The sequence below is a fragment of the Zootoca vivipara genome, chromosome 13 (assembly GCF_963506605.1).
Source record: "Zootoca vivipara chromosome 13, rZooViv1.1, whole genome shotgun sequence".
Taxonomy (NCBI): domain Eukaryota; kingdom Metazoa; phylum Chordata; class Lepidosauria; order Squamata; family Lacertidae; genus Zootoca; species Zootoca vivipara.
Genome location: NC_083288.1, coordinates 36,318,921 through 36,374,488, shown reverse-complemented (window position 1 = coordinate 36,374,488; position 55,568 = coordinate 36,318,921). Strand labels below are relative to the sequence as shown.

At 45.4% G+C, this 55,568-nt stretch overlaps 1 protein-coding gene across 1 annotated transcript; it reads right to left on the bottom strand.

Annotated features, from left to right (window-relative positions):
- Nucleotides 1-12,017: 12,017 nt before the first annotated feature.
- On the bottom strand, nucleotides 12,018-52,367 carry CACNG6 (calcium voltage-gated channel auxiliary subunit gamma 6). The gene is made up of 4 exons (XM_035136473.2): nucleotides 51,853-52,367; nucleotides 20,758-20,832; nucleotides 13,555-13,692; nucleotides 12,018-12,653 (listed from the first exon to the last, which is right to left on the bottom strand). Exons 1-4 carry the CDS (start codon nucleotides 52,175-52,177, stop codon nucleotides 12,415-12,417), a joined length of 777 nt encoding a protein of 258 aa, XP_034992364.1. The 5' UTR covers nucleotides 52,178-52,367; the 3' UTR covers nucleotides 12,018-12,414.
- Nucleotides 52,368-55,568: the final 3,201 nt, after the last annotated feature.

Genomic DNA, 55,568 nt, shown 5'->3' with positions numbered 1-55,568 from the left:
TTGTAAACATTAATCACATGCACTCACAGATCTACAAATTGGGATTTTTTGCAATATGGATTCCACTGATGGGGTTGATGTAAGAGGCTCCTATTTAAAGTACTGTACAAGCTGTTTAGGAGAATAACCAGAGGCTTACTTTTCTGTCTTACGCCTCCATCCCCCTCCCCTGCCACAAACCTATCTCCCAAATCTCCTTGATTGGAACAGTCCCCCTTCTATATTTACTCCAAAAAGCAGTCATTAACAGTCCAACTGCAGTCATTAACAGTCACTAACAGTCCAACTGTTAATGACCAACTGCAGTCATTAACAGTCGTTAACAGTCATCAACAGATTTACCACTCCTATCAGCCCATCACCCATTCCCATCACCCCCACCCCCACCCTCTGAATATACATAAGGGTCTGGTGACTTCTGTTTCAGTGTATCTGACGAAGTGTGCATGCACACGAAAGCTCATACCAAAATAAAAACTTAGTTGGTCTTTAAGGTGCTACTGAAGGAATTTTTTTATTTTGTTTCGACTCAGACCAACATGGCTACCTACCTGTAACTACTCCAAAAAGAGTAAGGGTGGCTACCATTTATTTGCTGATAGGTAAATATCAGTCTTGCTTACAACAAATAAAATTTGGGGGGCAGGGGCGGGGCATAATAAGTTGGGAGAGAGAGGAAGGCTGAAAGCTAGAATAATTGCTTAATTGTTCAGATGAAAACAGTGAAGCACATGTGCATTAACACCCTGGTGTGGGCACATCCCAGGACATTAGGCACTTGGCCGTCCCTTTCTTGCGGGGAAGTAAATTTCTAGGCACTCTGCACCTCATTTCCCAAGGACTCTGAAATTTATTTATTTATTTATCCATACCCCGCCCATCTGGCTGGGTTTCCCCAGCCACTCTGGGCGGCTTCCAACAGAATATTAAAATATCATAATCTATTAAACATCAAAAGCTTCCCTAAACAGGGCCGCCTTCAGATGTCTTCTACAAGTCTGGTAGTTGTTTTTCTCTTTGACATCTGGTGGGAGGGCAGACGCCACTAACGAGAAGAACAGTGTGCTCTTTGACATTGTCAGTGGACAATTCATTTTTCCCAAATGCATAGCTGCCAAGTTCTCCCTTTTTTTTTTAAGGGAAATTCCCTCATGCTGAATAGGCTTCCTCGCGAGAAAAGGGAAAACTTGGCAGCTATGCCCAAATGTAACTAAAGACAATGGTCACTAGAGGGAGCTGCAGGACAGAGCAATGCTCAACTAATAAAAACAACCACTTGCAACCTTCCCCGCACCCCAGCCTCGATCTAGCAAAGCTCCTGCACTTTTAACAGCTTTGTGTCTGGAAGAAATCCAGCTGGTTCAGGTTTTCCTATGCTCTGGTTCCAGGAAAGGATGGGCATTGCTCGGCTGGGGAGTGGGCCTGCTGCTGCTCCTCCACCACTCTCCCAGCATCCAAAGTCTGAGGTGGCTGCTTCACTGCCTAATGGTAGGGCTGGCCCATATGCTTCAACTGGGAATGTCTAGGGCAATGCCCAGTTTTTGCCTTTATCTTAAAGAGCACTATTCAGTTTCCCTTTGATAATACGAGAGAAAATGTATATTCTAAAATGAGTACTGTAATTTGACCATATTCTCATTTGAATTATCCCCCCTCCCCCGGGTACTGTAGCATTTTAAACACTTCTGCAAAAATAACAAGGGGCGCTTCCAGGCGCTCACTATTTCCAGGTGGGATTCAATCGCATACTACTGGCAAATTCAGGTTGTGCAATTATACTTGATTGGGGCGTCTTGTATGGCAAACCTGCTTCCCCCCCCCAAGAGCAGACTCCCCCCCCCCCAATAAGGAAAGTGACAGGGAAATGCACTGGAAAATGTGGGATGACACTGGATTTGACACAATGCCATCTAACCTCCGCACAAACAAATCGGGACGAATGCTCATTAAATAGCTGGCGTTATCTAACTTTCCTGCAAAGAAATCAGAACGAATGCTCAAGAAGCAGGTTGTCTGGAAGCAGCCAAGGTACTGAATTTAGCAGCTGACGCCTAACATTCCTGCTGCCTTAGCATTCCTCAGCAAAGTATAGTTTGTTTAAAGCATCTTGCAGAGGTGTGGGTGTTTATTTGTGTGTCATCCTGCATTCCCAGATGATCAGGTTGATGGATGCCACCTGTGCGTGTTTTTATGTGGCAGTCCTCAGTGCATGGTGTTTAGACAATATATAGACCACTTAACATTTCTAAATGGTTTGCAAGTATCATAAAATATTACAAATAAATGTGTTCCAGGTGATGTGAGTTCTGTATGTTTTGTCTACCCATGTGTTTATGTTTAATATATATATTAACCCCAAGTGGCGGGAAGGGTCCCTGCCTCTGGGAGGTTCATAGAATCATAGAATTGTAGAGCTGGAAGGGACCCCAAGGGTCATCTAGTCCAACCCCCTGCAATGCAGGATTTTCTCAGCTAAAGCATCCATGACAGATGGCCATCCAACCTCTGCTTAAAAATCTCCAAGGAAGGAGAGCCCACAACCTCTTGAGGGAGACCGTTCCTCTGCCGAACAGCTCTTACTGTCAGAAAGTTCTTCCTGATGTTTAGTCAGAATCTCCTTTCTTGTAACTTGAAGCCATTGGTTTGAGTCCTGCCCTCCAGAGCAGGAGAAAACAAACTTGTTACAAGCTAAATGTTGACTGTGGTCTGTACATGGACCGAATGCAATGATAGATACTTAGACTTCTTTTCGCCTGAAGGCAGGACCTTGCTTTTAAGGCTTCGTGGAAAATGTGTTTTGAGGAGAGATGTGAGGGACGAAAGAGCTGGCTCCATGTTTTCAACCAGCATTTATTCACTGTGCCAACTAGTAAAACATGTTCTCTCAAGTAACCAGTGTGTTCTTTCCAAGTAACCATGAAAAACTAGTAAACTTCAGATTCAGCCAGGTTCTAGCCATAACCTCTGTTTCCACCCATGTTCTGTCGCGGATCTGCCAGACCAAGGGTAGCCAGTGCAGTGCCTTCCAAATGTTGTAGAGGCTACAACTTCCATCAGCACTAGCCAGCATGGCTGGCATTGTGGAATTATGGGAGTTGTGGTCCAAAAACATGGGTGGGGGCACCGCATTGGCTTACTCCTGTGCAAGATTCTGCCCAGACTCTTCCCTGCTGAACTTCCAGATTCTATATGGACTCCATCCCTCACCATCCATATTTTTACAGATTCAGAGAGCGGGAGATGTATGAGTGGATATGTGTGGTGCATGGCTGTGAATGGGGACACGGTGGCCTGTATTTAAACTAGCTAATAATGTGTCCATTGAGTGACTGCGGCTTTAATCCCATGAAGAGTCACATGGAAGTAAACCCTGTTGTACACCGGGTCTTATTTCCAAAAGCATCTGTTTTAGCAGTGTGCCCCTTGCATACAGCTGTTGCATGCAAGAGATACGCGGTTGTCTGGCATGGTCTGGGTGTTTGATGGTTGCCTCCCAAGTTATATTCCAGCTTGCGAAGCCTAATGAAATTGCAAAGCAGTTTTATTAAGCCTACGGTATTACTTGGAGTGGATCCTGATTACCGTAGATGCCATTCCCATTATGTAAATATGGGCGGCATTAGTGGAGTGCTTGGACGGCCTCATCTATTGCTATGGTTATGGTGTGGGCAATGGCTTGAGGCTTAAGGTTAATTCATGCATCATTTTGTGTGTGTGTGTGTGTGTGTGTGTGTGTGTGTGTGTGTGTGTGTGTGGTTTTGTCTGTCTGCTGCATATAAACAGCTTTGTCTCTCTCCAGTCAGGCTGATATGTCTCTGATGTATATGTGGGTTTCCCTCCCCGCCTCCCGCTTCATGTTTCTCCATCATCTGGCTGGTGGCTGTGTTTGTGTGGGCTCTGTATCTCCAGGTGCTGTGTGAGTGTGTGTGAGAGAGAGGTGCTTATGTGTGTGTGACGTCACTATCCGCAGTGGTTGTGCCATTCACATTCCAGTCACCAAGCCTGACATTGACACAGAGATAGCTGGGCATCCCTCTGCCCTCTTTCTCTCCAAAAGAAGTGAAGATGTGAGAGGGTAGCAAGCTGCGCGGGAGAGGACTAGAGAAGAGCCATTTCACATTTTCCCTTGGAGGCCGGGCGGGATGGTGGGAATATTAATGAGACCTGCTCTTGGATCCATTCTAATTGAAAAAGGGGTGTATTTTGATGACATTTCTTTCCTCCCCCCCCCTGCATGTCACAATATAGCAATATCATCAACAGAAGAATGTGAGCTGGCTAAAGAGAGTTGGGTGCCTGGGAAGGAATTACAGTGGGATGTCTAAAATATGGCTACCAGCCATAGGGGAGGGCATCAGTTAGGAAAACTCCTAGGTTTCTCTGGGGATGAATGTGAAAGATGGTCGGGGAATAAAACAGATTATGGATGCAGCTGAAATCAAGGACTTCTGGGTTCTTTAGAAGGGTTGCCAACTTAGCTAGCATTTCCTCCTGCACCTTTAACCATAGCTGCCAAGTCTCCCATATTCCCCGGGAAACCCCCGTTTTTCCGGCTGTCCCCAGCCGAAAAAATGGATTTTTTTTTTGTTTCCCCCCGGTTTATTCTGGCGCGGTGGCCATTTTGGAACTGGGCGGAGCATGCTCAGAAGCGACTTTTGATGCTGCTTTGCCCAGTTCCAAAATGGCCACAGCGCGACTTCTGGTGTGGCGGCCATTTTGGAACAGGGCAGAGCAGCATCAAAAGTAGCTTCTGAGCATGCTCTGCCCAGTTCCAAAATGGCGGCAGCGTTACTTCTGGTCTGCTACTTCCGGTCCAGTCCCTTATTTCTCAGGCTGGAACTTGGCAGCTATGCCTTTAACCGATTGGATGGCAGAATATTAGCAGATGACGATGCTTGTTCTAATCCCCAAACAGGCTTCACATTTAATCAGATCAAGTTCCTCTTGAAGTAAAAAAAAAAAAGTGCTCAAGAAACACACACCCCCCCCCAATCGAGTTGGCAATTTTATTCCTTAAGTGGACATACAACAGATTATGGTTGGAGCCAGGACTCCTGGGTTGGATGAGAGGAACGTGCAAAAGGTAGAGCTGCAGCTTAAAAACAAACAAAACCCTGGCAGGGCTTCCATAGACATTGATAGATAAAGAAATTCAACAGGTGCAGCACTTGGCATGGCTGTGAAAAAGCTGCTTCTCTGGAATGGATGCCCCACCAGAGCATAGCTGCCAAGTTTTCCCTTTTCTCGCGAGGAAGCCTATTCAGCATAAGGGAATTTCCCTTTAAAAAAAGGGAGAACTTGGCAGCTATGCACCAGAGTTCCCTCAAGAGGGACTAGAGGTTTTCAAAAAGGGTGTGTTCCTGGAGGTTGCTAGGAAGCAGGGCTGCTGGGTCGTATTTTCTTGACCTGCCTCTCCCTTGCTGCGCAAAACACTGCCGAGAACCAAAAAAAGCTCCCTCGCCCTGTTTACATCACAGGGTGTAACTGGAGAGCTTGAGGGCAGGAGGACCAGAATAACCGAGGGGAGAGACGTGTTCCTTGCTGGAGAGCATCCCCTTCTTCCTCTCTCTCTCTCTCTCTCTGCCCCCACCCCCAGTGGGGACGCCCTGTCCCCAGGCTGAGATGCTGACAAGGAGGAATGGAAGATGGGCCGCTGGCTCCCTGCATAGCAGGCTGGGCAGAAGAGACCATGCACATTTTCAGCACTTGCTCCCCCCTCTCTCTGCTACCTCACCTTCCTTCACAATGCCCCAGAAGAGCCTTCCTCGCCTTGCCACAGCGGATTCCAGACCCGGGCGAGAAATGAAGACGGCTCTTCATATTTGGGAGGGGGGGAGGTAGGGCAGGGGAGTATCTCCTTCCTAAATTGGTTTTTGGCATTTCTCTTGACTGTCATTTGTTCCAAACTGATTTTAATAATTGTATTTTTTTTAATCGCTGTAACCTGCCCTGGAACATTACTGTGAAAGCTGGATAATAAACTGAAATAATAATAATTCTGTGCAATGTAAAGATCATGCTGCGGTGACCAGAAGATACGTTTGCGCTGATTCTTAAGAATTTGATTTTTCTTTTTTAATGGCTGTTTCTTCTGCTGTCACATCTGTGCTGTTCAAAAGGCATTACCAAAAGGTCCAAAAGCACATTGGAAACTCATTTTAACCAATGGGAACACTTTTACATTACCGTACTTTATTTGCCCCTGGATCATGTTGGCCCTCCAAGGAATCTGTGTGCGTGGCATAATAATTCTGGGGGAACTTTTTATAGGGTGCACATTCTTAAAAGGGCCTGCTTTTTTTAAAAAATTAATGTTTGTGCAGGGTAGTCAGTGCAGCATGTCTCTTTAAGAGACTGGCCTTGCCTCTATGAGAAACTCTTCCCACCCTTTTTGGGTTTGGTTACCTCCATAGCTCATTAGGAACCCAATGTAACCTTAGCCTTGTCTGTGGAGCAATTGAGTTGCTGTTCTGCTGCTCATGAATAAATGCAAGTAATGATATGGAGTTCTCCTGCTGCTTCCCTGGTACAGTATTCGGGCAGACTTGTGGCATGGTTCCCCAGTGAGTACCCTTACCAAACCCACAGGATGCTACATGGTGTTAGAAGTGGATTACAGGTTGAATAGAGCCACCTGTTTTAATATGGTGTGTGCTTGGAAATAGGCCAAGTCCCTCGAAGCCACCTGGAAATGATCCTCTGCCGATGCCAGAAGTTACTCTTTACACCCACCTGAAGTGGTTCTGGGCAATACAAACTGGTCCTCCCAGTAGGGCTGGTTCACAGGTGCACACAGATCAGCAAGTAATAATGTTGGGTATATATCTGAGTGTGTGTGTGCTTCTCGCCCCCCCCCCCATGCATAAGTACAGTTAATTCTGATCAGGAATTAGCACATGGGGCATTCTAAATTCAATACAGTTGCGAGGTCGGCTTAATCCCCATTACTGCTTGTTTGCAATTAACCAGGGTGGGGGAGGATCTGAGACTGTCAGACACAGACATCTTCTGAACACCAAAACACTCAAGTTCTCCACATACCTAGCACCCAAATCTTCGTCATTGCACCCGAGTGCCCTTTGAACCCTTTAGCGCTGAATTGGAACAAACGGCAACTGGGTTTTCTGTGGATTGCTGTTTGTTCCAATTTAGCACTAAAGAGTGGGTTTTCTGGGAGGAAGTGGCTTGGATCCATGCTAAGAAAACACGGCACAAGCAGGAAACTGCTCACACCTATGCTTTCTAGGCATGGGACAAGTGTGGATGAGACCTAACTTAGTGATGTCTCTCATCAGCAGGGCAACCATGGTTATGGTTTGCCTTTTTGTGTTAAAGCTTTAAAGAGCAATTACCATTAATGGGCCCTAGGTATAAATTGACTGGGCGAGTGATGTAACTCAGTCTTGTATCTTTAGGCTGCTAAGAAAATAAGGATGGAAGAAAGTCTCAGGCAGAAGGGGGAGAAACTGATAAGTCGTGTGGGGAGACTTAGAGGTCTCAGGGAAGTTGGAGTTGCGATGATTCTTTTATATTTTATTTACTACATTTATTTGTATCCTACCTTTCCTCCAAGTTCAAGGCAGTGTACATGGTTCACCCTCATTTTATCCTTACAGCAACCCCATGAGGGAGGCTAGGCTGAGAGATAGTGACTGGTCCCAAGTTTACTAAGTGAGTTTCATGGCTTTGAACCCGGGTTTTCCTGAGCCCAGCCCGACGCTCTAACCACTATACCCTAGCAGTTTGTGTGTTTGCATCTCAACCATAATCTCAGTAATCTTCCACAAATTTGTGGATGGCATGGATCCATGGATAAGATGGTTTCATTTCATGCCATCTATCCTTTAAAATATCTTCGAGGGCTAGAAACCATGTCTGTTTGTTTGTTTGTTTGAAAAGGAACCCAAGAGTCTTAACAGCTACAAATTCTCCACGATGTAGATTCAGGTGATACTGGATTTTTACCACCTGCCGTGGGACCCAGTCCCTGTCGCTGCCTCTCTCCTTTATTCCTTAACCTCTTTCCACTTCAGAGAGCGTAACACTCCCATCTTCTTTCAAAGCTTGCTTTTTTGCCCTTAGATCTGCGTTCCGCTTGTCACCTGGCTCGCTGATGCTACAACTTGACAGTCGTCTCTTCCCATCAACCCAAGCCAACACATGAATTTTCAGCACACAGAGTACACCAAGGAAAACGAGTCCTCTCTCCAACTCCCACCCCAATCTTTCTTGGAGAAATTCACTTAGATGCAAAGCAGAACGGACAGCCTGGCAACGACGCCTCAGTGGCTCGTTCGTGGTAAGGCTTGGACAGTGTATCCTGAAATTATAAGAACATTGAGAGCCTTTTCAGATCACAGGAGAGGGAAAGTTCTTTTTCTTTTTTTAAGCACATTTGCCCCAGTTGAGCATTAAAAAAAAAAAAAGGGGGAGTCCTTGGAGAATTGAGAAAATCAAATGAAAAAATTCCAAGAGCTCTGGCCAGGTAGTGGATTAATTTTTAGAAAGTTTTAAGTGGAGAATAATACAAATTCCAGTAGCAATCCAGTTTTTAGAAATCCAGGACAAGCCCTGTTTTGTTTTATTCTTCATCAGCTGGAATGACAAAGAGTCCTACATTAAAAATGTGTCTTAGAGTATTGTGTTACATTCTGTCTTCTTTATATATACACAATTATATACGGTAAGTTAGAAAAACATGAATGGTATGCTTTGACCTTGAAACTATGAACCTAGAGGTAAGCATTCTTTGTTTGTTATAAGTTTATATATAATTTTCTATATATCTCCTATGTAAAGATGACAAAAGATGTGCTGTCTCTGTTGGAATTTTCTGTATATAATTGTGTATATATAAAGAAGACAGAATGTAATACAATACTCTAAGACAGTGTTTCCCAACCTTGTGCCTCCAGCTGTTTTCGGACTACAATTCCCATCATTCCTGACCACTGGTCTTGCTAGCTAGGGATGATGGGAGTTGTAGTCCCAAAACATCTGGAGGCACAAGGTTGGGAAACACTGCTCTAAGACACATTTTTAATGTAAGACTGTCATTCCAGCTGATGAAGAATAATCCGAAACAGGGCCTTGTCCTGGATTTCTAAAAACTGGATTGCTACTGGAATTTGTATTATTCCCAACTTAAAACTTTCTAAAAATTAATCCACTACCTGGCCAGAGCTCTTGGAATTTTTCCAGTTGAGCATTATTTACACAATATCCAGTTCGGAAACAATTGGGGGACGGGGATGGGACGAAAGCCTTGCTTACAGTGGGTCAGTTATGCTGCAAGGTTAACTGCAATCTGTTCATTGGTCAGTGTTGATTTTAAACACAGGAAGTAAACACTCATGCTGGAAGCATGCAGCCTAGAGCCAGGGCTGCCATCAAGGGTTGGCATCATCTGGCAGCTGCCGAGGCCCATGCCTCCACAGACGGCCCTTCAGTGCTGCTGTTCCCCCTTTCCATGGACATCCGTTTAGCCACACTATCCCTGTGGCCTAGAGGGACCATGCAATAGGCAATAAATATGAGACGGGGCAGTCACTGCCATTGCCTGTTCACTCATCTGCTCTTTCCTTCTGGGTGGGGGGTGGGGATTGGGGCCAGAGACTGAATGAGTAATTTCAGCAAGGTGGAAGGAGTCCAGCTGAGAGCATCTTGCACCAATATGTAATACCCATCCTATCTAGAGAACCTGTGCCACTTCAGATTCTGTTGAACTCCCACCATCCCTAGCTAGGGTTGCCAGACTCAATAGAGGACAGGACTCTGTGCCTTTAATTGCCCTGCTCTCTTTTGAGTCTGGAAACCTTAAAGATTAACCAGCAGACCCTTTGTATAATTTCCAAGCAAAGGGTCTGCTGGTTTCTCTTTAAGGTTTCCAAACTCAAAAGAGAGCAGGGCAATTAAAGGCACAGAAGTCCTGTCCTCTATTGAGTCTGGCAACCCTAATCTCCAATGGGAGTCTATCAACTTCTGGAGGGTCGCATCCCTAGCCTAGACTTTAAAAGAATTTTTTAAAGGCATTTGCTTTGGTAAGACTCTCTTGGTAGGTGTATCCCTCCTCCTTTTTTTTTTTAAATGGGCTCATTGAGTGCACCCCCAGCTGTGTGTGGTATGGAAAGGTGAGCTTCCCAAGACAAGAAGGTCTGCAAACTTTAATCAACAGGTCAATTGGCTGAAACTTTTAACAGCCAGTTTTAACCAGGCAGGACGGTTTTGAACAGCTGTGCCTGAGAGTTGGAAGCGCACAGTTGTAATGGTGGCAGGTGAGGCAGTGCCCCACCCTCCCTGATGGGCCAGCCTCCGTTGCACAGCTGTTGTTCTTTAAGGCACTTGCTTCTGGTGTATTCCCATAATAAGATTGTGGTACAGAAGTTCCTGAACTCTCAGCTTCAAGGGAGACTGCAAACAGCTCTCCATATGGTTTTTGCCAGGGCTGAAAGAAAACTTTGCCCAGATTCAAAAAGTGGTGCATTTACAAAGTCAAATCTGGAATTTCAAGTTGTGAGAAATATGTGTTATTATTTTCGCTTTCTATATTAACACCACTCCCCTTATTTATAGGTTTTGCCAAATTCTCCATAACATTTACTGGTATATCAATGACCTAGGGAGTCTTGTTGAGCACAAATGCCCTGAATTCAGGATATGACCCAGTTGTTCTTTGTGTTCTCCTAGCACCTCTTCTCTGCCCAGTGCTCTTAAGGTGGGCATTTTCTACTCCCAGCTTTTCTCCACAAGCACAGAACTGCACCTGAGGAAGAGCTGCCAGCTGAGTCATTGGCATTTAATCTTTTCCACGTTTTCTTTAATACAGCACCTCTAACAACAGGAAGAAATGGGAATTGTTAACTATTTTTTAAAGGCGAGAGTAGGATAATTTTACTTTTTTGCATAAAAAATTCATGTTTTGAGACTCATTTGAGACTCATGTTTTGAGATTCATTTAGTTGCCTCTAAATTCATTTTGGGACCCAGGTGGCACTGTGGGTTAAACCACAGAGTCTAGGGCTTGCTGATCAGAAGGTCGGCGGTTCAAATCCCTGCAACGGGGTGAGCTCCCGTTGCTCGGTCCCAGCTCCTGCCCACCTAGCAGTTCGAAAGCACATTAAAGTGCAAGTAGATAAATAGGGACCGCTCCGGCGGGAAGGTAAACGGCGTTTCCGTGTGCTGCTCTGGTTCGCCAGAAGCAGCTTTGTCATGCTGGCCACATGACCCGGAAGCTGTCTGCGGACAAACGCCGGCTCCCTCGGCCTATAGAGCGAGATGAGCGCCACAACCCCAGAGTCGGACACGACTGGACCTGATGGTCAGGGGCCCCTTTACCCTTTACCTTTAAATTCATTTTGGGTGCTTCCAGATTGTCACTATATTCTGGTGGGATTTGATTGTGTGCTGGCAAATTTAGGGTGCACAATTATAGTTGTGCAACAAACCCACTTTCCCAAAGGATCTGCTTTCTTGCAGTAAGGAAAGTGACGGGGAAATGCACAGGAAAGTGTGGCATGGCACTTGCTTTGATGCCACTTTGCCTAAACTTCCCACAGTCAAATCAGAATTAATGCTCATTAAATAGCCAATATTGCCCCATCTCCTTGCAAACAAATAGGGATGGGTGCCCAATAAGCAGTTTGCCCGGAAGTCCCCTCACTTTTGAAAGCACTGGGCTTCCTGGCTGCTGGCATGGCCCTTGACAGAAATTAATTATGGACTGTATCCATCCCAAGTTCCCAGAATGACTGGTTAAAAATTGCCCTGTGTTTCAGGGTACCTGTCCATAATTCCTTGGGATTTCTAGGCTGATCCTGTGTGTGGCTTTTTGCCACCATGTAAGAGTCATAGGGCCAGTTGGGGACAGGGCGCTTTTAATTTCTGTACCTGGAGGTTGTACAAAGGGGAAGGAATGGGATTTTTGCTCAGCGTGGCGCATCACTCAAGGGGGGAACTGAGATGAGGATCTCACGCTTGACCGCATGGCGTAGATTTAAAGGAGTCCAAGACACGGCCCCTCCATTGAGCTATAAATAGCCATTTATAAAAACCGGGTTTAAAATACAGCCCTTTATCCTCCCTCCCCTCGTAATTTCTCAGTTCATTAGCACAGCTGTCCCCTCATTCACAAGCAGAGCCCTTTCCTCATAGCCGCCCCCCCTCCCCGCCAATCTAAAACAAAACAAGCACTAGAGGTTCTATTTACAAGTCACAAAACAGGGATGGGAGAAAACTGAGTCCAGAGGATGGAGAAAGGGGGCAGGCATGTAGGAGGGAGAAGGTCGGTTCTTTCTGCCCCCTAGGGGGTGGGTGGAGGTATATGTATGTTTTTGTGTGTCATTGTGTGTGTGTATGATTGTGTTTGTTGGCAGAATGAGAGAAAGAGAGACTTTGGGATTCTCTCCCGTACGGTTTTTAGGAAGCGTTGCTGCTGCTGCTGCGGCTTTTCATGCAGTATTCCCAGGGCTTTTTGGGCAAGCCAGGCATGGACAAAAGGATAAAACAGCCTCCGCCAAAGATCAGGATAGCCCCAGCCGCCACTGCACAAGCCACGGACCAGGAATACTCGTACTCCAGTGGGATGGTCTCATCCGAGGTGATAAGCCATCGAACCGAGTGCCGGAAAACCTCCAGACATATGAGCACCATAATGCCTAGAGAGGGAGAGAGAATAAGTGAGAAGGCAGTCCTGGGAGTTTCGGCGACCTCCCTGCCCCATCCCTGCCCTGGCGTCATTCCCAATACTAGTTGTGAACGAAGACTGCAAACAAAGGACTATTAGAGTTAACTGGACCACATGAAGGTACATTGTGTTGTGTTTTCTTTTAACTGTCACCAGTGGCTCACTTAACTCTGGGTGTTTACAGATCAACGGCCCATCCTGTTCTCACCGTGGCCAAGCAAGTGCCTGGAGGAAACCCACAAGCAGGACCCGCAAGCACAGGAGCATTCTCCTTGCAACCCACCATGACTTCTAGCAACTGGTATTCAGATGCATCACTACCTTAGTAAGCTTAGGTTTTCACAATTAAAGTAGTCTTGAAGTTCTTTTGCAACAAACCCGCTTCTGTCTTCTCCCTCTTTACTTTTGGTGGTAAGGAAAGCGATGGGAAAACAAAGCGTGGGGTGACCATTGCGCGATGCAGCGCTGTATAACCTCCGCACGAACAAAAAAGAACGATCCAAACCAGACAGTACTGTGTAACCTCCCTGCTTAAAAAATAGGCCCAATCTTTATTGTTGCATTCGATGCCCAGTGCCGAGCAAACAAAATAGGAAGCACATAAAAAATGCAAGAGTGTAAAAGAATAAAATAGATTTAAAAATGTCACAGAGTAAAATGAGATAGTCATCAACGACTTAAAAGAGGCCATGTAACCTCTCTGCTACTTTTGTGCAAGCAAACTGGGACAAATGGCCAGTAAAGAGGTTGCCTGGAAATGACATTTGTTTCCCAGGAACGCAGTGGCTGAAGTAATGCAGGGAGTTCTGGGACAGCGCTGTGGGGGCAGGCCTGAACAAGGGGAGGGCGTTTTGCGGGGTGGGCTGCCTTACCTGATATGATAAAGAAGCAAGATGCTGGTTTCAGGAGAAATTCAACCCCTTTGCTCAGAGCCACCGTGATGCAGAGGGACCCCATGGCCATTAGGGTGATGCTGACGAGGGACACAATAGCTGCCGTGATGTTCAGTTCTACACAGCGATGCCAACCAAGCCAGCAGCGCGGTGGAGGGAGATAAAACAGACATTTGTAGACGGAAAGAGTGACGGATTCACAATTACCCACTTGACCTGCTTCTTCCTGTGTGTGTGTGGCACAGAAGGGAATGCTCAGCCTCTGCGGCATTACAGGGACACACAGCCACACAATCATATGCTATGTGATAAACAGCCATGGCTGAGGTGTGGTGTTGAGTGAGGCCCGATAAGAATGGAAGTGTAGGAGATGGGACAGGGCAGCTGGAGAGAGGCTTGGTAAACCAGCCTGAAGGGACCTTGGGCTGCAGACAGAGAGGAATGCCAGAGAGAGATTCAGCAGGTTATTTTATGTTTTCGAAGGGAGAGCCGCCCGCCACTTTCTGTCCCAGCATGCCTCTGTGTAATCTGAGATCCTCTGAACAAGGCACGGGCCTTAACCTAAATAGCCTGCTTAAGGTTAAGATTCTTAACAGTTTTTAAAAGCTTTAGACACCAGCATGCCACCCCACCCCTGTTAAACTAGGGCAGGAGTGATAGATTGACTAATCAACCCAAAACATGGGCATTTCTTAATTTTCTAAAAGTTATTTTGCCTTCAAGGACTCGTATAAAACTGCAGGTGCTGGGCAAAATCCCTCCTGGCTTTCTCCCACTCTTCTAACTGGGGTGATGTTTGCTATGACACATGCTCCGAAAACAAAAGGAAGGATGCCTATTGCTTCAGAGCTCTTGCTTTTAACGAAAACAAAAATGTATGTGTTTCCAAATGATTGCTTAGTGGATTCATGTGACGGGTATAGGGCTCCGTTGAGTTGTTTATGACTCAATTAGGAGCCTCTGATTATCGCCCGGCGCGCTTCCTCTCCGCTTCTCTGCTTCCGTAGAACCGGGCTGGCAGTAAAACACACACAGCAGAGTTCTTCTTCTCACACAGCGAAAGCTTGTATAGCCGTTGGATAAAAAGCCTCTTAAGAACACACAGAGTCCAAAGTGTTCTAATAACTACTTAAGTTTATTCTAGAGAGAAAATAACAAACAACCTGGTGAGAGCGCAGACATCTTGCGACCGTCTCCCAGGCAGAAACGAAACCAACTGCAACATACAGAAACACTTCTGGTACAGTCTGTAACATGATATCTTCCTCAGTGGTCAGGTGCTATACAGAACACAGTTAACCCTTTGGTTACTTGTTTCTCCTCACACCCCCTCTCACCTGAACACTGGGGATAGCGGGTATCCAAACTTACCCCAAAACCAAACCTTCACAGAATTCCCCATGCCGTTGGAAACTCAAGGGTTTTGTGAACCCATCTGCTAGGTTCTCTTGGCTTGGACAATACCTCAACTTCACCAAGCCTACCTGTATGCTCTGACATACGTTTGGGAAGCGGATGTCTAAGTGTTTGGTTCTGGCCTTGAACTGTCCAGACTCCGCCAGTCTCAAAGATGGTTGATTGTCGCCCCAAACAGTGATGGGCTGGCTACAATCACCCCAGATTTCCTGGACCAAACATCTGTAGTACTCCAATTCAGTGCATGTCGCAGACAACGCACAGAATTCGGCTTCCGTGGAAGACATTGCTATTAGGCTTTGCCTGCGCGACCGCCAACCAATCAGGGCATTTCCAAACTTGACTACCAAACCAGTCACTGACTTCCTGTCCTCCTGATTGGCCCAATCAGCATCTGCAAAACAAGTGAGTTGTGGCTCACCTTGCGCTGACATCTCCAAACAATACTCTTTGGTCTCCTGCAAATACCTAAGCACTCTCTTAATGCCATTCCAAGCATGCACGCTAGGTTTCGATGCTTCTCTACTGAGCAAATTGACTGCAAAAGCAATATCTGGTCTGCTCCATTGTGACAAATACAACAGACTCCCTAGCGCTGACTGAAACACTTCAGGACTCTCAAACGCCACTTTGTCCTTCACTTGTGACTCTTTCACAAAGTTTGTCTCCATGGGTGTTCTGACCCCTTTACAGTCAGACATTCTGAACTTCTCAAGCAAATGTTCAATCTTGCCTTTCTGACTGAGCAAGAAACTTCCATCCTCAGTTCTGTCTATCTGCACACCTAGATAAACATTCACTGCACCTAGATTCTTGAGTTTGAACCTCTTGCCTAGCTCTTTTGCAAACTTCTGCACTTGCATCTGGCTCTTTGCTAAGCAGATCAAGTCATCAACATAGACAAGCAACAGTTCTTGCTGTTCTCCTTCACCTCTGAGATACAGACAACTGTCAGCTAGACTCTTCCTGAAACCTAGGCTCTTCAAAACAGAATCAAGACATGAATTCCAATTTTTAGCTGATTGCTTCAGACCGTAGATCGACTTGTGCAGCTTCCACACCTGACCTGGCACGTCACTCTCAAACCCTGGAGGAGGCAACATGTACAACTCCTCCTGGAGGTCAGAGTTCAAATAAGCGGTGTCCACATCAAAGTGGTTGACCACTAGGCCTCTCTGCGCTGCAGTCGCTAAAAGCATCCTGAAAGATTCCGCTCTCGAAGTCGGACTAAAGACATCTGTGTAGTGGATTCCTTTCTTCTGAGTAAAACCTCTAGCCACTAATCTAGCCTTGTACTGAGGCTCTCCAGTCACTGTGGGTTTCAGCCTGTAGACCCACCTACAACTGACTGCTTTCTTGCCTTCTGGCAACTGTGTTAGGCTATACACACCAAGAGATTGCATGGAGTTCAACTCTTTCTCCATTGCAATTTTCCACTTACTAGCTTCCTCCACTGACAACTGTTGCACCTCTTCAAAGCTTTCAGGCTCACACACTGCTAGGTTCGCCCATACACTGACAGCTGTAAACCTTTCAGGTGGTTTACCTTTCGTGGTGCGTTTTGAACGCCTTGGTCCCACATCTTCCCCCTCTAAATCCGAACTGCTTGTCTCTGACTGTGGCTCTCTCGGACTAGCAGCACTGTCAAGAGACCTACTACGCTTTGCAGCCCCCTCTGGGCTTGCTTTGGGTGAAGTGGGTGACCTACCACGTTTGCTGTACTTCCCAGGCTTGACCTGGGGTGAAGTCGGTGCGCTTCTGACTACTTGCTTCACTTCCCTAGGAGCTACACCACTTGGACCAGCTGCCTGACCTGGATCTGGTCCTGCAGCACCTGGAACTCCAGCATCAGCTACCTGAGTTTCCTCTTCCTGGTCAAAACCTGAAGACCAGTCAAGAAGAACTTCGGGGTTAGCATGAATGCGTCTCCAGCCCTCTTGTTCACAGAACGTAGCACTCCTGCTAATGTGAACGCGGGTTTGGTCCCCCTCTGCTGGTACAAACCTCCAAGCCTTTGAGTTTGGTTCGTAACCACAGAAGATCATTTTTCTGGATCTTGATCCTCCCTTTCTGCGCTTCTGCTTTGGAATTAGAACCCAAGCCTCACACCCAAAAGTTCTGAAATAGTGCACCTTCGGAACTTTGCCATACAACATGTAGTAGGGTGTGTTGTCCACAACTGAATTAAAAGCGCGGTTGGAACAAAAATTCACAAATTTATAGCATTCCCCCCAAAACTTCTGGGGTAGTCCTGCATCAAACAACGTTGCCTCCACCAGTTCAGACAGCGTTCTAAATTTCCTTTCAGCTAAACCATTCTCCTGTGGACTAAAAGGAGCGGTTTTTCTGTGCCTAATTCCCTTGCTTCGGAAAAACCCTTGTAGTTCTGCACTCAAAAACTCTCCCGCCCTGTCACTCTGGAAACACTGGACAGTGACGGAGAACTGTAGTTCTACTTCGGCTACCCACTCCTGTATCACTCTGGCAGCCTCCCCCTTCTCTTTCAGTGTTATGACCCAGGAAAAATGGCTGAAATCATCCAGAAGACACAAAACATATTTTGAACCACCTAAACTTAACGTCGACATAGGCCCAGAAATATCCAAATGCACTAACTGAAATGGTTTTGTGCTCTTCCTCTCAGACCTAGGATAAGAGCATCTCTTCGTCTTCGCTTTCGCACATGCTCGGCATTGCAGGTGTTTTTGACATGGCTTGAACCTGCAACCTTTGACAAAATCAGGGGCTTTTTGCACATAAGGAAAAGACATGTGACAATATCTTCTGTGCCAAGCATGAATACAATCCTTATGGATGGCGCCCTCTGTGCCCTTTGGGGTATTGGCACTTTTAGCCTGAGCACCACCAGTGTTACTTCCACCTGCTTGCCCCCTCCCATCTAGGACAAACAGACCATCAGACCCAACAGTAACACTTACCAGCTCAGCCCCATCTCTGGCAATTTTGCAAACACCATTGGCAAAACTTATTTCAAAACCCTCACGCAATAAGCAAGACACACTTAAAAGACCATTTTCCATGCCTGGTACAACATAAACATCAAGGTTAGTGTCTAAGCATTGCATATAAAAAACACCCTTGCTTTTAATTGTTCCAGAAGAACCATCAGCAAGATGCAGGCTTTTTTCATCTTCAAGTGGCCTGCAGTTCAGGATCTGTCCTGAAGGCGGTACAAGATGATGGGTGCTGCCTGAGTCGATAATAAAAGTGAAACTGTCCTGTCCTTTGTTTCGAATCGTTGCTAAGGCAGCAGAAAGACGGCTGACAGGCTTATCTGGAGTTTTCCCACGTCCTCTGCCTCGGCGCCGCTGGCTGGTCCCACGACCACGTCCGCTGGGTTGCCTGGCACCTGGCTGAGTGACCTTGGCTGCTTCCGGAGCTGGGCAGAATCTCGCTACGTGCCCCGGCTCCTGGCACCGAAAACAAAGCCTTGTTGCGCACGCACTCACAGTGGATTCCTCAGTGCTTTTTACTGCACCCCCACTGGCTTCTCTGCGCCCACGGCCCCCCTTCTCAGCCGATTCTTTCTGGCGTCTCAGTCTCAACTCAAAGAGATGCCTCATAGCATGCAGCTTAGCTCCAGCTGTTTTTCTCTGATGGACCCTTTCCAAACTGTCCCAGGCTTCCTTGGCATTTTCAGCATTTTGCACATAGGGCAGTTGTGTAGCATCGCAGCTCATGGCAATGGCACATAGAGCCTTATTGTCTTTTCTGGTTTCTGCTGCAAACCTCTGTGCTTCAGCTGCTGAATTATCAGCGACAGGGGTTGGAGGATTTAACACACAAGTCCACAAATCCTTTCCCAGCAACCACATTCTGGCCCTTTCTCTCCACTCTGCATAGTTGTCGCCATTCAACCTCTGGAACGGCACGACAAATGACTCCTGTAGCTGCTCCGCCATCTTGTCCACCCCCGGGCTCCGTGTCCGTGTACTCACTCAGAATAGCTCACGTTGCTCCTCCGGGTAGACTGCGGATCCCAGCCTTCTGGTACAGGGTCTTTCTGCTAGCGAGTGCATCTATTGATTGCCGACTGCAAAACAACAGGTTTCTCCCAGCTAGCTCTTTACACCGGCTTTCTCCAAGGCTTTTACAGCTGCAATCACCTTTAATTGCTTTGGTGATTGATTAGGTTCAGGACCTCTTATCTCCCATAACCTGTGACGGGTATAGGGCTCCGTTGAGTTGTTTATGACTCAATTAGGAGCCTCTGATTATCGCCCGGCGTGCTTCCTCTCCGCTTCTCTGCTTCCGTAGAACCGGGCTGGCAGTAAAACACACACAGCAGAGTTCTTCTTCTCACACAGCGAAAGCTTGTATAGCCGTTGGATAAAAAGCCTCTTAAGAACACACAGAGTCCAAAGTGTTCTAATAACTACTTAAGTTTATTCTAGAGAGAAAATAACAAACAACCTGGTGAGAGCGCAGACATCTTGCGACCGTCTCCCAGGCAGAAACGAAACCAACTGCAACATACAGAAACACTTCTGGTACAGTCTGTAACATGATATCTTCCTCAGTGGTCAGGTGCTATACAGAACACAGTTAACCCTTTGGTTACTTGTTTCTCCTCACAATTCATTCACGAAAACACGTGGTTGATTGACCGTGATTTCTTTAATCAGGTGGCAGTCCCAGTACTAACCCCTGTTTTTCTCCTCGAGTTTCAGTTTGTGGAACGGCCTGCCTGAGGGAGGAGCTCTGTGAAATTCAAAAGCCTGCACAATGCATTGTGTGTGATGGCAGAGGCTCTTGCTCTTCAAGAGTGGGCCTTCCCTGTACATGTATCACGTAGGGGGTGTGTGGTAGAAAAGACTAAAGAGATTCAGAGGGTCATGTCTTTGTGTGAGCTGAAGCGTTCCTTTGCCCTGTCACTTTTATTATTTACTTATCCAACCCTCACACCCAAAGTCTGTAAAACAGATGAGCATAAAATGGCGGGCAATTCAGTTACCATATTTTCCCGCCTATAAGACGCCCCCATGTATATTTTGGGGGACTCAGATTTAAGAAAATGGGGAAGATGGCCCAGAATATAAGACGCCCCCTAATTTTTTGCTAGGAGAAGGGGACGACAGAGGATGAGATGGTTGGACAGTGTTCTCGAAGCTACCAACATGAGTCTGACCAAACTGCGGGAGGCAGTGGAAGACAGGAGGGCCTGGCGTGCTCTGGTCCATGGGGTCATGAAGAGTCGGACACGACTAAACAACAACAATTTTTGACATTATTTTTAAGTGGAAAAACCTAGTCTTATACATGGAAAAATACGGTAATTCCAAATCCGTCTCTCCTGTTGCTTTCCCCCCAGCCAGGTGGCACCTGCTTGGAGGATGGTGAGGAGATACAAATGTCTATGTGTAGGAGAAACACCCCCCTCCCCCCCGATCCTTTGCCTCTTTAAATATTGTTTGTTAACTGCTCAGATAAAGCTGCTGCTGCTGCTGCTGCTGCTGCTGCTGCTGCTGCTGCTGCTGTTGTTATTCTCATCTAGGATTCCTTTAAGAGTATTGGCTGCCCCAGCATTGAAGAATCTTGTTTAGAAGCGACATAAAGGGTCATGTCATATATCATTTTAATTGTGCTTTATTGGTAGTTTATTTAAGTTTGTAAACCACTCTGAGCTCTTGGACAGAATGGTGGGGTAATAACTTAATAAACAGGGGCATTTTTAATTTGTTCCTGCTGGGATTTTGCACGACAGGCCAACATGGCTCCCTCTTTTCGATGGGTTGATGGACTCACCTTTTTTAGTAGTCCTCTGGAAGATGTGAGCATTCTCCCCAGTAGTGAAGAATTTGAAATAAGAACAGTTGGCTTCTGAAAGGAAGGCAGGAAAAGGGCATTGAAAAAATAAGAGCAGAAGGCAAAGGAGGGAAAATAAATGGAAGCTATTATAAATTCTCATCATACACTATGTGCCAAATATATATGGTGTAGAATTTTTTTTAATGTGCTTTGCTGGTGGTATAGTTTTCCAGTTTTGTGCAAATCTGATGGATTGAAAGAAATAGAAAAGAAGTGAATGCACCAAGAAAGTAGTGGTTATGGGAAGGGGAGTAGCAGAAAGTGTCAATTGATCCACCCACCCCAAAACACAGAAAAAAATAGTCTGTGACCCTGAGTGGAGCACTTTGGAGACCAATTTTACCCAATTTGTCAGATTATCCCTGTATCAGAAACACCCTAATTTTCAAGGGGAAAGCATAAAAACTGGTGCTACATAAATTAAATGGAATTGCAAAAAGCTGCAAGCACATAGTAAAATCTGGTGTGGTCTGGTCTGGACATAGGTAGTGGAGAACACAAGAATGCAAATTCACCGCTTTAAGATGCTGCTGGGATGCGGGTGGCGCTGTGGTCTAAACCACAGAGCCTAGGGCTTGCCGATCAGAAGGTCGGCGGTTTGAATCCCCGCGACAGGGTGAGCTCCCGTTGCTCGGTCCCAGCTCCTGCCCACCTAGCAGTTTGAAAGCATGTCAAAGTGCAAGTAGATAAATAGGTACCGCTCCAGCAGGAAGGTAAACGGTGTTTTCGTGCGCTGCTCTGGTTCACCAGAAGCGGCTTAGTCGTGCTGGCCACGAGACCCGGAAGCTGTCTGCAGACAAATGCCGGCTCCCTTGGCCTATAGAGCGAGATGAGCACCGCAACCCCAGAGTCATTCGCGACTGGACTTAACGGTCAGGGGTACCTTTACCTTTAAGATGCCGCTAGCTAGGATGCTTAAGTTAAAATGCAAATATATATGCCTGCTTTCTCTCTAGCTTGCTTAACACAAGAGCAAAATGCACTGTGGGTCCATTCTCCTAGAACAGAGTTCACCACCTGTGAGTTGTTGCAAAGCCTCTGCAAGTGGGTCACAGGCTTTATAAGTAAACCCTAAATAATTACTGCTTCTAATCCTTAACTGGTACGATGAGTACCTCTTTCAACTTTTTGTTTCGTTGGCTTATTATAACACTGTGTTGACACTTGTAACCGAGCATCAGAAAGGCTCGAGTCTTAGATCTTGACACCTGGGAGCTGCACTCTGCCGGCTGGCGGCAGATCCGGTGACAGTTCACCATAAGATGCTCGTAGAGGGAGTTGTTTTGAGTGACTATTACAGCTCACCTCGGCTGTGCAGGCTCTTCGGCCCCTGTCAACAAATTCCGCATTGACAGGGAAGTTACATAAATTTTTTGCTTGGATGCCTCAAGGAATTGTTATAAAATAGGCAAACTTGCAGTGAAACTTGCTCAAAACCAGTGGCTGCTGAAGACGTAAGAGGTAAAATCCATGTGACAATAAATTGATAGGCCAGCATACCACGTAAATTATTATTATATACACTAGCTGGCTCTGCCACGCGTTGCTGTGGTTCATCCCTGTGATTTCCCCCACCCTGTTCCGATCCATGACGTAGCCCGCCCCGTCCCCTCCACCTTATCCCTGTGATTCCCCCCTCCTTGCCCCACCACCCGGCTTATCCCTGTGATTTCCTCCTCCCTGTCCTGACCCATGATGTATCACACCCTCTTCTCCCCCCACCCTCCCCCAAATCCCCACCCAGGCGAGTCAGTACCTCCATTCAGCCTAGTCTGTAAAGGCTTCAACCTAGGTGTTGTTGAGAGGGAAGGTTTTATAGGTGCAGTACCACTAGAGGGCGCTGGTTTGTAACCTAGTTCTTTTCCCAGCATGCACTTTCGTCTGAGTGGAGTGTTTTGAAACACGGGTTTTTTGGTGTTTTACTTCCCAAAGGTTTGACATCTGTCTTAGCAAACCTTATAACAACCTTCGGGCATTCGCTTGGGACGTTGTGTCCAAATTTGAATGCAATCGGTCAAGCGGTTTCTGAGAACCGTTCGGTGTCACACACATGCACACTTTACATTTTTATATATATAGATGTGGAGCTCATCACTAAAATATAATATGTGAGTTGGAAAATAGCTCAGTTTCTTTAACCACAAATGTTGTGACAGTCCCTTTTGTTGTATACATTATAGACTAGTTGGCATCTGCCTGTCTCGGGAGACAATGAAAGAGTGTGCCTTTTGGGGGTGAAGTTGAAATTGTTGGGAGGTTATTATAGTCTACGCATGCTAATATATGCAATGCATCTGCTAATTTTGCAACATACAACATTGGCTCTGGGGTAGCTCAGTTGGTAGAGCATGATGAGCCTCTTAATCTCAGGCTCATGAGTTCGAACCCCATGTTACGCAGAAAATTCCTGCATTGCAGGGGGTTGGACTAGATGTCCCTCATGGTCCCTTCCAACTCTGCAGTTCTATGATGCTATAACCTCGCTGCAAACAAGTCAGAATGAATGCTCAAGAAAGAACAGGCATGATAAGATTTGTGCAAGCAAAACAGGGTGAACAGGTCATCTGGAGAAGCCTTTAAAAGCAAAAAAACATAGAGCACATCACAATTTCTTAAAATGCTGCACAGTTCTGTGGTAACTTAGAAACGGATAGATGCCTAGATTTTCCAAATTCCCACTCTATTTGCTGGTGGATATAGATTTTAAGCATCGTATAGGGATATTGGTGAGAAACTCAGGAGTTAAGGTAATGACTGCAATTAGCCAGTTACGTGTACACACTTTGCTCAGGAAGGAGACAATTTCTGGAACATGGCAACTGAAGGAGACGGTTTGGAGGCAAAGAAAGATTCCTTGCCTCTCAGGCCTCAGGGGTTGTCCTTTCTGAGATTTTGCATTGCCTGGTGGAGTGGATTTAATTGTGTCCCCAGAGAGAGAAGAGTTAGCAATTACTGCAGCCTTTGCAGCTGGACAAATTCCAGGTAGCCCCAGGGTTTGAGGAGCAAGTGCACCATGTGGTTGAGTGAGAGAGAATGTGGATGCATGCATGTGTGAGACATTTACAGGAATTATAATTGTGCTCACAAATATGCTCAGTGTTAAGTCTACTGGCTCCCTGGTTCTCCCCAACAACAGCTGCATGTAGGTTTTTGACCAGTAGGGTTATATTCAAAGGAAGACAGGGAAAGAGGGGAAGGTTATGGTCCAGCACAACAGCACATGTAGTTGCGAGATGTATACGCAATACATTTAGAGTGTGACAGGGCCCTGATATCCTATATAATAAAGTCCCTGTATCTCTGCGTCCAGTCCCTGTGTCCACGCTAATGCGCATGTGCCCCACGGACACAGGGACTGGACGAAGAGGCGGGACGTACACACACACACGCTCTCTCCCCCCCCCTCAACCCTCTGCCTCCCGTTCCCCTGCGGCGGCGGACCAAGATGGCGGCATCAGTCTCCGCCACCACAGGCCGCGGCCCCAGAGCCCGATGCCGCCATCTTGGTCCGCTGCTGCCTCCTCTTGACAACCCTACCTGGCCTGTGGGAGGAGCGTCGGGGCCGCGGCCTTCCCTCCCTCTCTGCACTCGGCCGCGGACACGACGGGAGAGTGCTTCGTTTAATTGCGTTCCCGGCGCACCCCGCGGCCAAGCACAGAAAGGGAGGGAAGGCTGCGGCCCCGTCGCACCTCTAGGGCCCGTTTTCTTAACGTGCTGAATGAGACTAGTGTTTAATAAGTGTGTAGAAGAGGATGTGGCCCATAGCGTTCTGACAAGGCCCACTACTGGTACAAGTGCCTCCCCTAGTTGCCTTGCACCTGGCAGTAGCAGGCAGCCATTTTATATTCTAAGAGCAATCTCAATGCAGTGTCGCTTTGGGGCACTCTGAGGAATTAAAATGACTGCCTGCCACTGTTACCACCAGCTAAGCACACCACTGGTATTAAATAGTGGGTAGACGACAGAGCGATTCTTCAAGAAGCTCTTTATTCAGAAGCCAGAACTGAACTGAACTGCATTGCCGAGCTGGCCTGCTTTTATAGAGGCTGGCTCAAACAATGTATCAAACATAATTCAAAGTTTCCTCCTAAAGTTCTCTCCTAAAACAACTGTCAAGGACCTGAGGGAAAACTACATATACTAATACATAACACTTGGGGTCCTATCCATGTAGAAGGAGCCCCAAAAGAGGGCAGTTTGCCAAGGGTTCCCTCAAATGTGGTGATGGTCCTGGACATAGGGTTGCCAGACTCAATAGAGGACAGGACTTCTGTGCCTTTAATTGCCCTGCTCTCTTTTGAGTCTGGAATCCTTAAAGAGAAACCAGCAAACCCTGTGCTTGGAAATTAAACAAAGGGTCTGCTGGTTTCTCTTTAAGGTTTCCAGACTCAAAAGAGAAAAGGGCAATTAAAGGCACAGAAGTCCTGTCCTCTGTTGAGTCTGGCAACCCTACCTGGACAACATAGACGATGAAAAAATGAAAGAACAGCATCTCTGAGCATATGCTTGGTCCAGGAAACTTTATTTGGAATGTACAAAAACAACGCTGAATTAGAGAATACAGTATACTTTCAGGTCTCTCCTCAACTCCGCCCCCAGGCTAACTAGACTAAATTGAATTTGGTTCAGAATTGCACTCTGGCCCAAAATTCATTTTCCAATGTCAGTTCTAATTATTAAATGGTGAGTTATCTCGCACTGAAAAGCAGTGATGTCTTACCTAACTGTCCTCTAGAACTGGGGAGAGTTCAAGGCGCACACCATATTACATTAAAATTATATAAGGGCAAAGGAAGAATGGAGATTAGGGATGGCAATCAATCTGAATTGATTGCTGAGTTTCAAGCACTACAGTTGTCCTTGGTAAAATAAATTTCCCAGCTGCTACTAGCATAGCAGAACACCAGGCATCCTTCACTAGAGCAACCATTACCACCAAATATATAGATTGGAGAAAAGGGTATGTTTGTATACCCCCCCTTTGGAAATGACCATCCAAGTAGGATCGGACCCATTGCAAAGCAGTGCCACACACTCATAACTCAGACAGCTGCGCCAGAAGGATACCATGGTTGGTGGTATCAAAAGCTGCTGAGAGGTCGAGGAGAATTAGCAGGGACACATTTCCCCTGTCTCTCTCCCAACAGAAATTTGCACCCCGACATCGAACATCCTTGGAAAGACTTTACAATTTGATTTGTTGAATATATAAACTGGCTCACACAGTTTGAGCATATGGATGGAGGGGGGGGGATATTAGCCCCATTTCCTTTCCTCAGACACCAATTTTGTATGTAAAGCTTTGTCAGTGAGCCGAGAGCAATGCTGAAGTAGACTGCTGAAATATAGTGCTTTGCCCAAGACAACTCTATCAATGACTTTTTTAAAAAAATAAAAAAATGACATGCCAGCAAACTTGCATATGATTGCCGTGTGTACACTTTCCAGACATGTCTTCCAGTGGCTAGTTACTCAGAGTCAGGCCTAGCTTAGCAAAACGCAGGGATGGCTCTGGTTACAGGGAGATAAGCCAGGAGTATTAGCCAAGTAATTGGCTCCAATCCCCGTTTTCTGGGCTGCGCTCCAAGCTGCGGCCCACCAGCCCAAGCCGATGATTGAGTTACAGCACAGTCACTCAACCCTGTCAGGCTAAGAAAGAAACCAACCCCTCCTGGACCCAACCGTGGGAGACAGCTGAATATAGGGGCCCTGGCTCTCGGCCTTCCCATTATGTCACATCAAGCCCCATTTCCTTCCCACAGCAACCAAAAACGGTTGCCGCAACTCCCTTGATTTCACTTTCCCCTCCTGGACAATCTAGGAGTCCTGGCTTTCAGCCAGATGTAAGCCATCAAGCTACACCCTATTCCAGTGAGGCCTGGTAGTCCATTTTGCTAATCCATTATTGATTTGATTGATGTGTTTTTAATCCCATCCTTCCTTGAATGAACTCAGGGCCAAGAGCCAGGTGCGAATGTGTCTGTGTGTCCCTTTCATCCTCACATCAGCCACGGGAAGCAGGTTGGGGGTCAGGGTGCATCCACGCTTAAATTTCCTCCACAATTTTTTTACAAGCATGGCCCACACTTTAAAGCTCCCTGTGCAACCGTGCTTAGTTTCGCTCCAGAGTTTTCCCTGAGGAAACTTCCTCTTTACTGAAAAGTGGCAATTCGCAGAAAACCCTAATTTGCCATTTATTACGCTTCAGCTTCAAAGAGACGGTTTTCAACATCACCGAATAGGCTAAGCTTTGTGGACAAGGACTGGGCTTGAACCCAGGTCTCTCTAGATCCGCGGTTGCGGATTTAACCTCCTCCCATGAGCCTCTTGAAAATTGCTGAGGACCGTAAGGGCGGCGGCGGGGGGGGGGGGGGAGGACCACTTAATGGTTGTTGTTTTTTTGCCTGTTGCAGCAATTGCAGTTCCATATCATTCAAACTGTAATACAATATAAGAAATAAAAGAAGCAATAAATATACAACCGAAAATCAATATGAATATTTAATATGATGGATGTGCCATCTCCCATATTCAGCCACAAACCCACAGACACACCACAGACCACATGACTACAGTTTGGGAACCACTGCTTTGAATGTACAGTGGTACCTCAGGTTACAAACTTAATTTATTCCAGAGGTCCGTTCTTAACCAGAAACCGTTCTGAACCTGAGGTGCGCTTTCGCTAATGAGGCCTCCTGCTGCCTCTGTGCCGCAATTTCCGTTCTCATCCTGGGGCGAAGTTCTCAACCCGAAGTGTTTGTAACCCAAGGTGTTTGTAACCCGAGGTACCACTGTAAATCTAACACTCAAAATCATTACACCTCACAGGTGTAGCAGTTGCGACACACGATGGTGCCTTCTTACTAGCTGACTCCTTGTTCATATACTTATGATCCTTTTTTAACCTTGTAACTCCTCCTGTTTGCTTCATGGGGATAGAGGAGTTCTACCAATTTTGAAAATTAAAAAGGAAACAAGAAGGCAGCCTTAGTGCAGAGCATTTTTCTGAGGTCAGAATCAATCGTCTGGAGTTGCCTAATGCCACAGAAGCCTCATGCGGATTTCTTTCCCTCAGCCAGACATGCTCCAGGCACCCATCCCCATTATGGTAATAATTATAATTCATAACAAACACTCTCGTTAAAATATGTTGGACTTTAGTTTTATTAAGAGCATGCGTATACTACCGAGTAGAAAAAATAGATATCTCTAATGATGCCCCAGATTCTTCCACCTGAGGCAGGTCGCGCACCACCTTGCCCAATCAATACAACATAGAGCAGCTTCCTGTGCCTATTCATGGTCTAAGGGGGACTGTGGAGTAAAGCAGGCTTGGCAGGGGGCTAGGTCTGGTTACCCACCATTAAAATTTCCCACAATGCCCCAGAGTGGTGCTCGGTGGTGGGATTGTGAGGAATTAAAATGGCATTAAAATGGCATTTGAAAAACCTGTTGCTGCTGCTTGTCACCTCCTGCTGCTTCAGGAACCTGGAGCCTGGGGGGGTGCAAATGCACCCCCCAAGCTTCTCTGTCTGGCCCTTGGGAGTCTACTCAGACTCCACCACACCCCTGGGCACGGCTTTGCACCCTTGCTGAATGTTTTTGCCTGGCTGAAACATTGAACTTTGATGGGCCGACAGGCTAATGCAGCCATTTAAAATCTTTTGACTAGCCAGTTGTTTGCTCTATGCAAATTATTTTTATATTTTATGTTTGGAGACTGCCCTGATCTTTTACTACAGGGTAGTATGTAAATATATATATGTCAGGGGGACTCCCTACAGGGAGCCTCCCCCCATCATCCTGACCAGCACTTCGCCCAGCGAGAGCGGTAGCAGCGGGTCAGGCGGGGGGAATGAGGAGGGAAGCGGAATGGAGGGAAGGCCCAGCGATATATCTGAGCCCCTGCAGCGCCCTAGCCCACAGCTGGAGGAGGGAGCACAGCCACTTCCGGCGCCTGAATTGAGGCGCATGCCCAAACGTAGGGTGAGAGGGCGGCGCTTCGGGGTGCCCAAGCTATTACGCTGGCCCCGGAGCAGAAGGGCGCCATTGCCGGATTCTGCGAGTGACTAGGAGGTCATGTTTCCTGCTTTCTCTGCACTGTAAATAGTATGCACAATAAAAACCCTTAAAGACAGAACGGACTGGAGCGTCTTTACTCGGGAGTAGCCGCAACAATCCCCTGAGAATATATATATATAAATAAAATAAATGCTTCCTCTTTGCTTGGATAGAGGCTAGAGAGGGATATTGTAGGTATGTGTAAAAATCAGCCTACTGGCCCCTTTGCCTCCCACCGCTGCCATGTGACTCCTTGAAGGTGTGTCATCCTCAGGCTGAGAAAGGTTGCCCCCTCCTGAGGTCAGCCCTAAGGGAGTCCATCAGTGTGGGAGTTGGCATTTAGTCAGGACCCCTTCGAACCTGGAGCCAGTCCTGAAGGCACACAATGCAACCACCTTGCTAAAGCTAAGCAGGCCTCGGCCTGGATGAGTGGGGAGCATTACCATACAGCACCTTCAGTCCCACGGAAGAAAGGTAAACAAAGAAATATCTCCGCCAAATAGGTCTGGGTGCACCAACCAAGCAATCAAAACAAGTTAGGATAAAGGGCGAAGGGACGGAAGAGTATAATACAGTACCTTGGAAGTAAACATTGCTAATTATTTGGCTAAATCAGAGATGGAGAAAATCTGACTCTCCAGACTGGATGACAACTCTCATCATTCCTGACCATTAGTCATCCTGGCTGGAGCGGGGAATCAACAATGTTTTGTGGGCCACAGGTTCCAAGCCCCCGTCTAAATGACAGTGTTAATGGTGGTATGTTAGTGCATACTTTATGTGGCACAAAGTACATTTTAGCCTATCTTATTCAGCCCTTTTCAGGCATTCATTTGTGTAGCATAAATGCCCATGGATAGCAGGCACATGGCCACACAGGCTCCCAACCTATGCGTATTTGTAAGAATGTACAGATATTTTAATGATTATTTTTTGGTCAGCATAAGAGCCTGCCACTCCCCCATGGGAATTTATTCTATGCAAATGAACAAATCTCTTTATTTGGAAGTCTTATTGACAGCCTGTCCTTAGGACTCCGGAGGTTTTTGTTTGTGCCCCATATTATTTGTTCATGTGCTTTAGATGCTAAGTTCCAGTATTCAAGACATGTGAACAGTACCTTTTTGTCTGCAGCTGAAGAAGATAGGAATGACCCTTCATGATTACATCTCAAACACAATGAAGTGAAATCTCTTGCAGGTGATGGTGAAGACCGGAGTCAAAATAATGTGGAGCAGTTTTTACTGGAGAGATTTGACTTCTAACTGGACCTGCTTTGCTTGGACATTATTGCTTTGAAGCCCATTTATACTTCAGTTTTGCCACTGACCTGGTAAGTTTAATTTTGCTTCAAGTGCATGTTTTCTAATAGCATATTAAATGTGTGTTTAATGACCCTACTTTGAATACAATACTCAGGTTTGGGGTTGCATTCCCTATTCTTGTGGGAACTTTGTTGGGTCACATATAAATAGACATTCCTGAATTTTTCAGCTCTCAGTTATTCTATGATCAATGTTTTTTGTTACATTTATATTCCACATTCACAGAACACAACATAGTACAGCATACATGTGGTTCCCAGGCAGTCTCTCATCCAAGCACAAACTAGACCCAGACCTGCTTAGCTTCAGCAAGGTGACGGCATCATGTGCCTCCAGACCATACCATTCTGGAAAGACTTTTACATATTAACTGTGTAGCAAACAAGTGATAGCTATGCATGTGTGAATTGGTCCTGGGATGCAGTTTTGAATAGGCAGCAGTAAAAATAAGAGCTGGTGTCACATCTCTCTGCTTGTCAGTAGATTAGGGTTGATTCAAAAATATGTGATATTATGTCTTTAAGATTAATCCTGCCTGTGACAGTAATGGGTTTTATTTTATTCTACGTTTAAACATGTGCTCAGCCCTTTATTTTTTACTGTGCCAGCCTGGTGTGTATTTTTGCTGCTGCTGTTAGCCCAATTAAAAACAAAACAAAAAACAAAACTAGAGTTGTGATGTTGTAGTTAAGAGTGTCAGACTAGAATGGGGGAAACTGAGGTTCAACCCCCTCACCCGTCATAACCTCACTAGTGACCTTGGGTCGGTAGTTGTCTTAGCCTAACCTACCTAACAATATTGTGATGATAAAAGTTATATGTGAAAGACAACAATAAGCCTTGAGCTTATTGGAGGAAAGGCAGGATATAAAAATAATAAATAAATGACGTTCTATTTTCCTGAGTTTTTAAAATAACCTTTTATGTTTGTATTGCTGCTTTTAATTGTTGCCATGCTGCTGCTATGTTCATTATACAGTATATCCGTTTTTGGCCCTTGCCGCTAATTTACTCACCTTATGTTGATTCGCTTTGCCACCAGCTGTTTCCCAAATAAATACTTGTTAGAAAATTAATGCTGAAGCATGCTTTAAAAATCCTCAGACTTTTGAGAGGGTTTTGTTATTCTAACCCTCATTCTTCTTAAGATACTGCTCAACTTGAAAAAGAGAATGGGAGGGTCATTGCAGAGCCACAGCTGCCAAAGGTCATTCATATAGCCGGATATCAGACAAATCCAATTCTTCAGAAATCCAGTATAGCGTTGCAGCTCTAGGACTGGAGTTCACCAAACACCAAATGTGAATTTCATTTATGGAGTGACAGAACCTAGGTCATATCACCTTTGTTTAAATCATCTCTCACAAACTTCTATCAATGACAAGGAGCCCCAGTGATTCTGCAATAAAGTCTTCTCTTTGGAAATAATAGCTCTCTGCCTTTTCTGCTCTGCCTCTCTGCTTTGACAATATGCTTTCTTACAGGTTTCCTATCTGAACTTTCTCCAGACTAAAAAAACCCCCAAATTTCAAATCTTGTAGAGTTTGTCCTCTTCCTATATCCTTTCAACTCAACCACCCCATCCATCTTCAACAAGCTCTGTTTTCAATGGCTGCTGTAGGCCCTAACCATGGTCTTCATTAGAACCTACACAATGGGGAAAGGAGTGGGTTCTTTAGCTCATTTTGGGTTCTTTAGCTAATTTTGTACAGTATTCTACTGCTGGCATTAAATCTTAGGGTAAGAAAATACATAACATGAAAGCAGAGTATGAGATGTGTGCTTGAAATGTATGTCTTCCTAACATGCTTCTGGTTACAGGTAGGTAGCCGTGTTTGTCTGCCGTAGTCGAAACAAAATAAAAAAAATCCTTCCAGTAGCACCTTAGAGACCAACTAAGTTTGTCATTGGTATAAGCTTTCGTGTGCATCTGAAGAAGTGTGCATGCAGAATGAGTTATCCACCACCGGCGCTCTAGCTGTCTCCGCGATTGTTTCATTGCTCTCAGATTCGTGGAAAACCACGGGGCTGACCGGGCTCCATGCAATCGGAGAGGGCGTTTCGGAGCCAAACAGTCAATAGCCCTGGTTAACTCCACATTCCAGCAGGCCACCAGGGAATCAGCTGAAAGGCCATCAACATGGGATAAAGCATCCCCTACCACTCTCTGGAAACCATTTGGATCCATTAAGTGGCAGGGGCGGACTATCCAAACCAGTCCCATCTCCCTGCAGAGGGGTTAGGGTTGCGGAGAAGTCCACTTGCACCAGGTAGTGATCTGACCATGGCACTTCTTTAGTTTCGCTTTTACTTAGTGTCAGATCACCAACATCCATAGAGGAACACCAGGTCCAAGGCATGTCCACGGCTATGAGTTGGGCCAGACTTATTCAGGACAGCCCCATGGAGGCCATGCTTTCCACGAAGACCCTTGTAAGGTCGTGTCAGCATGAATGTTAAAATCCCCTAGGACAACCAAACTAGGTGTCTCCAGAAGAACATCCGCCACGATCTGAAGCAGCTCGGGCAGGTGCAACGGGGAGGTCGGTACACCAAAAGGAATCCTGTACTGCCCCTATTGCCCAACTTCCAGAACATGCACTCAGAGAACTGGGTCTTCCCAACAGGATGCCTGGTGCAAACTAATGACTTCCTAAAAATCACTGCAACCCCCCCCTCCCCACCCACAAGGCCTGGGTTGCTGTGCATAAGAAAAACCTGGTAGACAAGCAGCGTCAAGGACAGGCCCATCTGCTTCATCCAACCAAGTCATCCAACAAAACACAATAAAACAATACAAACCAAAACCAGTAAAAATTACAAATGTACCAGAATTAAACAAATTCCCAAACCCGACTAAACATCAATCCCACCCCCCACACCTCAAAGAATTTAAAAAGTTAATTAAAAAACATTTTAAAAAGAACTCTGCGCAGTTCTGAGTTCTCCTGGGCAGCAGCAGCAGCAGGTGGTGAGTGGCAGGCTCCATACAAGAATGCTAGCATGATAAACATACACAATACTGTGCACAAATTTCCATGCAGACTTAAAAACAAACAAACTGATGTGGAAATGGAGCTAACTAAACACAGGTCTGGAAAAGTTAGAATCTGATAGAGACTGAAATTGAGATATATCCATCAATTTCTATATAAATTTAATCTTGGGGTCACTACTTCCTCCCAAACAATAACAAGTTGCTTGCAATAGGTTAATACCATAGGGTGCTTCCAGGTGGGTTGTAAAACAGGTTGCTGAGGTATTACAAATTGGTAGTTGGTAACCAGTGGTTTGTTTGTTTATCTATCAGATTTTCCAAAAATAATAAAAATAAAAGAAAATACATTTATGAGGAGCACTGATCCCACAGCGAACACCCATGTGTAAGTACCCATAAATATGCAAACAGAAACAAAGAAAAGGTTAATGGAAAGAAAGCAGTTGGCTTAAAAACCATTACAATATTATTAGAAAAAAATCAGAAAAATAAAAACAGAGCAGACAGAAATATAAAGTGCTATTCAGACAGCTATTCACTCGAGCTGCATTGGTTTTCAGTGACAGGACTGAGCTCTAGAACATTTGAAGTAAGAAATGGTTAAAGTTTTCCCTGAGGAGGCACAGTGTGCATTTCTCTCATCACGAATCCTCACATGTCATGGGTTTTCCATATAATATGGTGTTTCTTTTTTAGATAATCTTGAGTCCCAGCATCTAGAAATGTATCTCTCCTTAGTTTAATTTCTAGAAACAGATATCACAGTGTCCATGTCTGCTGTATCTATCTGTCTAATTAACTATCTATCCTTTCCCTTAGGCATAATAAGGGCTCAATATTTTTTCTTTCCAGGGGTGGGGGGTGGGCAGAAGCTTCCCCCCCCCCACAAACTGGGAATGGAATGCAGCCTCCACCAGGTGGTGCGTTTGACTTATGTCCTCCTAGGCAGTTGTCTAGCCTGTCTATATCATTGTGCTAAGCTTGTGCAGACAACTGGATGCAGAACCAAAGTGTATGAGAAAAGCTGTGATTAAAGCCAAGAGGGACATCCAAATCAAGCCCTTCTATCTTCTGTCTCTTTTAGACAGGCGTCTAGTTTCTGTTTGATGGAGAGAGTCCGTTCCCTGCCATGGCCGCCTCGCTAAGTCATTACCCTCCTGCTGTGAAAAACTGGTGCCTCGTTTCTAAAATGGGAATGTGTCCAGATATAACTGGCACTCTTTCATTTCCAAGGTTTTCTTTAAACCAGGGGTGCCCAAACTTTTTTCAAAGAGAGCCAGATTTGAAGTGAACATGTGCGAGGGCATTGTTGAGGTTTTTTGTTTTGTTTTTCAATTTTACCCCAATTTTAGGATTGAAGTTGATGAGCCTTTTTTTTTACAATTTTACCCCAGGACATACAGGTGAAACTCGGAAAATTAGTATATCGTCAAAAAGTGCATTTATTCCAGTAACGCAACTTATTATTTTTTTTTATTTTTCTTCAATTTTTACAAAAGTTTTCTTTTGGAAATTCCACAGTAATAAAACAAATAGTTACAATAATACAAAAATAAACATCGCTATTACATTTCATTAATTACATTCCATTTATAATTGACCTGCCTAACGACAAATAATTACAATTACAACAAATAAAGGCTTAACATATCTTGCTTTGCATGTCATGCATCTATCTTATATATTGGTTTTACCTTTTAAGTTGCATTACTGAAATAAATGCACTTTTCGACGATCTTCTAATTTTCCCGAGTTTCACCTGTATACTGCCACAGGGACCGGATTAGATCGACCGGAAATGGGTTTTGGACATGCCTGCTTTAACCCCCCCCCCTCTTTTCAGCCTTGTTGTTGTTTTTTGTCTTGAACCAGAGTTTGTACAATCTGATCAGTCTCCAGAGCTCTGTAGTGAAACTGTATCACAGGACTATTTTTTGAGCTGCAGGGTGATGGCTCATTTTCATATTGGAAGGACAGGATTATAATCTGTGTGTCATTTTCAGGGAAAGCCCCAACATTGGGCATCTTTGCATTCATACACTGTAGTCGTCTTCAGGCATTCGCCTAAACAGGGTTAAAACTGTGCAGAGGGGTGGGGTGTGCATGCAAGCCTTGCGCCCAATAGCCCTGTGTGCATGTGCTCCTTTCAGCAGGTATGTGTTCTATGTGTATTCAGCTGAAAGAGTTTAGAAGTCTCTGCCAAATTTGGAAACTTGACTTATAAATAAATGGTGGGTGGTTGGATGTGCAAGCCTCCCCGCCCTTGGGTTTGGGGTCTAATTCAGTTCAGATCAATGCATATCTGATGTGATTCGAACCCCGAATCTGAATTCAGAAATATGAACCTTCAGATCTCCCCTTAACTTGTATTGGGAAACAAACACAGACATTTTTATTTTTATTTGCATGAAAGTTGGTGACATGGTAGCCTAATAATAATAGTAAAATTACTTCTACCCCACCCATCTGGCTGGGCGTCCCCAGCCACTCTGGGTGGCTTCCAACACAACAAACATTAAAACCACCAACAAAGCATCAAACATTTAAAATTTTCCCCAAACCGGGACCGCCTTCAGATGTCTTCTAAAAGTCAGATAGTTGCTTATTTCCTTGACATCTGGTGGGAGGGGATTCCACAGAGGGGATTAACTATACCTTTGTGCTAGCCATGTTAAAGATGACCCCCCCCCCAAAAAATAGGTACTTTAAAGGTAAAATGGCCATAACCTTGTTGTTTTACGTAAGTGCATGCAACTTGGAGACATGGTAGGCCTTCCAGGGGTGATTAGCTGTACCAAATTGCAGGTGCCTGGATCCAGGGTTTTGGGTATGTGCTAGCCACCTTTAAGTTATGTCTTTTTCAAAAAAATAACATATATATTTTTAAAGACTGTACAGTCAGCATAGTGCTCAGTCCTGCCACTTCTCAAGCTCCCATGTTCAGCCAGCTAAGGACAGCAGACACATCTCCTCAGAGATGTTGATGTCCAACAGTGGACTAGATTTCCTCCCCTTTCCAACCACAGTTGATGCCCCTACAATGCTGCTACTGCCAAAGCCTACTTCCTCCTCAAATAACCTCTTGGCAATTGGAGTAGGCTTATTCCCACTACCAGCAGACTCAGGACAAGGAACAATTTGCATGGGCTGCTGCTGCTGCCCACCAACGCAGACTGCACTAGGATTAGACTAGCTTAACTGGGAAAAGGACCAATTTAGCTAGTGCTGTTGCAGTTACTGCCAGCTTGTCAGCTCTGCCTCTGGTACTGGCTGGCAGCTCTGCCATCTCTGCCTCTGGTGGTGGCACCATGGTTGCTTTGCAGATGTCTCATGCTAGTGCTAAAACTTCAATATTTATACACTTGTGCACTGACTTGTGTGCAATGTACTCATAAGACTTTCTGGCACAGACACTCAAGCCAAAGTACTAACAAAGGCAGGCACAGAAAACAGAACATGGCTGTAAATTAAACAAATACCTAAGCTAAAAAACAAAAAACAAAACTTGGACAAAGGCAGGCACAGAAAACAGAACATGGCTGTAAATAAAACGAATACCTAAGCTAAAAAAAAAAAAAAAACTTGGACCAAAATTGTAGGCGATAGGGATAAGGGAAGTGACACAGCCTGAGTCAATAATAGGACTAAGACAACAAACTTTATTTTTAAGAGTAAGGATGGAACTGGGAATGATTGGGAAAGGACTCGCAAGCAACAGTTAAAATAAGAAAGGTTGGGTACTGGTATGAACTGAAGGATTAATAAAATATAAACTGAACAAATGACTGAGGATGGGACAGGGATTAAGAAAGGTTGGAAAACAAACAGGTATATATACACACACACGAAAGACTGAGTAGGAAACTGAATAATAAGCAAAATACAAGTGCAGCAAATGCTATCAAATACTTTCTAGTGTTCAGTAAAGGTAAAGGTAAAGGGACCCCTGACCAATAGGTCCAGTCGTGACCGACTCTGGGGTTGCGCGCTCATCTCGCATTATTGGCCGAGGGAGCCGGCGTATAGCTTCCAGGTCATGTGGCCAGCATGACAAAGCCGCTTCTGGCAAACCAGAGCAGCACATGGAAACGCCGTTTACCTTCCCGCTGTAGCGGTTCCTATTTATCTACTTGCATTTTGATGTGCTTTCGAACTGCTAGGTTGGCAGGAGCTGGGACCAAGCAATGGGAGCTCACCCCGTCACAGGGATTCGAACCGCCGACCTTCTGGTCAGCAAGCCCTAGGCTCAGTGGTTTAACCACTGCGCCAATGAGTGAAAGGCAGTGAGAGCAATTGTTATCACTTCTCTACCCCCCCCCCCTAAACACTGATGGGAGAAAGTGTTGGCTCCCCTGCTTCCCCTTTCCCCACCCTTGCATTCTTCTTATTTGGTGTTGTTTTGAAACACTTTGGAGACAGGTTGCTGGCTTTCTTAGAGAGTGTTGGTCCAAAGCACTTTGTATCAATCAAACTCACTTCTGACCAATCTGGAGCTGTCTTGACTCACTTCAGACAAGGCTTGCTTTGGTTTGAGATTCATCTGAAGTGGTTGCACAGCTGCATTAGTTGCTTAATGCTGCTAATTGATTTGAACAATGTTTTTTTGCCATTTTACTGCTGCTTAGTATTTTGTCATTTTTCTGCTATTTTACTGTTTTTAACGACTTCTCTGTCTTCTTGACTGTTCTGTAACACTATTTTTTAATAGAATGTGAGTGAATTAGGTGAGTAAATGTTATTTAAAATAAATTAGTGGTGCAGATAAATCCATGCGTCGCCGTTGCCATGACCAAGAATCCTATCCCATCTTCATCAGGTTGCCTTTTTATTAAACAACAGCCCAGTATTCTAAACTCTTTCCCTCCAAATCATTACATATCATGAAATAAAGTGTGATAGATAGATTGTAAATTCATTGGGGGCAGAGACTTGATCTCTTACACTTTGCAAAACATCCTGAACAATGAGAATGTTGTTGATGAAACTAATAATACCACCTTTTAAAATCTAATAAATGAAAGAAATCAATGCCCTTTAATTATGTTCTGAACCTGTTTCTTGAAGTAGCTGCCACAACCTGGCTTGTTTTAGGCATTGTTCTTGTGCTGTGTAAAGCCAAACTGACCCAGCCCACCTAATTCAAAAGCCCAATACTTTTTTTCACAGTACAGAAGTGAAGGGTTGATCATTCCCTCTGTTTTCCTTCATGCATTCCATCTGCCTCTTAAGCATCTGAAACCAGTTATCACGCCTTCGTTTAAATCTTCTTTTCTCCAAGCTAACTATATCCTGCTCCTTCCGTCTCTCTGTCTGTCTCTCATTTGTCTGGCATTCTAAGCTCTCCAATTTGTCTGCAAGATGATTGTGGATGGAGTAGTTGCTGTTGGGGGAAAAGGACCATAATGATAAGAATTAATCCATCAAAGGATTCTTTTAGCCCATTTTTGCGATAGGTTTGCACCTGGAGTTCATGGTCATTTAGCTGGGAAGTGATTTAAGAGCAGCTCTGCTATGATGAAATGAAGCAGAAAGGTTTTTGGGTGTGAGTGAAAAGGGCAAGCCTTCAGAAAAATGTAGGTTGGCTAGGAAAATCCTGTCAAAGCAGCACACCAAGCAAGTATTTGGCCCTGGCAATTCATTATTTCTAACTTTGGCCTTGGTAAGTCTGCTGACGTGAGTTTTGAGAGGACATAACTACAGTGGTACCTTGGTTTAAGTACACAGTTGGTTCCGGAAGTACGTACTTAACCTGGAGCGTACTTAACCTGAAGCAAACTTTCCCATTGAAAGTAATGGAAAGTGGATTAATTCGTTCCAGACAGTCCGCAGAGTACTTAAACTGAAGCGTACTTAACCTGGAACAAACTTTCCCATTGAAAGTAATGGGAGGTGGATTAATCAGTTCCAGACAGGTCCACAGAGTACTCAACCTGAAGCGTACTTAACCCAAAGTATGAGTGTAATTGGTTCTGGATTATTATCAGACAACATGTGGAGGTTAGACACCTGTGATCTATACAACATCCATACAGTGCTTCAGAATAGACCTCGCTAGTATGTACAAACCATAGGCATACAGGGTTTCTGTGCATGACCAGGAACCATTCTGCAATGAAGCAATACTGCTTGCTTCTTTATTTCTGGGTGCAATTCAAAGTATGGTTACAGTGGTACCTCAGGTTAAGTACTTAACCTGAAGCGAACTTTCCCATTGAAAGTAATGGAAAGTGGATTAATCCATTCCAGGCGGGTCCGCGGAGTACTTAAACTGAAAGTACTCAAACCGAAGCGTACTTAAACCGAGGTATGACTGTATTGATAGCAGGCAAACTTTAGCCCAGGGCAATGGGTCTTTTGCCAAGATTGCTTCTCTACTGAGACGCTTTCTGCCAGTTCACACATGTGTCTTAATTTTTCATCAGGTAATTACTTAACACACTTCAGCAGCCAACCTGGTTGGCTCATGTGCTTCTAACAACAGTTTCATATGCAAAAACCATCAGGTGAAACGTTGCACGGCGCAGGGATAAACATTGTCACCTGCACAACAAATCCTGAACCTCAAAGGCATAGCTGCTGTAAAAAGTTGGCAACCTCAGAAGCATGAGGTGGTATGAAATTTCAGCCAGCGGTGTTGAAGGCTCATTCACACATGCACATTGTAAGACACACACAAGGCTTGAGGGGTTGACTTTGATTTGGAAAGTGGTGCATGCAGCTGCTCTGATCAAGCTGACGAGCTCCCACAGCTGCATTTCATTCATAAAGAATCAGCAAAGGTGATGTGCAGTTTGGTTCTCAAATAATCTTAACTTTTGGCAGGTGCTCAAGATTGGAGAGGAATAGTTATATATTGGCTTGCTCGGTGCTTGAGCGAGAGGAACTTTTCAGTGATCTTTTGCCTGTGGCATCATGCAAGGAAGCTCATTTATCAACAGAATGCTTCTGATGGGTGATGAGAAAGTTGAAGTGATGCAGCGCTGGGCACCAAGTGCAGGAGGATTTAAAATTTATATAGGCTTCTTCTTTTTTTGTCACGGCACACATCAGAATGGAGTACAGTGGTACCTCTGGTTAAGAACTTAATTCGTTCTGGAGGTCCGTTCTTAACCTGAAACTAACCTGGGTTAGCGGAGTCTGTAACCTGAAGCGTCTGTAACCTGAAGCGTTTGTAACCCAAGGTACCATCATGTTTTTATGCCCATGGTAGCCATTTCAGCTGGTGCTGGAGGAGACTCTTGAGAGTCCCATGGACTGCGAGAAGATCAAACCTATCCATTCTTAAGGAAATCAGCCCTGAGTGCTCACTGGAAGGACAGATCCTGAAGCGGGGGCTCCAATACTTTGGCTACCTCATGAGAAGAGAAGACTCCCTGGAAAAGACCCTGATGTTGGGAAAGATGGAGGGCACAAGGAGAAGGGGACGACAGAGGACAAGATGGTTGGACAGTGTTCTCGAAGCTACCAACATGAGTCTGACCAAACTGCAGGAGGCAGTGGAAGACAGGAGTGCCTGGCGTGCTCTGGTCCATGGGGTCATGAAGAGTTGGACACGACTAAATGACTAAACAGCAGCAGCAGCAGCAACAACAACAAGCCATTTCAGCACTTTTATCAAGATGTGAGTTTCCCTATCTCCCCATTTGTTTATTTATTTCAGTTCACTTCAGCTGTGAGAAATTGGAACTTTTAGGAGCAGCACTGTTAAAGATCCACAAATGATTTTTTATTTTCCTCTAGTATCAGTTCCCAGGAAATGGCAGGGTTAGGTGTAGAGCTGAGATGCTACCCTGGACCTCAGAATCACTAGTTATTGACTAGTTTAGCTAACCCTGGAGCCTGGCACCAAACCAGGGCTTGGCAGGCTTTAGGCTTCTGGGATCTACTTTGCTTTTTACTAGGTTGTTGTTGAACATTTTGGAAGCCGAACGGGCTTCCAGAATGGATTACATTTGACAACCAAGGTTTGACTGTACTTGCTCAGCCAAAATGGCCCCTTGCTTCTAGACAAAAGGTAGCCATGAATCACTCCACAGTGTCTGCATTAGAAGCCGGCTGGAGGCCTGCCAGAGCAGTGTAGAGGTTAGAGCAGGCATCCCCAAACTTCGGCCCTCCAGATGTTTTGGACTATAATTCCCATCTTTCCCAACCACTGGTCCTGTTAGCTTGGGATCATGGGAGTTGTAGGCAAAAACATCTGGAGGGCCGCAGTTTGGTGATGCCTGGGTTAGTGTGTTGAACTTAGGACCTGGGAGAGGGTTCAAGTCCCCACTTGGCCAGAAAGCTCACTGGGTGGGTGACTTTGGGCCAGTCATTGTCTCTCAGCCTAACCTGACTTTTAGGGTTACTGTAAGAATAATATGGGAGAGAGAAAAGGCATGTATGCCACCTTGAGCTCCTAGAAGGAAAAGGTGGGATATAAATATATACATAAAAATGCAGGGCTGTCATCTTGCTGAAGATTCAATGGGTGCCAAGGTGGACATGCCAACTCCAGCATGATGACAGGGTGGGAAATGACCCAGATGAGCGGTTTAATGTGGTTACAAACTGCTCTGTGAAGTTCCTCCCTCCATTCATTCAATGCGACTGCAGTTGTGCTTAACAACGGGGGGGGGGGGAGGGGTGTGTGCTTTACAAACCATTCTGTGAAGTGCTTCTTCCCCCTTCTTTTAAATGCAGCTGCAGTGGGGTTGTAACAGAGTGGGGAGAGGCACTTCAGGAAACTGCTCTGAAGTGCTTTCCCTCGCCTTTAAAAGCAGGTAGGAGTAGTAGTGAGCTCTGAGGGGAAGGACTGGGGATGAGCTCTGAGGCTGAAGGGAGGGGCTTGTGGCAAGTGGGGAGGGGATAGGCGAGGGGAGGTGAGGGTTAAAGGGGGGATGGATTGGCAGCTGTGAAGAAAGCAGGGTTGACAAAGGGGTTGGCAAGTTGGTGGGGTTGGGGAGTAGAATGAGCAGGGGCGACTGCCCCTAGTAATAGTATAAATAAATATTAGTTTGACCCATCATTTTAAGACACTAATAGGCAAACTTCAGCCTTCTTCACCTCTACCTCCATAGCTGCCAAGTCTCCCGTTTTCCTCGGGAAACCTCCGTTTTTAAAGCCGTTTCCCGCTGTCATCCCGAATGGTGAAATATCCCGGATTTCTTCCGGTGCCACTCTGCCCATGTCTGGGCACTGGAAATCGGGCAGCGGAAGTTGCTTCTACGCATGTCTGGACATGCGTAGAAGCTTACCTTCCAAGTTCCGGACTGCAGAATCCGGGACCGGCAGCCATTTGACACCGGAAGTTGCGTCGATGTAACTTCCGGTGTCGCTTTGCCCTTCTATGGGCACCCAAAATGGCCGCCGCCGGCTTCGAAAATCGCTTGTGCGCATGTCAGGAAGTGCTCTGACGCAACTTCCGGTGTCGCTCCGCCCATCTATGGGCACCAAAATGGCCGCCGCCACCACCGAAAGTGACGTCTATGCACTTCCGGACATGCGTAGATGCGGCTTTTGAAACTGGCGGCGGCCATTTTTGGTGCCCATAGAAGGGCAAATCGGAATAAAAAAAAATGGCCGCCGGCAGGAGAAAATAACGGAGAAAAACGGGAGACGAAGTGATACGGGGGACCACCGGGAAAAGGTAAGTAAAAAAGGGGTTTTCCCGGGGAAAACGGGAGACTTGGCAGCTATGGTAGAAGCGACTTTTGGTGCCGCTCTGTCCATGTCTGGGCACCGGAAATCGGGCAGCGCCAGCACCGGAAGTTGCTTCTACGCATGTATGGACTTCCGGTGCCAGCGCTGCTGATCCCGTATTTTTCTAACCGGGACTTGGCAGCTGTGCTCTACTTCCTCACCATGCCATACACACGTCACTCCTCTGCCCATTCTCTTTCCAAGCTTTCTTTCTCCTCCTCCCTTCTGGACCATAGCCTCTGCCCTAGTTGCATCTTCTGCTTCACTAGGCTGCTGAATTGCCAGGCCCCTGCCTCATTCTTCCCTAAGCCCTCTGCAACTTCCGTCCTTTCTTCCTTACATACTGCTTCCTCCCGTTCCCCGCTCTAGGCCCAGGCTGTGTTAGCCAATGACATTCAGAGACATGCTTTGTCCTTCTGTGATGCTAGCGCAGCTCTAGTCGATTACTGCCAGAGGCGACTTCATCGCCACAAAATCCCTGCCTACATCAAAACACCTGATACTCTATAAACAAGATTCCATGCAGCAGAGAATCTTTGCATTTAAAGAAGCAGACACTGTGCAATAGAAAATTCACGCATTTTTGTAGAGAAATACTGTGCTGTATCTTCTCCTCCCAACTCACTCTGTGAGACACACCCCAAATACTAGAAAAGGAATAAAATATGCAAATTCAATAGCAGACATCACATATAAGTAAGTCTAAAAGACACAAATGCTCTTTTTGGCTTTAGCTATTCAGTGGCTCTCACTGTGGAATGATATGCATAATCATGATTGATGTGCATCCATTAATTATTGATTCCCCACCTCCCTCCCCTTCTCCCCAGAATATGTAGTTGGTAGCAGGAATTAACTAATGTAGAAGGGACGGAGGGGCATTTTTTAAAAAAGTGAACCTGCTTGTTTTACAGCTTCTAAATTTAATATATAAAAAATTGAAAGTTAAAGTTCTCATGGAAAATGGGGATTAAACCATGAACAGGCACATTGCCTTTTTCTCAGGGGCAAATATGTTTTCTAGAAGGAAGTCTGGAGACCAGAACTATATTTTCTGTATATGAGCTGACACCTAACCCATAGTAAAGCTGGGACTATCTAGCAGTAAGGGTTTCATAAGTTACAGAGCACATGGACTCAGGCACAGCTCAAATTTCATAAATCTGACATAAAAAATCCAAGAGAGGATAATTAAAGCAAGGAGTATCTCCTTTGTGTATGGCTTTGTAATGTTTTTCTTGCTTTTCCCTTATGAGTGAAAAGATGGGGAACAAACCTTTTACTACACCCTGATGGAAATTGGTTAGGACTGCCAAGGGCAGAATAAAATGGTCTTATGGCCTGTATCTGCTCCCCAGGACCTCAGCTGCCCACCTCTACATTAGAGAGCAAATGCTATAAAGAGCAGAGCTGCATAACTGTTGTTTTTGTTTTCTGTACACTGCCTTCGGATATTTCTTATACATATTAAGCAGTATAAAGGTAAAGGGACCCATGACTATTAGGTCCAGTCGTGACCGACTCTGGGGTTGCGGAGCTCATCTTGCTCTATTCCAGGTCATGTGGCCAGCATGACAAAGCCGCTTCTGGCAAACCAGAGTAGCACACAGAAACGCTGTTTACTTTCCTACTTGCACTTTGACGTGCTTTCGAACTGCTAGGTTGGCAGGAGCTGGGACCGAGCAACGGGAGCTCACCCTGTCGCGGGGATTTGAACCGCCGACCTACTGATCGGCAAGCCCTAGACTCTGTGGTTTAACCCACAGCGCCACCTGCGTCCCTATTAAGCAGTATAGAAATGGTCTAAACAAAATAAGAAAGAAACTGATGAATAAAATAAGAAAGAAAGAAAGAAAGAAAGAAAGAAAGAAAGAGACTGATTAAAACACCATCAAATAATCCACACTTGAACAAGGAGCCTTTCAGCATTGTTAAAAACCAGGCAAGGAAATGCAAACCAGGACTAGGGTAGACCCAGATACAAATCTGTACTCCATCATGAAAGTCACTGGATGACCTTAGGAGCATCACCATCTCTTGGCCCAATATGCCTGACAGGGATGTGTGTGGGGGGGGGTAAAAGGGGGCACCATGTGTGTTACCCCCAAACTCCTTGGAGGAAGGGTGGGATGTAAATGTAATAAATAGCTGATATTAGCATATATCAAGTGGAAAGAGTAATGCTTTCTGGGGCTACAGACTAACACCTTGGCTTCAACATTGAGAAGAGATACATGAATCATTCCAATAAAATGGGCTGATTGTGTGTGTGTGTGTGTCCCAAGAAATCTCTATAGATGTTTCCCCTGAACAGGCTACTCCAAATTTCCTGAGATTTGGAATTAGGCGAAATTCAGAAACAACTCCAGACAGTGGCTAGTGGCAAGATGTTTCAGAAAACCCATCTGATGTGTCAATGCAGAAGCAAAGGATAATATACTCTTAAAACCTTTTAAAGTTGTGTAGGACAGGAAATTTCAGGAGGAACAGAATTTTGCATTCTTGCATGACAACCTAGACCATTTGATATTCTCTCTAATGGTCTCTCTATTGAAGGGAGAGGAATTCTCCCTTTGTGTTTAATGATCAGTTTCCTGGAAATCTAAGAAATCTAAGAAATGGGGGTTAGATATGGGTTATGATGACCAAATCTGTCCATTTCAGTTTTGCTCAGTTTCTCATTGTTCATATCTGAAGTTCAGTTCACATTACTGTGTCAGTTTGCGATTTTTTTTAAGTCCTCATGAAAATATGTCAGCTTTTTCAGTGTGCATTACTCCTAATACACACACTTGTATATGCATTTTTTCCTAATTTGCAAGTTTTGCAAGCAATTTCCCCTAATACAATGCACTTTTTAAATGTTCTTCTCACTAATATGCACATTTATACACACTTATCTGTGCTCTTTTGCACACATTATTTGCCCGGAGAATGCCATTTTCAATTTGGAGAAATGAGACCTCCAAGGAATGGTTGTGTTCACGTATTGTTTTGGGAAGTGCAAATTAGGTATATCTGCCTTTAAACGTGAAATGAACTTAATTCATGTTCCATCTTTCTGTGTGGATCTGAATCTCTTTAAAATGGCTGTCTTGGATGATGGGAGTTGTAAGTAGAAGGGCTTATAGAGAACAGCCCCCTCTCATCAGAAGCAGCCCATCTCCAAGCAGTCATGAAAGCGAAGGGACGGATGAGGAAAGTCAGGAGATGGAAAGGGAGTGCCAGACCTCTGGCAACATCCAGGAGCCCCTGCTCCACAGACAGGAAGAGAGGGAGAGGGAAAGAGAGGAGAGGACGCAGGCAGAACGTAGACCCTTCCCCCCCCCGACTCTGGAATTGAGGAGGAGGAGAAAGGGGAGGAGATTCGCTGTCCTGAGGCTTTTATGCTGGTCCGAATCACGTAAAGGGGCAGTGCTGGATTCTGATACGGAATGAGAAGACTTTTGAAAGACAAGTATGTGGAAGGTCGTTACTCAAGAGTAGTCGCAATAATCCCTGACAGGAGTGAAGACCAAATAAGGTGAAATCTCTCTGCCTCTCTTTCTGTCCCGTGTGTGGACATAGGGTCAGCTCTGTCATAAAGGAGGGTGAAGCAAACAAAAATTTTCAAAGTGGGGACCTGTTATTTGGGCCCTGCTTCAGGCATCCAAGTCTCCTGGGCCAGCACTGCGTACAAGTGCATATATGCGAACATTAGGAATGGGAGAGAAACTTGATTTTGTTTTGCCATTTAATGAGAAACTACATAATTTGGAGAACACGCAAACTGTAACACGGGGGATTCTTTGAAATTTGCACTTCTCTGAATTTTGCACACACAAAAAATGTGTACAGAAATGCACATATTAGGGGAAAGTGCACAGATTCACAAAAAAATAGCTGCAAAAATCAATTATATTAGGGGAAAGTACCCCCTCCCTAAGAAGAAAGGAGTTCCCACAGTGGTTCTCCCTTAGGCTGACTGTGGTTTCACACCCATTCCTCTTCAGGCTGTAACAGGGCGCCGCTGAAATTTTAAGCCCAAAGCCCACCACTGCCTTGTTCTCAGGTTGAAACCTAATTTAGCTGTTTCACATTGCTGGGAAATCTATAGTTTTGAACTATCTATCTATAGTTTTGAATCTATAGTTTTCAAACAGCACGGTAGCATTGTGCCTGTTGGCTTAATTCCTAAACCCCACACATTTTTTAGTTCTGTACCACACATTTTTTAGTTCTGTACCACACATTTATTAGTCTTCTGTACCTGACCTGTATAAATATATATTACACTTTCAGTGTGACACAGACAGAATGAATGAACCCCCCCCCCCCCGGTGTCTTATTGCTGATGTATTCTGCAACATACTCATGACACAACAGTGCATCAGTTGTGAATTAATTCTGCTTCGATAGTTGTGAATTAATTCTTCAATGCATGCTACCACATTATTGCGGTCCAGAGGGGTTACAGCACAACAAAAAGTTTGTGTGGTATAGCAGTTTAGATCAGAAAAGTAGCATGGGCTAGGGGTGCAGGCAAAAGGTTAAGTAACCTCAACCTCGGTGTTTCTGCCTCAATCATATTGGTGGTGGAGCCTCTCGTTTGTATGCAGACAGTCCCAATCTCATTCCCTGGCATCCCCATGTGGGGCTGGGGAAGACCCCTGCCTGAAACTCTGGAGAGCCACTTCCCTGTCAGTGTGGACAATGCTGAGCAAGATAGATCAATGCTCTGACTTGGTATAAGGCAGTTTCCTTCCTTGCAGGTGCATTTCGTTTAACATCAGCAATGGGAGATCATCCAGGGATCTTTGGGTGTAATATGTAATCTGGCTCTGCGAAACCCCAAAATAACTTTTCTTCAAACTTACGGGTTTTCTCTGCACACAGTCTTCTCTGCCTCTATCACAAACCAGTCTTCTGTCATCTGTCCCTTATTTTACTCAACCTCAAAGCCAAGCAATGGATTTACATTGAAAGATGTGCGAATGAACAACAGCGATGAGCAAACAAGTTCAGGAGTGAAACGCATGACGCTTGCAGCTTAGAATTATATATGTAGCCTATTTGGGGCAAGGGAGACCAGCTGTATGGGTTTGTCTTTATGTGAGGAATCCTGTACAGTCATACCTCGGTTTAAGTACGCTTCGGTTTGAGTACTTTCAGTTTAAGTACTTCGCGGACCCGTCTGGAATGGATTAATCCACTTTCCATTACTTTCAATAGGAAAGTTCGCTTCAGATTAAGTACGCTTCAGGTTAAGTACGGACTTCCAGAACCAATTACACTCATACTTTGGGTTAAGTACGCTTCAGGTTGAGTACTCCACGGACCCGTCTGGAACGGATTAATCCACTTTCCATTACTTTCAATGGGAAAGTTCGCTTCAGGTTAAGTACGCTTCAGGTTAAGTACAGACTTCCAGAATCAATTGTATACTTAAACCAAGGTACCACTGTACGTGTATTTCTGTGTATGCAAAGTCTCTAAACTCCAGGTTGAGATCACAGGTTCTAGTGCAAAGCCACACGTATACAGTAAGTTCTGCAAATGACCCATCGTAGCTGTCAAAAAGCAGCCAAGTGAGAAAAAGAACTATTTAAAAGATCTCTGCATCCAAACCATAAGCCGGGGGAACAAAAAATAGAATCAGAAAATAGACCTGTACAGGTTATGATTCTGCATACTGATTTCCCATCCAAACTAGACATCATCCAATGCATAGTCTAGGAAGGCTTGAGACAGAGGCCCAATTCAGAGTTAACAATAATAAGAAAATGTTATTCTTATTCTATACGAGATCTCAAAGTAGCTGTCGTATTACAGAAAATTTTCAGAAACAGACTGGAAAGAGAAGTTGCTGAATTGCAACTCATTACCAAGCTTAAAACCATGGAGAGACCTGGTCTGAATAAGGACATTGGATTCTTATCTCAGTATACATGATAAAGCTTTCTTTAGCCACCTCACCCCTTGCTTTTTCCTGCAAGACCAATTGCAGTCGTTAACAGTCAACAGGTTTACCACTCCTATCAGCCAATCACCCATTCCCACGACTCTTCTGAGTAATACCCCACCCCCACCCTCTGACTATACATAAGGGTCTGTTGACTTCTGTTGACTTCTGTTTCAGTGTCTCTGAAGAAGTGTGCATGCACACGAAAGCTCATACCTATGACAAACTTAGTTGGTCTCTAAGGTGCTACTGGAAGGGTTTTTTGTTTGTTTGTTTCGACTACGTCAGACCAACACGGCTACCTACCTGTAACTAAGAAAATGTTCGTTAAGATTAAGTTGCACACCTGCAGAGGTTGTTGCAGGAGAAGACTGAGGGGCAATCTGTACCGGGTGGCTCTTCCCAGCTGAGGCATTGCTGTGTCGCTTTATCTTACAAATGGAATTGCCATTTGGTGGTCAGTGTGTGCTATATTAATAAAATTCATATTGAATTCCTTGCCACAACCCAGTGATTACAGTGGGAAGTTGCGGATTGTTGTTTTGTCGTTTAGTTGTGTCCGACTCTTCATGACCCCATGGACCAGAGCACGCCAGAGCAAGTTGCTGATTAGTAGACAGCATTTTCTCTCTCTTATAGAGAGAGGAGTCAGGGAAATGGCTGTGCAAGAGTCGGGGCGGAGGAAGAAGGGTGTGGTGGGTTCTGGCTGCCCCGGGTGTCACCACTGGCCGCGGGGGGGGGGGGGGGCGGACAAAAGGTCAGGCAGCACTCACCACAGGGCCTGCTGTGCTGGGAGAGACGTGGTGGCTTGGGTGTGCGCAGGCTCCGCGCTGCCCAAATTGTCCGCCTGCTGCCTCCCCCCCAATTGTAGGGTGGCTGAGTGGGAGGAGGCAGGCAGACTCTGGAGGCCCTGGGCGTGTCACCCCAGGCGCCTGAGCGGCTTCCTCCGACGCTGGCAAGAGTCGGTGTGTGGGTGGGCAGATACAGTGGACAAAACCTAAAGCTAAAAGTACTCTGTCCTGCTTCACGGGATGCGGCAATACAAATGAAGTTAAAAAGCAGTTCCTCGCTGCTTCTCCAAAACAAAGCCCTTCTCTTTCCTTTTGTTGCAAAATGGAGGTTCAGGAATGAAAACAGCTGATAACAATTTCTGGCCCAAGAAGCCACTCCTTCTATCCATAAGTTATGATACAAGTGGGGAGGGGGAGAGAGTTGAAAAAAAGTTTTTCAAGTTTAAGGCACTCCCAGTGATTTCAGTGATAACTGCGCCATGCCGCAATCCGACCAGCAGAATAACAACAAAACCCAAAATACCACCTCACATACACAAAGCTGCTTCTAAAACAATTCTGAAAACACACAAAGAATAAACAGACAAAAATCACAGAGGGGAGACGGATGGACAGATTAGCTAGTCAGTGCATCGTGTGGCGCACATGGAACCCACACCCTGCTGCCGTGAAGTGAAAACCATCGTGCAAATGGGCCCACAAATAGATGGCTGGGTTAATCCATTTCTCAATGCCTATAATGGGAAATGCCACATTTTGAGCCTGCCTGAAAGCCACACAGACTTGTAGGCAGAGATTTTGTGACAATGGGGCCTGGGCAGGAGCAGAATCTGCAGAACACCCAGAACATAAATACAGGGAGTTCAATATTGCAGTTACTTAATTGCATGATTTTGTAATGAATGATTGAGTAGAAAACTACTTACATTGCTTTTCCTTTTCCTTATATCTTGATAAGTAAAATAATGAAAGTCTTAAGGCAACAGCAGACCCAATGCTATTAACCAACCTTTTTTTATTAGTTAATAGCTGTGTGGGGGACCCCCCAGTCTGGTTTGGGTCTGTGATGGGGGCAAATAGACACTCTATCGGTGGTCTGGTATGTCTAATTGCAAACAGCATTTGCACAATTACTAATTGTGTGAATAACATCATGTTTACTTTGGCTGTTCCATTTTTCAAAAGTGTATTAATATTCAGAAAGGAGGCCTCAGATATCTCTGAAAGGGGCAATCCCTCTTACCCACCCCAGTGCCCTGGCCATCTCTTTCCCTAGAAGCTCTGCTGATCTAACATCCGATATGTAGGGGTTGGTTGTTGTGTTAGCTGGCAGGCTTTCTGCACAGTCTCAGAGGCACTCTTTTTCCCCCAGTTTACACACGCAGTGAAAAAATAGTTACAGCTAATATGGAAAACTTGGCTTTGGGGTCTCTATGGAGTATCCTGGTTCTGTGAACTGTCATCTTTACGTCAAACAGAAGATGATGCTGTCAACCATAACTCCCCTGTTTCAAACTATACTGTGTTCAGGTAGAGCCTATCCCTGTAGAATGGGAGATGGAAGAAAGATGCTAGCAGCGGCAAGGGAATTATCCTTCATTAGCAGGAGGTAATAATCAGCGCATCAGCATTCTGCATTGCAAGTTCTTGGGCTAAGCCTGAAATTGCAAACAGATACCAAGGCTGAGGTTGTGAGCCGCGGGTCACATGAAGGCCTGATGGATGTGACTGGGGTGGAGCAAAAAAGGAAAGGGAGAAAGACAAACACACTGGACTGCTTTTTGGTAAACAGATGAGAACAATGTGTTGGGTAGGGGTGGCATATGCAAAGAGAAAATTAATTGATGAACAGATAATGGGGGCTTTACTAAACTGGGGAGGAGGTCCTCACACTTAACCAGGGGCTGCCAGCAGTCCAAGTCTAGCCACCATCTTCCCTTGTTAGTCCACACATCCCATCCCTTATGATCCTGCATGTAATGCATTGCACGTGCTGTATCACATGGAAACACCAGCCCACATTCCCTGGATGCATAGCAGAGAGGATGGTGGGGGTGGGGGTTGGACACAACAATGTTGGGAAGTGGAGGAAGCTGATCAAAGGGAGAGGGCAACTTCAGGAACTGGGTGCAGATTGTTAGGTCTGTGTCTGTGTTTGTTTATGAAAGTGTGGGTGGGGTGGTGGGGGAGTAAGGGAAAAGAAAACGGGAACATGCTCAGGTAAACCATTACCTCCAGGCAGCTCTGCGGGTCCACAGGTAGCCCTCTCCTCCTCCACAACATCCATCCAGAGTTTCTTGTGGCAAAATTTCCACAAGCCATAGTGGGCCGCCTCGCAGACGAGGGATTGGTTCTGCTTGTAGGTGTTGAGCTCCACCCAGAATTCTGTGCCCACGGCCAGCACTGTCAGGGTCATCCCCACGATGGCCACAAAAAAGGCCAGCTTGATCTTGCCCTCTTGCTCATCCGTCAGGACCTTGCGCCGCTTGACCCCTGCCCGCGTGCGCCCCCCCATGCGCCCCTCCTCGTCCTGGAGGAAAAAATTTGGCCACATCATTGCCCCTTGCCCTGCTCCCCCTTGTCTTTTGAAGGGATCTATTTTGGCTCTAGAATAGCTACCCGGAACCCTGTTTGCAACCCCCCCAAGCTTTAAGCTGGGTCTTCTGTGAGGGCTCCTTGCAGCTTCTCTTGGCTCCTATCTAGGTCAACACGTTGCATGCAGTGCTGAAAAGTTGCTTGACCACCCTCACCCCACCCCTGCCTTCTCCACCCAATGCCCTGACTTCCCAGGGTGAGGCCAGGGTTGGAACAGCAGCTACCTCACCCCACCCCCCCGGCGGCCTTGGCAAATGTGCGGAGCACCTGTTCCTGCTCTTCATCGCCTAGGCAATCAGGGTTATTTTAAGGCTTCAGGGCGCATAGACAGCCTGGATGTGTGTGTGCCTGTGCGCCTCTGAAGGTTTTGACGATGCGGAGGCCAAAATGAAAAGCTCTTTCAGCAGCAAGGGGGGGGGCTCTTGCCCCACCTTACGACAGCACCCCCTGCTGGGACCGGAATACCTCCAGGCATTTTCACAAGCCTCTGGAACTTGCACCAGCTGCAATACCTCTTTTGGATTCACACTGCCCTGCTTAACAGCAAGTATCACAGCACCAAAATCATGTACAAGTCTGTCTACTGCTAGGCACACTTGTTTAGAAGTTCCACGGAAAGCAAGCGTTGTTTCCAACAAGTTCTTTCTGAGCAAGTATGCCAGCGCTTCCTCCTTCTGCATTTGCAATTGTAAATCTTTCCTCTGCTATGACGTTTCCTTAGGCCAGGTAGGGAAGCTGTAGCCCTCCAGACATTGTTGGACTACAGCTCCTTTCTTTGAGCCATGCTGGCCTGAGCTGATGGGCATTTGAGTTCAACAATATCTGGGGGGCCGTGAGTTTCCCACTCCTGCATTAGGCAAACTGCTATCTCTCAGTCCTCCCTTCCCTCCCCCTCCCCCGCAGTTCTCCAGACCATCAGTGTTTTGTGGGAGGGATTCAAGTGCATACCAGAAATTTGAGCAATTAAAGGGAATTAATGTGCTCTGTTGGCCTGATGCAACAAATCCTCTTACAAAAAATACCTGACCTTTCTGCGGTTAGGAAAGTGGTGGGGGAGTGGACTGAAAAGTGCGGGATGGACAAACGATTAACGGGAAGGTGAATAACTACCCAAAAAGCAAACCTGGATGAATTCAGGCAGACTGCTCCTTGCCTTATAATTGCCCCACAAATAGATCTGAACGAATACTCAATAAGGACTATTCATAGAATCATAGAGTTTGAAGAGACCACAAGGGCCCCCTGCCAAGCAGGAAACACCATCAAAGCATTCTTGACATATGCCTGTCAGGCCTCTGCTTAAAGACCTCCAGAGAAGGAGACTCCACCACACTCCTTGGTAGCAAATTCCACTGCCGAACAGCTCTTACTGTCAGGAAGTTCTTCCTAATGTTTAGGTGGAATCTTCTTTCTTGAAGTTTGAATCCACTGCTCCGTGTCCGCTTCTCTGGAGCAGCAGAAAACAATCTTTCTCCCTCCTCTATATGACATCCTTTCATATATTTGAATATGGCTATCACCCCTTAACCTTCTCTTCTCCAGGCTAACCATACCCAGCTCCCTAAGCCGTTCCTCATAAGGCATCATTTCCAGGCCTTAGACCATTTTGGTTGCCCTCTTCTGGACATGTTCCAGCTTGTCAGTATCCTTCTTGAACTGTGGTGCCCAGAACTGGACACAGTACTCCAGGTGAGGTCTGACCAGAGCAGAATACAGTGGTACTATTACTTCCCTAGATCTAGATGCTATACTCCTATTGATGCAGCCCAGAATTGCTGGGGGAGAAATCAAATTCCATTTGCACTTAAAGGAAAACCCACCAAACTTGTGATTTCTGAAACAATTCCTGAACCCAACCAACCTTCGAAATTCACCTTTTTTGAATTTTGCAATGCAGGGCTGTAGCCAAGTAATGGCTACGAAAATGCACATATCAGGGTTAAAAATGCACCTATTGTTGTTGGTGTGTGTGTGTACAAAAATGCATTGTAAGAGGGAAAAATTCTTTGCAAAAATAGGGCAAATGCTGATTATTTTTTCTGAGGACATAAAAAAAATCACACAGTGATGTGCGAATGTGCAGAATAGAATTTAAGTTCGAAAAAAATGAAAACTAGACAGGAAATTAACAGAAACTGACAGAAAAAATGTGAAACTAACAGATTTATTTTGTAAATTTTTGTATGCAGTTTTGCCTAATAAACACATTTTTGCAAAGCAGCTTTCCCTAATACAAATAGAAAATATGCATGTATATGTACAGTTTGCATAGGGAAAACTGCATTGCAAAATTTGAAAAAGTGTGTATTCTGACGCAGTGAAAACTGCATTGCAAAATTCGAAAAAGTGTGTATTCGGACGCACAACTGCATTTTGGTTCACTTATTGTTTCAGAAAGTGAGAATTAAAGATAATTTTTCTTTTTAAATGCAAACTGAATCATTTCTCTCCCCCATCCCAACTTCATCTCCTTACACAAGCATAGCTGAGCATTTTATATTACCAAATAAACCCTTATTATTCCTGTCAGTGGTTTGGAAAAAACAAAGGTTCTGAGCTCCTTTGCCTAGTCCTCGGACCCTGGTCGGCACAAAGAGTCCTTGAAAAAGAGTACTTTGCAGAATGCTGCTTTTATTACAAAAACAGAAACTTCTCCAACCACGACCAACAGCTTTACACCTCAAACGCAACCAGCTTTCTACCAACCACCAACACTAACATTGACCACTCTATATATACAGATACAATTAAGGTGAAAGGTTGCATAAGTCATTGTAGGCGGCTGACTCAGTTCTTTTAGCATTAAAGAAACAGCGGCCAATTTTTAGCCGTGACAATTCCCCTGCCTTCATCTCTCTCCCCTTCCACAGCAGCCTCTCTTGTGAAGAATTTCAAGCTGTAAGCTCCTCAGGGCAGTGACCTGTCTTTTTGTATTTAGTAAAATGCCATGTGTATGGCTGGTGCCATGCATCAGTGTCAAGCGCAACACACATTGAGGAAGGAATGAAGGATGACGGAAATAAAGAAAGAAAGAATAAGTATACATGGAAAACACTTGGGGGGGTGACACTCTACCCTTTTAGAGGTATCTAAATCTACATCTAAATCCAATCCTCTGTGTGAACAAGGAGGATTAAAAGAATGTTGTTGTTGTTGTTTAGTCGTTTATTTGTGTCCGACTCTTTGTGACCCCATGGACCAGGGCACGCCAGGCACTCCTGTCTTCCACTGCCTCCCGCACTTTGGTCAGACTCATGTTAGTAGCTTCGAGAACACTGTCCAGCCATCTCGTCCTTAATTCAGAAAGTAGACTATGAGGCTAGGGAGAGAGGATTGTGGTTCCCAATGGCTCA

Coding starts and splice junctions, on each gene's coding strand:
- CACNG6 (XM_035136473.2), bottom strand. CDS start 52,177: ATGATGTGGCCAAATTTTTTCCTCCAGGACGAGGAGGGGCGCATGGGG. Junction 13,693..20,757: donor CCAGAGGACTACTAAAAAAG/GTGAGTCCATCA, acceptor ATCGCTGTGTAG/AACTGAACATCACGGCAGCT. Junction 12,654..13,554: donor TTGCTTCTTTATCATATCAG/GTAAGGCAGCCC, acceptor CTCCCTCTCTAG/GCATTATGGTGCTCATATGT.